The sequence below is a fragment of the Phaseolus vulgaris genome, chromosome 8 (assembly GCF_051622355.1).
Source record: "Phaseolus vulgaris cultivar YP4 chromosome 8, ASM5162235v1, whole genome shotgun sequence".
In the NCBI taxonomy this organism is placed as follows: Eukaryota; Viridiplantae; Streptophyta; class Magnoliopsida; order Fabales; family Fabaceae; genus Phaseolus; species Phaseolus vulgaris.
The window spans coordinates 47,229,565-47,290,512 of NC_143505.1; the positions used below are offsets into that span (position 1 = coordinate 47,229,565).

Here is a 60,948-nt window from a genome sequence, read left to right on the forward strand (position 1 = left end):
AGTTTAAAGGATAGCTAAGGTAGGTTCAAAGAGAACACCTCACTATCCGGCTTATTGTTCTGAAACTCAGGGAGGTAGAGAAGGATCCGAAAGGGGCCTCTACCCCCAGATGAGGGAACAATAGCCAAGTTATGAAGGCAAAGAAAGCTTACATCGCTAGAACCCTATGGCGATCAGAAGAATTCCAGGCGATGATAGGGGTAAAGGCTAACCTTGCCGGGTAGATCAAGTAAACTGTATTGTGATACCAGTTTAAGTTAAAACCTGTTGCCTAGTAAGTAGCTAATTGCCTTAAGTTTGCGAGTTACGTTAAATGTAATCGCTTGAAGGTTAATAAGTTGCTCAAGTTTTACTTTGAGTTAACAGTTGATGAATTGTTATAAGATTGATAGTTTGCTCGAGTTCAAAGCAGTGAGTAAACGGTTAAGCCCGAGGAATCGCTAAGTTAATTTGTTTAAAGCGAGTACTACTGGTTAGTTGATCAACCATACAGCGAGTAAGAAAGCAGATGAAGGTTAAAGAATGCGAAGTAAACAGAAAGACGAGGTGCAAAAGCGGAAGAAGTTGTATAAAAGCAGTGTCAGTTCAAATACATAAGTAGAAAAATTACAAGTAAAGTTCGTACAAACAGAAATAAGCAACAAGCTTTCAAAGAGCAAAGTGATGGAGGGAGACAATTAATCTTCGGAAGGCACGATCTTCCCATCCACCACCTCGTTGCAGATGGACACCATGGTCAGATCAAGCTCGGGGTATTGGCAAGCGACTTGCTCCAGGGCGGCGTCGAACCTGGCGGCAAGGACTTGGGCGGAGCTTTGCTCGAGCTCTTCGGTTTGTTGCTTCAGCTCGTCGGCTCGTTTCTTCAGCTCTTCAGTTTCCCTGCGAGCTTGAGCAAGGTCTTCAGCAACCTTTTTGCCTTCGTCCCGCGCCTGGGCCAGCTCTGCAGCAGTTTTCTTGTTTTCCTCTTGAGCTTTGGCGAGCTCAGCCATGGCGTCGTCCCTCTCCTTCTCGACCTTCCCGAGGAGGACCTCCCGATCAGCTGACCTCTTTTCAAGGTTCTCCACCTTGGCCGCATCTGCTTTCATTGATGCCTCCAAGTTGGCCACCTTGAGCCTGTAGGGTACCAACTTACTCTCCAGCTCAATTTTCTCTTGAGCTAGGAGGTGCAGTTTTGGGCGCAAATCGGAGGCCTCCTTGCGTGCGCCCCTTAGCTCAACGCTCATGGCGTCCTCCAGCCTTGAATGATCGATTTCTGCCATCATCAGGTTGCAAGACAATTTTTCCGCATCAATCCTTATCAGGCGGTTCTCCTCCTGGAGCGCTGAGTTCTCGTCCTGAAGCCTCTATCTCGAGTTCTTCACAGCCTTCGTTATGATTGAGGGGAGATCCTCTGCCATCATCTTTAGTTTGGCTGTGAAGGGCCCCCAGACCTCTTCGATGGAGGGGGGAAGGCTTGCAGTTGTTGCTGGTGGAGGTGCTGGAGGAGCTTGGTGCTGAGTTTCACCACCACCCTCTTGAGTCTGTAAAGCAAGGGGGGCTTCTTGGCGTGGTGGTGAAGTCGGGGACTCTGTTATGAGGATTGGAGAGTTATGAGCACCCTCATCTCCACCTGGTGCGGTCCCAGCAATAGAGGTGGTTGAAGGGGGGCCCTCTCCAGCAGATACGAATGGCGTGGAGGCGCTTGGAGGATTCTCAATGAAATTAGGTTCGCTGCCTTCAACCACAGGGAGCGCAACCGCATCTGCTGGAGGAGAAGGCGGTGTTGGTGTTGGGAGAGCGGGTGGTGAAGGGGGTGCCACCCTTGTTCTTTTGGTGACGAGGCCATCTTCAGTCGCCTCGTCATCCTCTTCCTCCTGTACCACTTGAGGAGTTTTCCTCTTTGGCTTCCTCAAAACAAGTTTTTTTCTCAATTTGAAAAACTCAAATCTTTTTTTCTTTTTCTTGTTTGTTCTAAAACATAAACAAACTATTTATAGCTTTCAAAGATTGGTCAAAGCATTTAAAACAGGAGCGTATTCAGTTTGAAAATCATTTAAAGCAAACTCAACTAACAAAACAAATTCAGTTAGGATTTTCAAACAAACAATCGATTGAAAGCACGAAACAATCGATTGTTTTGGTTTGACAGCAAGTCAACCAACCAAAACAGTTTTCAACCTAAGAGTAAAACAATCGGTTGTTTCGACAAAACAACAAGTTGTTTTTCACTTAGTGTGAAAAACACTTTAATCTTAAAAGAATTGAAAACACTTTAGCTTTAGATTCAACAAAGAGTGGATTACACAGATAAACTACCCAGATCCTATCCTAAACACAGCAACAACTTCAGCCTTTCATCAAACACAAGATTTGGATTCTTCAAAGCCTTTGATCACACTTGATTCAACAACATCCTCATAATTGTGGGGCTCAGTTGAAGAAGAAAATGAAGCAATAATACGTTTAAAATTAGAAGATAGAGCATGATAGGACATAAAATTATTAATAGGGTATTTAGAACTTACAATATGTGCAGATGGCATGTCGGTATGGAAATTTGTAAGGTAGGCTAGGGTTCTCCTAACCCGAGTGGACCCCCGTGGCGAGTTATGTGCTGCATTTTCAGTGGGAATCATGGTCTTAGTGGCAGTGTTGTTATTGTCAGAGAGAAAATCATAGGTGGAAATTTAAGATTCAAGAACAAGGAAAGATAAATTATTGGGACCCTCATTATCATCATCTTTCATTTTATAAGGAAAATAATGTTAATAGAAAACAGTATGTCTTGAGATCTCAATTTTATGATTTTGAAGATTAAGAAAAAGATAACCTTTAGTGAAGCCAAGAAAAATACCAGATACAACCTTATCATCTAGTTTCTTTATGTGAGAAGTAATAGTATTAGAGTAGCAAAGACAACCAAAAACACGTAAAGATGAGATATCATACAAAGTATCATTTAATTTTTCATAAGGGGTCATGTTCTGCAGCAAAGGAGTGGGAATACAATTGATGAGAAGAACAACATGTAAAACAACAAAATGCTAGAAAATAAGAGGTAAATTAACTTGGAAAAGCAAAGCATGTGTTACATTAAGAATATGTTGGTGTTTGCGTTCTACAATAACATTCTATTCGGGTGTTTCTATACAAGTTTTTTTTATGAATAATGCCTTTTATAGAAAACAGATTTGTCATAGCAAATTCAACCCCATTATCAAAACATATAATTTTGACAGTTGTTTGAAAATAGTTTTCAACATAAGATAAAAAAACTAGTTATGTGCATTCTGACTTTAGATTTTGTGCGCATAGAAATCACCCAAGTATAGCGAGAAAAATCATCCACAATGGTTAAAAAATACCGAAAACCATGCATAGAAATAACAGAGCAAGGACCCCATATGTCCATATGTAAAATCTCAATTATTTTAGAAGTAATGAAATCACTTAAAGCAAACGAAAGTTTTCTTTGCTTTGCTCTATGACAAGTATCACACAGATATGGTTTATGAGCAGAAATAAAAGAGTATAGATATCTCAATATATGAAATCTTTCATCAGAAAGATATCCCAGTCTATTGTGCCACACATTAGTATCTTTCAAAACAAAATGAAAAGAAGGAACATATCTGTTTGTGGCATGTCTTTGAAAAACACAAGCATTAAAAATATACAAGCCATATTTGGCTTCAACTGTACCAATCTTCTCTTTCGTTAGATTGTCTTATATCACACAATCCTTGGATGAGAAAATCAAGTGAAAGTTCAACGTAGAAGCAATTTTGGAAGCGAAAATCAGATTAAAAGTGAATTCAGGCACATATAAAACATTATTTAGGTAAAACTTATTACTAAAAGCAACAGTTCCAGAACAACTAGTGTAAAAACGATGTCCATTTGGCAAACTGATAAGAACAAGCTTGATACTTTTATAAGATGTGAAATCAGACAAACAGGTGCAAACATGATCATTTGCTCCTGAATCTAAGACCCAAGAGCCTTTAATACTAATATAAAGATTTGAAATAATAACATTACCAGTTGGAGAATCCTTGTGATTGATTTACTTGCAGTTGAGGTTGATTCACAATATTATTTGTGGCATTTTTCTTGATCAATGCAGATAAGACTTGATATTGCTGAGTTATGAAGACAGAACACATGTCTCAAGTGCTGAGCATGGGAGCTTTGATGTTTTAAATCCACATGAAACTTGAAGTTGTGTTGTTTTTGGTTTGGGTTTAGATTAGAATGTTTAGAATCTATGTTAAGATTGTTAGAATATATGGCTTTAAACTAGAGGAAGGGTGAATTGTTTAAAGAGAGTTTTCGTAATCTTTTAAGCCTTGAATGAAAATACTTCGCGAATACCTTGATTAAGAAATTAGTTTTTCAAAACACAAAGCTTAAAGCACTGCACTAGCAAAACAATCGGTTGTTTCGTAGAAACAATCGGTTGTTTATACCAGTAAACAAATATCAAAACTGAATTTAAAGAGTTAGGGATAGAGAAAATGTACACAGATGTTTATACTGGTTCACTCCAATCCCAGAGCTACATCCAGTCTTCTCAAAAACTTCTGAGGAAATCCACTAAGCAATCACACCTTGATCACTTAAACCACAACCAAGAAAGTGACCTTGATCCCCTCAAGACACACACTTCTCTTGGCCAACACACCAACACTAAGATTTCTGATCTTGATCCCCTCAAGAACACACAACAAATCTCAGCAAACACACAAACGAAACTTGTTCAACAGAGTACAAGGATTACACTTGTTACAGAAGATAATATGAAATCAATACAAGCAGAATCCTATTCCACACACTTTGATCAATCACAAACTCTAAGCAATCTCAATTCTTTGAAAAACTAAAAAACTTGTATTCAAAAGATTGTTACTCAAATCTGTTTTTCTGAATTTACTCAAAGATGTTGTTTGTTATCAAATCTTAACAAACTCTTAAATTGCATTTAAAGATTGGTCAAAGCATTTAAAGACTGAAGCGTAAGCAGTTAAATCATTTAAAGCATTTAAAGCTCAGTCAAAGATAAAACAGTTTTTCTGTTATGGTACCAAAACAAACAATCGGTTGTTTCTTCAAATCAATCGGTTGTTTTGGTTTTAAAAGCTTAACCATTTGAAAAAAAGCAGTTTTCAATCTTTTCTAAAAACATCTAAGTGTAAACAATCGGTTGTTTCTAACTTAGTTTGAAAAACATTTTTCTTTCAAAAAGATTGGGAATGTCTATGCTTTGGATTCAATCAAGAGGTGGATTACAAACACAATCTACCCCAGATCCTAACTAAAACAGCACAGCAACAGCAAGCACAGCCAAGGCTTCAACATCCTTCAAAGGGTTTGGATTCTTCAAAGCTTGAACACCACTTGGTTCAACAATCTCCCCCTATTTGCTGAAGACAAATCCCTGGTGCTTGTGTTTGATCTGATTGAATCTGAAGCAGTACCTGTAAAAATAGCATTTATACTATCCTATGCTTCTTACAGCAGCAGGTCAGATTTTTATACATTCAAAGCATAAAACATGATAAACAATCGGTTTTTTACACGAATTAATCGGTTGTTTCTATCAGCAGTAGCAGAAAACAGCTTTAAATCAGAGATTTTCACAGTTTATACAGTTTCAGATAACGATATACAAGAACCAATTAATTCTCCCCTTATTTGTCTTCACAAATAGACTTTTAGCATGTTTTAAAACAGATTTAGGAGAGATTATTAAGATCAAGGATACCTAACTCATTTCTTAGGAAGAAAATCCTCTTTTTTGGTAATGGTTTCGTGAAGATGTCAGCTAACTGCAGTTTGGTCTCCACAAACTTCACTTCACAGTTCCCATTGTTTACATGATCCCTGATGAAATGATGTCTTATCTCAATATGTTTGGTCCTTGAGTGCTGAATCTGATTTTTGGTAAGATTGATGGCACTTGTGTTATCACACATCAAAGGGACCTTGCTGATTTGTAATCCAAAGTTTGCAAGTTGTTGTTTGAGCCACAGAATCTGTGCGCAACAGCTCCCAGCAGCAATATATTAAGCCTCAGAAGTAGAGAGAGCAACACATGCTTGCTTCTTGCTATGCCATGAGATTAGACTTGAGCCAAGAAGGTGACAAGTGCCACTTGTGCTCTTTCTATCTAGCTTGCAACTTGCAAAGTCAAAATCTAAATAACCAATTAAATGAATTGGAGAGTGAGAAGGATACCATAAACCAAAAGATGATGTTCCTTTGAGATATTTCAGAATTCTTTTTGCAGCTTTGAAGTGTGACTCTTTAGGATTTGCTTGATATCTTGCACATAGACACACCGCAAACATGATGTCTGGTCTACTAGTTGTTAGATAAAGCAAATAGCCAATCAATCCTCTGTATTTTGTTTGATCTACACTCTTTCCAGCAGCATCAGCATCCATATAACAGCTTGATGGCATTGGAGTGCTTGCTTCTTTGCAACTATCCATTTCAAATTTCTTGAGAATCTCCTTGCAATACTTTGATTGACATAGAAAGATCCCATCCTTTGTTTGCTTAACCTGCAATCCAAGAAAGAATGACATTTCTCGCATCATAGACATTTCAAACTCACCTTTCATTGCAGCCACAAATTCTTCACATAAACTATCTTGTGTAGCACCAAAGATGATGTCATCTACATAGATTTGCACGAGAATTATTTCTGCATTTGACTTTTTGATGAAGAAAGTCTTGTCTACCATTCCCCTTTCATAACCATGAGATAGCAGAAAATTGCTAAGCCTTTCATACCACTGTCTTGGAGCTTGCTTCAGTCCATACAAAGCTTTCTTCAACTTGAAGACATGGTTGGGATACTTATGATCTTCAAAGCCTGGTGGTTGATCTACATACACTTCCTCATTGATGTAGCCATTTAAGAAGGCACTCTTGACATCCATTTGGAAGAGTTTGAAACCACTCATACACGCAAAAGCCAGCAGCAGCCTCACAACCTCTAATCTAGCAACAGGAGCAAAGGTTTCACCATAATCTATGCCCTCCTCTTGATTGTAGCCCTTGGAAACTAGCCTTACTTTGTTCCTTGTGATCACACCATCTTCATCTAGCTTGTTCCTGAAAGTCCATTTCGAACCAATAATATTCATTTCATCAGTTCTAGGGACAAGAAACCATACCTCATTCCTTGCAAACTGATTCAACTCTTCATGCATAGCTTCAACCCACTTCTCATCCTTGAGAGCTTCCTCAATTGACTTTGGTTCAATTTGAGAGACAAAAGTTGTGTGCCTGCAGAAGTTTGAGATGGAGCTACGTGTGGAGACACCTTCCTTTATCTGCCCTATGATGTTGTCCACTGACAGATCTCTAGGAATCTTCCACTCCTTGGGCAGCTCACTCTGTTGCAGAATTTCAATCGGTTGTTTCTGCGAATCAACCGGTTGTTTTTCTGCACAGATTTCCAGCTTCTCCAAACTGATGCTCTGTTCATCTTCTTCAGCACTAGTCTTTTGGATTTGATTGATTATGCGATCTACCTCATCAAAGACAACGTGAACTGTTTCTTCTACAGTCATCAACCTCTTGTTGTAGACTCTATATGCATGACTTGTGAGTGAATACCCTATGAAGATGCCAAGATCCGCTTTTTCATCAAACTTTCCCAAGTTTTCTTTTCCATTGTTGAGGATGAAACAACTGCAGCCAAAAACCCTAAGATGGTTGATGTTAGGCTTCCTTCCATTGAAGAGTTCATATGGAGTTTTCTTCAAAATGGACCTAATAAGCACCATATTCATCACATAACATGAGGTGCTCACTGCATCTGCCCAAAAGTACTTAGGAAGAGATGATTCACTAAGCATTGTCCTTGTTAGCTCTTCAAGAGACTTGTTCTTCCTTTCTACCACTCCATTCTGTTGTGGTGTTCTTGGAGCAGAGAAGTTGTGCAGAATTCCCATCTTCTCACAGAATTTGCTGAACTTCTCATTTTGAAATTCTCCTTCATGATCACTTCTAATAGAACCTATGTTGTTGTTCTTTGTATTCTGCAACCTTCTTGCTAACTTCTTGAATGCAGAAAAGGCATCACTCTTTGATTCCAAGAAAAGAGTCCAAGTGTACCTAGAATAGTCATCAATAATAATAAAAGCATAATAATTTCCACTAAGACTCATAGTTCTTGAGGGTCCAAAGAGATCCATGTGAAGAAGTTCAAGAGGTTTCAAAGATGAAACAAAATTTCTAATTTTGAAAGAACTTTTCACTTGTTTCCCTTTTTGGCATGCTTCACAAATGTGATCTCTCTCAAACTTGAGTTTTGGTAGCCTAATCACAAGATCCCTTGAAATTAACTTGTTCAAGTGGTTCATGTGAATATGAGCAATTCTTCTATGCCAAAGCCAAGATTCATCTTGCTTGGATAGAAGACATCCAATTGAACATGGTGAAGAGATATCTAGAAGATACACATTATTAACTCTCTAACCTACCAACATTACCTCTTTGGTGTTAGGTAGACAGATTTCACATGTGTTTGACTTGAACATCACTTGATATCCCTTGTCACATAGTTGGCTAATGCTCAACAGATTATGCTTTAGGCCTTCTACATAAAGCACATCATGGATGACCAAGATGTCTTTGTCTCCTATGGATCCTCTCCCAATAATCCTTCCTTTGTTGTTGTCCCCATAGGTGACATGACCCTCTTGCTTAAGGGAGATGCTCATGAACTTTGATTTGTCCCCTGTCATGTGCTTGGAGCATCCACTGTCCAAGTACCACAGTTGCTTGCTCTCCTCCAAGATTCCCTACAAAAAAGATTTTCAAGTCCAAAGATTTGGTCCCCTTATGAATGTGGGTCCATTTGGTTTACACTCATCAATTAAAGCTTTATTACCCTTAGGAATCCACTTCATAAGACCTTTAGGAACAACATATCTTCTGATTTTGCAAAACCTCACAGAATGGCCTCTTTTCATGCAATAGAAGCATGTAACAATCGGTTGTTTCGATGGTCCAATCGGTTGTTTTCTGGCATTTTCGAAAATGATTTTGAAAATCTATCTTGCTTGTTTTGTGGATTAAAACTCAATCCACCTTTTCCAAAAACACAATTTTGAGATGCTAATACATTCTCAAAGTTGGATTGGCCTTTAGAAAGTTTATCCACAGTTTTAACAAGATAGTGGACCTTCTTTTCAAGATTTTCGCAATTTTCACAAACTAGAGCATCACACTTGCAAGAGGAGTTTTTGTAGATGATTTCAAGATTTTCAAAATCTGTTTTTGAATTTTCTAATTCCTCTTCTAGTGTCTTTACTCTGTTTTCAAGCCCGCTGTTCTTTTCCTTTAACCGATTGTTCAAGAGAGCCAATCGGTTGGCTTCTTCATGCGTTTCTTGAAAGGCTTGAAGTAATTGACCATAATTTTCAGAGTTTGAGGAGTTTGATGAACTTACACTACTTAAGTCATCCTCCTTTCTGGCCATGAAGCAAAGGTTGAGGCTTTTCTTATTTTGCCTTCTTTTTCTTCTTGCTTGACTCTTTGTCATTGCCTTCTTTGGTTCATTGTGTCCATGAACAGCCTTGAGTGTGTCCCACATATCTTTAGCAGTTTTGCATTTTGATATCCTGAAAAACTCATTAGTATCTAGTGCAGAAGCTATTATGTTTTGAGCATTACAATCAAGCTTGGCCATCTTACATTCATCATTGGTCCATTGAGACCAAGGTTTTGCAATGAAGGAACCATTCTTTTTAAACTTTGGAATGTAAGGACCATTCTCAATTGAATCCCAAATTCCTTGATCAATAGATTCCACAAAGATTTTCATTCTGGTTTCCGAGTATTTGTAATTTAATCCACAGAATAATGGTGGTTTGTAGATTGAAGCACCTTCCTCAAAAGATTGTTTTCCAGCCATAGAAAAAAGATTTTTGGATCAACTTGAATAAATTTCAAGAACCAAGCTCTTGATGCCAATTGTTAGAATATATGGCTTTAAACTAGAGGGGGGTGAATTGTTTAAAGAGAGTTTTCGTAATCTTTTAAGCCTTGAATGAAAATACTTCGCGAATACCTTGATTAAGAAATTAGTTTTTCAAAACACAAAGCTTAAAACACTGCACCAGCAAAACAATCGGTTGTTTCACAGAAACAATCGGTTGTTTATACCAGTAAACAAATATCAAAACTGAATTTAAAGAGTTAGGGATAGAGAAAATGTACACAGATGTTTATACTGGTTCACTCCAATCCCAGAGCTACATCCAGTCTTCTCAAAAACTTCTGAGGAAATCCACTAAGCAATCACACCTTGATCACTTACACCACAACCAAGAAAGTGACCTTGATCCCCTCAAGACACACACTTCTCTTGGCCAACACACCAACACTAAGATTTCTGATCTTGATCCCCTCAAGAACACACAACAAATCTCAGCAAACACACAAACGAAACTTGTTCAACAGAGTACAAGGATTACACTTGTTACAGAAGATAATATGAAATCAATACAAGCAGAATCCTATTCCACACACTTTGATCAATCACAAACTCTAAGCAATCTCAATTCTTTGAAAAACTCAAAAACTTGTATTCAAAAGATTGTTACTCAAATCTGTTTTTCTGAATTTATTCAAAGATGTTGTTTGTTATCAAATCTTAACAAACTCTTAAATTGCATTTAAAGATTGGTCAAAGCATTTAAAGACTGGAGCGTAAGCAGTTAAATCATTTAAAGCTCAGTCAAAGATAAAACAGTTTTTCTGTTATGGTACCAAAACAAACAATCGGTTGTTTCTTCGAATCAATTGGTTGTTTTGGTTTTAACAGCTTGATCATTAAGCCCTAGAAGAAACTGCATGGCTTGGTCCTCGCATTTCCTTTGAATAATAGCAGAGGCTACAAAGCAAGAAGACTTATGTTGACAGACACAGATAGGGTTAGGTCGAAAATTATCAAGCTCATCCCAAATAATTATGAGTTTCGTAAAATAATCAGTCACTGACAAATTGTTCTGACATAAAGAAGATTCCTCTAATTGCAAATCAGAAATCCTAGAGAGATCACCTTGGAAATATCTTGTTTTCAAATCATTCCAAACATCTACAAAAACATCCATCCAGATTACACTTTGTCTAATTGGAAGAGATACTAAATGCATTAACTAGGACACCACCATGTTGTTGCATCTGACCCACGCCGAATAGTTGGGATCGCTCGTTGGTGGGAAGGGATGGGTGCCCAAGACGAATTCCACTTTATTCTCCGCACTTAGCGTCGTTATGATATACCTACTCCAAGAGTGCTAGTTTGTCGAGTCAAGAACTAGTGAAGCCGTGAGGTTTTCACCAGGATGAAGATAGAGGTAGCTGTTTGTAGAGGGTTCCGTCGTAGTCGATCTTGCTGTTCTTTCTTCTGCCATTTTTCTAAAAGGAAAGTAAGTATAGTAAAAGTTATAAAGATAAAGAAAACAAGGAAGGCAGAGCGTGCAACAGAGCTCTTCAAAGGAAGAGCTATGATACCATAACAAGATAGGATGTGGTCCCATTATTCAATTTATCTTATAGGGATGTTGTTTGTTTATATATTATTTAAACTGGTAGAAATATTAGATTTTGATAATTTAGTATTTAAGTGTTGTTTTTTTATGTTGTTAAATGTGACTTTTGAATGTTGTGGATTGTATTTTGAATGATATTGTACGATGAAAATGGTATGAAGTTGAATTCATACATTTTGGATAATGTATGAACTAATGTTTGTTTGTGTATTAAGTATTAACAAAGATCTCTAAGTTGTACTGATGATCTAAGTCACATAGACTAAGATATCAAGTGGTGAGATGCTAATAGGGGGTTAACGCACACCGTGACATATGAGATGCACGACTTGGGTTGTATTGAACTTACCCTGATCCTTTCTCTTGGATTTGCTAGTAATCTTTGGTTAAGATGTTAGTCTCTGGTAGAACTTACTTAATATGGGTCTTCCGGAAGGCGTTAGTTGTTATTATGTGTGTTGAATATGTTGGATATGTACATCCACGTGAGATCTATGTGATTGTTTTATGTTTTCTCTTTTGATTTAGGTGTGTATAAAATTTTATTTTCACTAGCTTACCATTGTTTTTCTTGTTGTTATGAACTGCGATGACTATACTACATAAAGAGATGATCGTACAGGTATCGAAGGTTCTGGAGGATTTTAGGATCTTGTTTTGAACTTTATATTATTAATATTTGTATTTCTATAAGTCATAATCTTGTAATAGAAATATTTTGAAAACTCCAAGTATAGAAATTGGTAAAACTTGTACGGTGATAGTTAGATATATTTTCTGGTGTGTTAGATAAACTCAACAACAAATTAAAAAAATAAAAAAATCAAGTAATTTGTTAAAATTTGAAACATATAACATAAAATTGTAAAATAAATTAAATTTGATATAAATACAAAACACAAAAAAAAAATTAAGTTTAAAAAACCTTGCACTAAGGAAAAATAAATAACAACAATATTTTTTTAAATATTAAACATAACAAATTACTATAGAAAAAAAATAGAAATACAAAATAAAATATAACCAAAATCATATAACTTATATAAACAAAATAAAAAATATAATAAAATAATAATTATAACTATAAACATAATAATTATACACAAAAATATATTAATACACCCTCAACAACAAATTAAATAAAATCAGAAGTTGAAGTAGTTTATTAAAATTTCAAACATATAATATAAATAAGATTTTATATAAGTACAAAACACAATATTTTTCAAGTTTGAAAATCGTTGCCGTAAGAAAAAGAAAACATAATAACAATATTTTTTTTAAAATATTAAACATAACGAGTTACTACATAAAAAGAATTTAGACAATACAAAATAAAATACAACCAAAATCATATAATCATAAAATAGAAACACAATAAAAATATAATAAAGTAAATCATAACTGTAAACGTAATGATTATACACATCATGAATGTGTGCATCAAATATATGATCATCTGCTTATTTGTTCTTCACCAACCATTGATGAACCTATCATAATAGTAATACCACTACATCTACAGGTAAATCATAACAGGCCAACACTTCTCACTCCCTTCTATCATCAACGCTTTAATAATCATTTTAGTTCTTTCAAATCAAAATTTCACTGATGACAAAGTTCTGCGTACACGACTCTCACAATTTTAAAAACAAAATTATTTACGCTTTCAATTAATTCAAAAATTGTAAAATTTGACACCACTTCCAACTTAATATTAAATTGATATTAACTTCTTACGACTTATTCTTCAAATAAATGAAATCATCGAACGATTTCAGTATGATACGAGATCATTTTACCTATATTTATAATAAAAAAGAAATATGCCAAAATCGGTAATAAAAAAAATCAAATTGTTCTGCTTACATAAATCTTCCAGGAAGAAACACGAAATTATATTTGTATGATCTAAAAATATATTTGAACCTAAATTATATTTGAGTGATAAAAACAAACATATTCAACATTTTCTATTTATTTTAGCTCAATCTTCATAGTGTACGATATGTAGTATTAGAAAGCATAAAATAATTTTTGAATCGAATATTAGAAAGCATAGCAGAAGACAAAATTGAAATCAAGGTGTGTAATAAAAGCTTCTCTAGAATAATGAGTGTGAAATATAAAATGTATTTTACTTTACTTTAATTATTTAAATAGATAATGATTTATTAGTCACACTGACTCAAACACCACACTTGCCAGACAGAGGAAAGAAGCAACTGACAGATCCTTCCAATTTGTACATCCTCTTTCTTCTTCTTTCTTCTTTCTCCTTTTTTATGCTAATCCCTTCTACACTTCTCTCTCTCAGTTTTACCTCTCTTCCTTACTATTATTCATTTCATTTTACTTTATGCTTGCTTGGTCTCTAAATTTATCATTGTCTTCTGCTCCTCGATTTTACAGTGTGAATGAAGAAAAAGGTTCTGGGTTCTTAAATTTCCTTTCAAGCTTCTGTTTTTTGCTTGGTAAATTGGAATTCTTCTTCAAGCATGCTCCTTCACTCTCTTGGTTGGGTTTATTTTTGTCATTTTCTTAAGTTAATTTTCCAAATATATGAGAAAAAGAAAAGGATGAATTGTGGGGACGGGAAAAAAAAATTATTAGTGTATGTTTTCTGTAGCTAGTTTCAAAATTTGTGTCTTTGGTTATTTGACCATTTCAATTCACATCTGGGTTCCTTGCGATCTGAACAGTTTTTGTTTTGCGAATGTTGTATCACGTTTTTTGTATTTTTAATTTGGTGGGTTAAACTACCTGGAAACTGCATTAATGCATACCTAATATTGTAGATTTCAATTAATAATCTTAAATAGAAGGAAAAGGACACGCGTGAAACCAAGTGAAAATCGTGGTTCTTGTGAAAAGGGGTTGTTTACAAGGGTTCACGGATTGAGTAGTGTGTGGATAAACCATTACCAACTCATTATTCTTTTTTAAAAACAGATTATATCATTAATATTTCAAAATACAAAGGATTCAATTGAAGAATAATTATATTCCGTTTGAATTGAGTCTCCCGTTTACAAAATCTGTTAGGAGTTTAAGTTAAGTTGGGTGGAGTTTGACTCAATTGCACACAAAAACTTAACCCAATCTGTTTGGATCATCTGCCTTTTTATCCAATGAACACCCCTACCTAAGACTCCTATAATGTGGTTATTTATGTTTCAGTTGTCATTTTGAGGTGAGCAAATCTCATATTGCAGGATGTTTTTATTATATTTCATGAAAGATTATATTCTGTTCTTCAATTATGTTTTCTTGTATGTAATTCTTAGTCTTAGCAAGGCCGAAACTGCAACTTAGAATCATTGCTGGAAGGGAGTGTTAGATGTTTTTGTAATTTTACTGTTATCAAGCAATGTGTTTTGCATAGTCCTATATATATGTATGACGTTTCTGGCTATTTTGTTCTTATCGTGCTTTCTGTCACTGTTAAAGATATTTTTCTGTTCCTGTTCTGAGTTGTTTCTGCAGTCATTTGCTTGGCCACTTTGTGCTTACTTGTTTTCCTACACATGTGGGATGCTTGCTATGCCTTTAGGTTTAGAGAAGCTAGGCTTGAGTCATATTTTAAAAAATGTTGGGTATTTGATGCAGATATTGAGCTTATGGGTTCTTTGTTTAGCATGACTAATACCAAGACCAATCAAAGTAAATCTGAGGAAATATGTCCTAATGAGAGGTTTAAGAGGCAAAGAATGTCACCTGCCACAGTTGAAGAATGTCCAAGACTTATTCCTAATCTCCCTGATGAGTTATCCCTTCAGATTATGGCTAGACTTCCTAGAATTTGTTACTATCATATAAGGCTGGTGTCTAGGAGGTGGAAAGCAACTATCATGAATAATGAATTATATAAAGTAAGGAAAGAGATTGGAACAACTGAAGAGTGGCTATATCTGTTGGTTAGGGATGGGCAAAATAAACTCTTATGGCATGCTCTAGACCCTCGTTCTGGAATATGGCAGAGACTTCCTGTTATGCCCAGTGTTGTGGATGAAGAAAATTCCCAAAAGGGTTCTTCTAGGTTTTGGATGTGGAACATGGTAGAAGGTATCAGAATTGCTGAAATTATTAGAGGTCTTCTCAGACAGAAGGATGCATTAGATGACATGCCTTTTTGTGGTTGTTCCTTCGGAGCTGTTGATGGATGTCTTTATGTTCTAGGTGGATTCTCTAAAGCTTCAACTGTGAAATGTGTTTGGCGATTTGATCCGATACAAAATGTGTGGAAGAAGGTTACTTCTATGTCCACAGGTAGGGCATATTGCAAGACAAGCATCTTAAACAACAAGCTTTATGTTGTTGGAGGGGTTAGTCAAGGTCAAGCAGGATTGATTCCTCTTCGGTCTGCTGAAGTTTATGATCCATTTACGGATACATGGTCCGATGTACCTAGTATGCCATTCTCGCGCGCTGGAGTGCTGCCCACAGTTTTTCTGGCTGACATGTTAAGGCCTATTGCCACTGGGCTAACCTCATACAAGGGAAGGTTATATGTTCCTCAAAGTTTGTATTCATGGCCCTTTTTTGTTGATGTTGGGGGAGAAATATATGATCCAGAAACAAATTCATGGATAGAAATGCCAAATGGAATGGGTGAAGGATGGCCAATTAAGCAGGCAGGAACAAAATTGAGTGTTGTAGTGAATGATGAACTATATGCTTTTGATCCTTCAAATTCTATGGATAATGGAAAGATCAAGGTATATGATGAAGGAGAGGATGCATGGAAAGTTGTTATTGGAAAAGTCCCTGTGTATGACTTTAGCAATTCAGAGTCTCCATATCTATTAGCAGGTTTGCATGGAAAGCTTCATTTCATTGCAAAAAATTCGAAGCAAGATATTGCTGTTCTGCAGGCTGTTCCATGCAATAATTTGGATTCTTCACCATCAGCCTCAACATCTCTATCACCCAAATCCATGCAGGATGAATTTTTGATAGATTCGGCTGCCGAAACCGAAACAGATCCAGTTGTTTGGATAGAAGTGGCCAGTAGGAGTTTTGGGCTGTCTGAACTCATCAATTGCCAAGTTGTTGATATCTAATCTGATACCAAAGAACAAATCTGACAGCCAAGATGTCAGTTTCCAAGATGTCAGTTTACTGTAAGTTATGCATCATAACAATGAGTTATGTAATAGTTTGCATTCAGTGAGTGTTATTATGTGAAGTAAATTGGTTGCATACAAATTACTCAAATATAATAAGAGTAGAATAGTATTAAACTACTCACTTTGTACTAGAATTAACATTTAAGTATTTAAGTAATGTTACTAGTATAAATTGAACCTACTCTTGCCCAAGCTATTAATAGCTTAGATTTTTCATAACAGCTTCTAAATGATTCAAACTGTGCACATAATTGACACACGTTATGCTGATATCTCCAACTAATGTAGAGCAAGTTGAATTAGGCATTTATTTCCGAATTCTAATCTATGAATCTCGGATACGGCCAAAAAGGCACCGTCAGTGTTTCCGATACACCGCGGACACAGACACGCTGCGGAAGCGTGCCCGACACGGTGTCAGACGCTTTTTATTGGGCCAGAAACAACCCTCTTTTTAGATACGCCGGAGGAGACAAGTTTCCCTTTTTGAACACGCCAGAAAAGCTAGAAAAAAAAACGCGATTCAGTGTTTTAAAAATCTCTTCTCTTCCACACTAAATTTTAGATAAAATATGATAAAATCTCAAACAAAATATTAAAATCTCCAAAAATTAAAAGTTAAACATTATGTTTTTTTTTAATTTTTTTTTATATTTATATTTTAATTTATATATAGTTGTGTCCCGTATCCTATAATTTTCAGTTTAGCCATATCTCCGTGTCCATCACGTATATCTCCGTGTCCATGTCGTATCCGTGCCCATATCCGTATCCGTATCTGGGCTTCTTAGATTCTAATAAGTGGATGATTTTTTAACTTTTATTTATCTTCTTGCTCAAGTGATTTTCAATATTGATTATTCCCTAATAATCAATTATGTGCATGCATGCATCTCATGATTAAATTTCTGCTTCTAACCGACAGTGCTGATCTGCATGCATCTTGCTATTTTCATAATGAATTTAAAATCCAAGTTTTCAAAAATATCTAGTTGGTTTCATTATAGGTTTACACGGTCAAATTATATAAGCAACAGAAATCAAGTGGAAAGGGCTTAATCAGAACTCTAATTAAGGTTTAACTGTTGTAAGAGAGAATAGATACTCATTTAATGTTAATCGATATTTCAAAGGTAGAAGTCAGATTTTAAGAAGGCTTCTTCACCTCAATCACTCTCACATCAATTGCAATGGTGAAGAATCTAACATGCATGGGAGGTGTTTTGAAGACAAATCTAATCATTGTAAATTAAGACCGGTTTGAAAGCATATTTGGATTACTTTCAAAATGAGTTCAAAAAATTAAAAGTATTTAGAAAATTCTTTTTTACCTTACCAATTGTGACCTACAACCTATGCAGCACAAATACGAATACTAACACGACACGGATACAAACACGGAGATACGTATAATCTCTAAAATGTAGGACACGGAGACACAGATCTATATATTATATAATTTTGAATTATATAAATGAAAATAAATATTTATGTGCAAAAGTATGTTTCAGATTCTTTTGGGAGCAGGAAGATATTTTTCATGACTTATTCAAAAGATTTTGTTCCTTATTTTTATAATCATAATAAAAATTTATACAACAAATTTGAGTTTTTAGAAAATTATTGTATTTATACCTTTTAAAATTGTGTTAGAACCGTATTCGGATTTTAAAAAATCCAACAAATATTTTTTGAATTAAACACTTCACCGATAAGTGTCCTACGAGTGTTGTACGAGTGTCGACACCGATACGTGTGTCCGACACGGATATGCCCATTTATGAGAAGTTGTACTGATTCACTTTCGAAAATTTTAAAAATTACCTTTTTGAATTTGAATATATGGAATTCACAAAATACTTTTTAGAAAAAATAAATTTGGAAAATATGGAATTCAAAAAATACCTTTTAGAAAAAATAAATTTTAAATAAATTATTGTGTTTTGAAAATGAAATTTTAAAATAGAATTCAAAAATCAAAATTTCATTCCAAAAAACAAATTCAAAATGAAAAAATATGTTTTGGAAAAATAAATCCAAGAAATAAAATCTGAAAATTGAAATATAATTTCTTGAATTAAAAAATGTATTTCATAAATCTAAATCTGAAAATACATTTCAGAAATATTTTCATTTGACATATGAATTCGGTGGTTCAATTTTGATAGGAATTGCCGAAGTATTTTCTTCTTATTTAAAATAGTTTCTCAATACACCATTGTACTGGACTAGAGCGCTTAGGACGCAGTGCTCGGTGGTCGGATCTCAATGTATGACAAATGCAGGTTAGCTCGGTTGTTGGACCAGTATAATGGGCCATGTGGTTGGACCTTGGTTGGACAAGTAAATCCGGTTGGACAAGTAAACGGGTATGATTAAGGTAACCTTTCGTACGTAAAGGCAAGGTGGTTAAAAAAGGATATTTATGAACCTAAGGGTGCGCTTAGGGGGTCTAGGTCAAGTAAATGTTCTCTTTTAAACTTAAGCTCATATGTTTTAGGGCACGTAGTAGTTAGGTTGCATGTATAGTGAAAGATAACGTAACGCCATGAGTAGGGTGCCCACTTATGCAGAATGGACCCCTGATGTTGGCGCATAAGTTGGTGCCCTGGTGGTTATTCTGTTATTATTTTATGCACTCCTTGGAGATAAGATTCATTTTTGTTGTATCACCTTGAGAGAAGGCGCCCTTGAAGAGACTGTATTTCTCCTGTTGAGTATGTTTTCAGCTGAGATTAAATTCTCGTGAAAGAAAGTTATTACAAGAAGTAAGCTATAAAAGGGGCTTGAAACCCCAAATAAAGGTACGTTGTTTCTAAGATTGAAACTGAATACTTCTTAAATTTTAGTAAGTTATTTACTGACTTGATCGTCGAAGTGCAATCAACAGGTAGGGACCCCTCTGTTTCAACGAAGCTACGTTCCAGAACAACAAGAGATAGGAAGAATTTGTGAAGAGACCGACGAAGCTAGAGCTTGTCATCAGAGTTAATCGACGAGGAAGTCAATCGGCAAAAACAACCACAATTAATTTCTTGTCAAAAATCTAATTAAATTTTAAAAATGATTTTTTTTAATACAAATGATGAATTTTATTTAATCATCCACTTCTTTTTCTTTTTTTTCTTTTTTTACTTCTTGTATTTTGTTTAAGTACTATTTATCAAAGTTTAGAAAACTAAAAAGTAGTTGTAAACATGTTTAAGGGAAATATAATTAAAAAAAAACTTTTTTTTAAATATCACTTTCAAATCAGAGCTTTTCACGTCCCAATTTATGAAAATGAAGCCAATAGTACAAAAAAAAAATGTATGCCACCGAAATCAGTTTCCATTTGCATTCTTTTTGTAAATATTAGTTACAACATAGGAATAAAATAGCATCTTAATTGACAACTTAAATAGTAAGAAGTGACAGGAGCAAGGTTATCAAACTCTAGGGTTAACTCGTAAACCCTCACAAGTTTGAGAGTCTGCTGCATGGTAGCGAGTTGACTCAGGAGTAAACTTGTTTTTGAGTAAACTCAGAGCAGACTCGGTCAAACTCGTGGGTTCAAGGCCGAGTCAACGAGTTGTGAAAAAAAAGGCTTAAAACTGTGTGTTTCATTAAGATTGGGTTAGATTTTAGGGATTTTTACCTGGTTTCATACTATCATACCATCTTCCTCACTGCACCGCTTGTCACATCACATCGTCGCCGCCGCACCACTCGTCGCACCGCGCCCTAGCTGTCGTGTCGCTCATCACACTACGCCTTCACTGCCGCGCAGCTCGTCGCATCGCGCCTTCACCGCCGCTCACGAAGCACCGCAAAGGTATGCGCGGCTGCTGTGGGTTTTTCATGACTCATGGGACTTATTAGGGTTGGGAAATAGGACAAATTAGGTTTAGCATTAGGAGTTTTAAAATTAGGTTGGGGCTTTTTAAATTGGATTGGGGGTTTAGCTGATTGGGTTTAAGGTGATTTTTAGGTTTAGGGTTTGGGAATTTTTGGACGGATTTTAGTTATTTTGTTGGTGTATGAACTTGTTTATTTCAATATTATGGAATTGGTATCATAAATTATTATTTTTTGTTAAATTTTTTATGTGAAGTAGACTTTTACGAGTCAACGAGTCGGATTTATGAGTCGAGTTTCCTGAGCTTCCACGAGTCTGAGTAGACTCTCGAGTCTAATAACCTTGAATAGGAGAGCTGATACAAACCAAGTAGCTACAAAGATGACCAAGGAAGCAAAAGACAAAGCACATGGTGAACAATAATCTCAGCAACCAATTCATAACCCACCAAGGATCCTTGCTATTTTAGCCTATCTTTGTGGGTAGCATGGTGTGGGTAGCATTTTTAGCTTGTTCCTGGCCCTTTTGGAAGGCATTTTGACCTAGTTTCTAGAAGGACAAGCCCTTAAGGCTGGCCATTTTTTCCCTTTTCCCATCCTACGCCTTTAGCTTGTTCTCCAAGTCTCCTTCACCTATAAATAGGAGACCTACCTAGTGTATTTGACATGTTGAATTGAATGAAGTAAAGAAACTCTGCACAATTTGTGTGAGCTTGAGTGAGTGATATCTCCTCTCCCTTGGTCTTATCTTGATGAGAATGAAGCTCTCAAGTGGTGGCCTTCCACTTATCTTGATGGTTACCACCCATCAAGTGGCGTGAACATCACTTCCTTTTCCATAAGTTTCCTTCTTCCATTCTCCTTCATTTTTCCTTCCATTCATGTTAATTGTCTATGTATGCTTCATTGGTTTTGCTCTCGGTTTTATCATGCTTAATTGAGTTTTGCATCCATTCACACCATATCTTGTCTTTTATCTTTGCCTTTGTGAAATGAACCTTCACATATACTTAACCACTTGGTTAAGTTAATGTCGAGTGGGAATTTTCCTAAGGTCTTCACTCTTAAATTCCTAAAATCTCAATACTAAAAGTAAAGTGTCACCTAAGTGAAAACTCCTAAAAATAAACTCATATCAAAAGTTGATACAACAACACCATCATTAGGCTTCCTTAAGTTCAAACATATCCTACCAAAAAACTAATTACAGAAATTGGGGCCCTTAACCGCATATTTACTATGTTCAAACTTGACACAACACTGTTGTTCCCACACTACCAAATTTTTCTAACCTTTCTCTTTGAAACTGATGTTTAGTAGTTGTCATGGCCAATTTTCGTAATGGATACCTTGTCCGACCAATTTTCATTAATTTCTACCGTTCTCCATTCAACCTTCTCACCCATTCCCCAATTAATTCAAATGAGTGCAAGATTGATTTGCGAGTGAAAAAGGAATAAAAGATTGAATTGTGTATTAAAATATTTTAAAAATTTTGCAAGCTTCGTCTCATAGGTTTTAATTGAAGAGGTTAAGCATTGTACAAACACACTATCAAGTTTTTTAAGAGATTATGTGATATGAGTTGATTTTAGTATTGTACATTTTATGGATTACTCTTTTGTTTATGAGTTTTGAGATTAGCAATTATGGTGGGAAACCCAAAGAAGATTCTCACTGGACATGAACTTAACCAAGTGGTTAAGTAAGTGTGAAGGTACACTTGTAGAGGAAAAAAACACACAAGTATGGTAATTATGATGATGAAGGTGCGAAAATAAAAGAATCATAAGATGATGAAGAAAGCCAAACATAAATGAATAAAAAGTATGAAGAATGGCATAAGGAAAAGAAAAGAAAAACACAAAGGTGAAGAGATTAAAAGATGCTTATGGAATAATGAATCATGCCACTTGGAGGGGGAGGAGACTACAAGATGAGTGGTGAAGAACCGCCGCTTGAAGTGCACAAACACCCAAGATAAGACCCAATTTCTAGGAGACAAAGCTCACTAAACACTCTTGCAAAGTTTCCTTTCTATTTCAAATTCAAGTTTTAAATACATGAGGCATGGCACTTTATTTATAGGAGAAAATGGCTTGGAGAACAAGATAAAGGGGTAGGGTTGCCATTTTTTAGAAACCTTCTAGAACGTAGGTCAAAGAAACCCTAAACCTAGGTGCACATGTCATGAAAGGTGGGTTTGGCACAAGCCCGAATTACTAAGTTCACCCTACTCAAATTATTAAGCACACCCTACTCAAATTATTAAGCACACCCTACTCAAATTATTAAGCACACCCTACTCTAGCTTATCCTTCTATTGACACCCCTAAAGTGAGCCCAATTTATTTTACATAAACTTGTCTTGTGAAAAGACTAGAAGGAAGAACAACTGATATTCTGGTCCATGTTTGGTTCTTCTTCTGTTGAGGCTTTTCTGAGGCCTGGTGGGGTCTGGTTTTGTATGTTGAGATGACTGACCTAGTTGTGAAGTGTCTGTTGTATCCTTGGTTATCTGTTTGTCGAGTTGAGTTGTATCATTATGTCTTATAAAGAGTTATCAAATGCAACTTCAAACTGAGAGATGCACTAAAAAATTTCTAAAAACTTATTTTCATAAATCTCTCATTCTAAGATTAGTTAGATATTATTAACACGTAATATAAAAGGATAAAAGATATATATATTTGCACAATATATTTTTTTGTATCGGTTCGTCTGATAAACCCAAACTGTATGTAGTTATTGATCAACACAATCAAGGTTCCTCTAAGGAAAAGTAATACTGCAAGTTACAAAGCATGTATTATTTTAACCCAATCACTTATAGTTAACTACAAGTATTATTTGAAACGCATTCACACTTGGCTAAGATTGAGTATTCTTTGGAACACAGTCACTTATGGCTAAAATCGAGTATTTTTTGGAACGCATTCACCCCTAGTAAAGATCGAGTATTATTTGGACTCAACCACTCTTGACTTTAACTGAGTATTATTTGGACCACAACCACTCTTAGCTAAAACCACAAGTATTATTTGGACACATCCACTTCTGGTTAAACATGAGTATTCTTTTTGGACCACAACCATTTCTAGATAAGACTTGAATATTCTTTACCCTAACTACTCTTGTCTAAAACTTGAGTATTCTTTGGATCCAGTTAGTCTTGGTTAAACCACTTTGATTACAGAGGGTGTGATCTCTAAGATCATAGGTTTCGCTCGGCAGAAGAGATAAACGTCCTTAGATGAATACAAGGTTAAGCACATTCTTCTAAATAACTATGAACACAAACAATGTTCTTCCTCAGGCCTACAAGACTAAGGATTGCTTAAGATTACAAGAGATTATTCTCGTTCTTGTTGAAAGGGTTTTGTTGACATTCCTTGTTGAGAAGAAAAGAGTCATTACAAAATCTCTCTAAAGTTGTCATTGGACAAACAAAATTCTTCTTCTTCAACTATCGTTTGTCCACGATCAGAGCTTAAAGACACAATAATGCTCTTGACTTAACACTAAATGTGAGTGGCTTATTTGTTCAACTTCTTTAATATACAACATGGCTTATCAAATCTAGGATAGGTAGCTTTTTTCCACCATTGACCAAAGTGTAGGACCAGATAGAGTTAACTGACTCCGCAACACTAACATTCTTCCTTTTCCTCAGAAAAGTTGTTTGTGTGGAGCAACTTTCATCACGTTTTTCAAAGGATATTAATGTTGACAAAACATTGTGCCTCTTGAAAGAATAAAGAAGTGAACATACTTTGCAAGTACACAATAAGAATTTATAAGTTTGACGTGCACCATGAAATGCTCAAGGCTTACGTCTGCCAAGCAAAGTATATCTATTGTATGTCCCCACAAAAAAACTTATCAGGTGAAGTATATACGGTTGTGTCTATTCAAGTAAAAGCTTATCATATGAAGAGCAATATGATTGCATCTATTAGGTTAAACAAAATACTTTCGTCTAATAAGATATGATGCCTATTACACTTTGTTGTTGAAGCAAAAAAAATAAAAAAATAAAGGGTATGTTGAACTTTGATCTGACACTCCACAACCAACCAACATTTTTATGAACCTAAACCACCAAGGAGCCTCAACTAAGCATTTTCACAATCTATCAAGGGATTCTATTTTTTGACAAATAGATCTTCCTTACTCACTACCTAGATTTATACTTTCAAATCCTCTAAGAATTTCCTTCTTCCCCTGTAGTTGGCAACTTCAACGTCAAATTTACCTTCATTGGATCATTAGTGAGATCCAATAGTGATCCATTTTCCAATATAATAAGTACCTTCCCACAAAACTCAAGGAATTACTTCAACCTCTACCCATTCCAATATAAGTATGGGAAGATCTCTCTATGAATTTCATCACACCTATGCACCTTGGTTGGACACACAATTATTTTGGTCATTTGTGATTATATCAGAAAATATGCATCTTTTATTTCCTTACCTTCCCGCTTCATGATAAGTGCCTAATTTCAGTAATATTTCATATTAAAATATAGGCACTTATGAGTATTAATTTCTAAAGTATATATAAAATAATCCATAATTTATGAATTTATACCTTTTTACATATTTTATGATCTTAATTTGAATAAGAGCATTTTATTCCCAAATTTGGTGTTAATTTAAGGTTTTTAGGGAAGAATGGAGATGATTTGGCTAAAAAGGAATAATATAAGCTAAAAGAAGAAAGTTGGAAGGTTCGGAATGCACAAAAAGCGCAAAAAAGTCCAACTCAGCAGCGGAGCACCTCACTCAAGCGAGCCCATTCTCGCTTGAGCGAGAATGCTCCAGGCACAACATCAAAAGCGAGAAAGCGTTAGAAACATTGGGCCATTTTATGTTTTAATCAACAAGCCCATCAATGTGACGCAGGAAGTCACCTAACCCTAGCAAATTAGGTTAAATAGGGGGCTTGAGGCTAGACGCTAGTGTGCACGATTGAGATGAAACTACCATTTAGTGAATTGTAATCCAATTGAGAGAATAAAAGGTGTTAGAAGATGTGTGGCTAATTCTACTCTTTAGGATTAAGATTAATCTGTTCAAACTCTTATTTATTGAGGTGATATCTGAACATAATATTTTGTTGTTGATTGATTATTGATATTATTGTTTTGCTTCTAATTCTTGATTTAGAATCTTAAATCTGACTGGAAAGTATTTTTAGGGTTCTACATAATCATACTTTACATATTTGAGTGCTAGGAATAGACTTGAAATGATAATTGTTATCAACGTCTGATCTTAATACTGAGTTGTTTTTATAAATATGCGAGTAAACAATATTTAGGAAGCATCTTAAGAATTTTATATGCAAGGAATTGATATAAATGATTTTTATATGGGCATCAATATCAATCAAATGACATAATATTATCAGGCTAATCTAAATACAAAAGAGTGAGAAAGATGAAACTCAATCCCTATTTTTCCAATTGAAACAACAACTCTTTGCCTTGTTTTCTTGTTAATCATTGCTATTCCAAAAAATTGCAATAAACTTTTAATAGTTTGTTTTATATTTAATGAATGTTTTACTTGAATATTTAATTGTTCCTTGTGGGTTCGATATTCGTCCTTCGAGACACATTATTACTTCTGACAACAAGGTGCACTTGCCGTAGAAAGTCATCACTTCACTACACTGATCTTCACCCATTACTTCTTAATTAAGATTTGTCCCTTCCATGGCATGTCCAAAAAAATTGTTTGTTACTGTGACCATATTTGTGAGCTCATTTTGGTGTGACCAGTTCAAAGCACAAAAAACACACTTCAATTTAACTTTGTTTTCCACTACCAATTGTATGGGCAAACCGAAGTACTCAACATGGATTAAAAGCTTACCTCTGATTTTTTTCTAGTGACCACCCAAATAAGTGGTAATAGTTCCTCCACCTAATCGAGTTGTGGTGTAACACATCTCCCTTTCACACTTTCTATGATTGACAACCTCTCACGTCCTTAATATCCTTTGCTTCCATTCGATACTACCATAACTAAGTTACTCTAACAACATCATCTGGTCATCCAAGATCTTAAAGAGAACCTCCCTCGCACTTGCTAACAAATTCTTGCAAATGCCAACAACCATTGTTTCAACGTCGAAGACTAGGTTTGACTTTTTCTTTAACCCTATTGTCAACACATTGTGTCCTATCACGCCACCCAAGAGCTTCCACCACACTACTCTAAACCATACAAAGTTCTCCGCTTTGGCGAGTGGCCTACGAGTCACTTATGTTTCTAAACCATACAAAAACACTACTCTACCCAGTTCCTTATGTCTTAAAAGACCCATTTTAGTCACTTTAGATCCCGCTTCCCTAATGTATACCAACTTATTACATCCCCACCTAACTCGTCAATGCCATTATCTTCCACTACCAATCCTTTTATGACATATAATCCTTCCACATTTGAAATAACTAAGACTGTGATAATACTTTAAATCATGTATATCAGACAGTCTGTTGAAAAGCTTAGTTAGATGGTTAGATCATCTAATGGGAGGGAGCAAAAGACTGTCTAGTAGTGATGTGATAAACAAAATTTATTAGACGTAGTTGTCTTAATGGGTTTAAGTTTTCCCCTTAGTTTAAGTTTATTATATAAAGACTGTTATGAGTATAGAAGATACTTTAAACTTGCTAGACTCTATTTATAAAACCTTTCATTATTAATAAATATGTTTCCTTTAAATCCTGCTTTTGTGTTTCTTGCTTTGTTATTGTTGAGAACCCAACAATTGGAACTGTTTGTGGGGACAAGAAAAAGAAAGTCAAGAAGTTGGAGATATGACCACCAAGTTTGACATTGAGAAGTTTTCCAAGGAGAACGAATTTGGATTATAATATGGAAGCAATCTTGATACAATAATCTTGATGAAAGCAAGAAGTGTTTCCATGCAGTTTGGCTTTTAACCAAATGAAGTGAATGGAAAAGGTAGCATAAGGTTTTATAGGATGTATGGAAGGAATGACAAAGAATTTCACAAAGAAACTAGAAGAAGTTGAGGTTCTTCTTCACGAAATTCCTAGGCTAGGTTAGCTTGAACACTAGAAAGGAACAGGTTGAGACAAGAGAGTAGATGAGTCTAAATTTAGACAGAGTTTCATTACTCAATGCAAGTATGAATTTACAAAAGGGATAATCTCTATCTGCAGGTATGGAGGAGAGGAATTAGTATGCTCAATAAGTTATTCTTACCCTAGCTTGCAGGAAAAGTTAGGGTTATTTGCCCAAGGCTCTACAATACCCTAGCTTGCATGGCAAGTAAGGGTTTGTAGTAACTCTCATGTGCCTCTTATGATGCCTTAGATATAAGGTTTATTCCTACTCTATGTTTGATCCAAAAATACAAGGTTGGGAGATGAAAACCATATTCTAATATTTACAAGACTAAGAGATAGAATATCTTTTGTAAAGTTTCATAATCTTATTTTCTCTTAGCCTCAATTATGGTGGCTAGATATGTTGGGATGTGTTGAATCAAGAGTGATCAAAGGCTTTGAAGAATCCAAATCCAAGTGTTTGATGCAAGGCTGAAGTTATTGTTGTGTTTAGGATAAGATCTGGGTAGTTTATCTGTGTAATCCACTATTTGTTGAATCTAAAGCTAAAGTGTTTTTAAATATTTTAATATTAAAGTATTTTTCAAACTAAGTGAAAAACAACCTGTTGTTTTGTTGAAACAACCAACTGTTTTACTCTTACGTGTTTTTGAAAAGGTTGAAAACTGTTTTGGTTAGTTGACTTGATGTCAAACCGAAACAATCGATTGTTTCGTGCTTTCAATCAATTATTTGTTTGAAAATCCTAACAGAATTTTGTTTTGTTAGTTGAGTGTGCTTTAAATGAATTTCAACTGAATACGCTCCTGTATTAAATGCTTTGACCAATCTTTGAAAGTTATAAATAGTTTGTTTATGTTTTATAACAAACAAGAAAAACATATTTGAGTTTTTCAGTTGTGAGAGATTGCTTTCAAGTTTTGAACATTCACTTTTCAGCTTTGGTTTTCTCAAGTGAGAGTGGAATAGGATTACATATGTATTGATTTCAGTTTGTTCTGTAAACAAGTGTAATTCTTTGTAATTTCTAGTGTTGTAGCCAAGCAGTGTTGTGTGCTCTTGAGGTTGTCAAGATCAACATTCTTGGTGTGTGTTGTGCCAAAGGAAGTGTGTTTCTTGAAGGGTTCAAGGTCACTTTTTTGGTGATTTTGTGTGTAATCTGTATTTGATTGCTTAGTGGATTGTTCAGTGAATTTTGGGGACTAGATGTAGCTCTTGGTTTAAGAGTAAACCAGTATAAACTGTTTGTGTATCTTTTTCTTCCCTTAAACTCATTTAAATTCAGTTGTTATTGATTTGCTGGTATAAACAACCGATTGTTTCGGAGAAACAACCGATTGTTTTTTTGGTGCTTTACTGTTTTGTGTTTTATATCTTGGCTAACTGAATTTCTAATTGAGTTTCATACAAAGGATTTTGTTCTAGCTTAAAAAGTTTTCGAAAACCCCTTTTAAACAATTCACCCCCCCCCCCTCTCGTTTAAGGTCATATATTCTAACAGGATGGTTCTCCATCAAAGACAATCTTGATACGCCAAGGATGTGTTGTGTCTTTGAAGGGTGATGTGAACATATCAACGTTTATATCTCAGAAAGAGAAGGTTGACATGATCAACAAAGCTAGTATTGCCATATATATGTGTCTTGGTGATAATGCATTGAAGGAAGTTGTTAAGGAAAAAAATTATTTCATCGATAGGTCATTCTGTATAACTATGTCTTTGGTATACAAACTTTGATTGAGGCAACAACTGCATTCGTTCAAGATAATTGAGTCAAGAACGATGGTGGAGCAATAAGTGGATTTCAATAAGATTTTGGTTGATCATGAGAATATTAAGGTCAAGTTGGAGGACAAAGACAAGGCTTTGCTTCTTCTTAATGCCTTATCGAAGATGTTTGAGCATTTTAAAGACGCTTTGTTGTCTAGGAACAAACCATTTTGTTGGATGAGGTGCGAACCTTAATTTGGACTAAAGAGATACAAAAGCTTCTAGAGTTTAAAGTAGACAATGGTGGGTTGATTTTGAATGTTTTGAAGTCATCATGTAACAAAAAGAAGGAGTGGAATGTGAAGAATAAGCAGTATTTAATAGATGATATGGTGTAAGTTCAATGTTACAATTACTATAAGAAAGGTCAATTCAAATGAAATTATCTAGAAAATAATAGAAATGGAAAATGTAAGAAATATCATTTCAAGAAGGAATTTGTTAATGTTGTTGTAGCATTTGATAGCTACAACCCTGTAGTGGTGTTGGTGGCATCTACGTCTAATACACAGAAGAGTTAGGTCATGGACTCATAATGAACTTATCACATGTGTCATGTGAAGGAGTTCTTTGAGATCTTGGAACTTAAGGAAGATTGATTAATCCTTCTTGAGAACAATAAAGCATGTAAGGTACTAGGTTTAAGGTTTATAATATTGAAGATGTTTGATGACCAAGAGATGTCATTGCAAAAAGTGAGGTATGTTTTGTTGGGTCTATTAGTGTCTAAGTTCAAGAGGGGAGGGGTGAATTGAGCTTATAAAATTTTCGTAAGAACACAATTTTTCAGTATTCCAGAGGCAAAAAGAACAGATTGTTTTTACATGAAACAGATTGATTCTTCAGAGCAGTCTTGGCACAATTTGAATTTGTTCAATGTAAAATTGTGATCAACAGAGAATTATAACAGAACCAGATCAGCTTAATATTGTGAGGATGAAGGATACAGCTATGCTTAGAAATCAAACAAAATTACTCAACACAAGATTTTAAGAAGAATGATCCTTTCTCAGATTTTAATGAATGGACAGTTTGTTCACACATCACTTAAACCATTATATACAACAACCTTGTTTATGATCAGAGAACTTTAACAAATCAGGAAGAACAGTTTTCACTTAAACCCAGAATTAACAGATTCAATTTCAAAAGAACAGATTTAGTTCTTGACAGAATTAAGCAAAACCAGAAATGAGTGCAGGGATGAGAAGACAAGGCACACAAGTTTTTATACTGGTTCACTCATACAGAGCTACATCCAATCTCACCTTACCCCAAGGTGGAATTCACTAAAAACAGTACCAATTACTTACAAACACAGCAGTTCTTGAACACTACAAGAACAACACACACAATGCTGAAAAACCCTATTTCAGCACACCTTGCACTCCAAGAAACCCTATCAAGGAGTGACTAACACTTACACCTTTACAAAACAAAATAAAGGAAAGATTACACCTGAAAAGAAGATGCAAGAACTCAAAACCAGTAGTTCAATTTGCTGCAGAACTGTACCAGTACCTTCACCAAGATCAAAGGTTTCCTAGAACAAGCACACTTGAAAATCTCTTTGGAAAACCTTTCAAAACTCTTTCAATCCTTCTTCTCACATGGAAAATGTTTGATCTCTGTCAAAAACGTAATTGCTCAGCTCACTCTCATGTGAGATAGACTTTTCTTTATATAGAAAACAGTTTCTAACTTCTTTTCAAAACAACAGGTGAAAAGCAGTTCTGAAAACAACAGATTCATTTTTGAACTTAACAGATTTATTTTGTGAAAACCGCCAACTCAGCTAACTGAAATAACTGTCTGAGTTGTACCTTTGGTGCCCTAACTAACTTGTGAATAAACTTTCAACTGATCAAAGGGAAAACCGATTCTTTCATAGTGAAACAAATTAAATGAGAGCAAATAGGCCAGCTCAGCTTTAACTGAAATAACGACCTAAGCTTTGCCTGTGGTGCCCTAACAGAAATTTAGAAAAGCCTTTTAACAGAGAAGAAATAAACAGATCTTTCTCCATAAAACAGATTTATTTGTGTACTGATTTAAAAACTTTTAAAATCATTTTAAAAAGCTTTTCAAAAAACCATTTAACCATATCATGTGCTTGATCTAGACTTGGTTAGGCATCTAGGATAGGTTGTACAGCAAAAGGCAATCATACACACTTACAAGCCTAATTACAAATTAATATAAAAACCTATTACAATCTTCAAAGCACTCAAGCCATTTTCTTCATCTAACACATATCAAGCCTTGGTAGGGAAGAAGCTTCCTCCAGCTTCAACAATCTCCTCCTGTTTGATGGAGACAAATTCCCTTTGCTTTGCACAGCTTTGAAGAAAAAACATGACCAAACCTGTACAGAACTATATACCAGAAAAAAAATACACAGGTGTCAAGGCAGAACAAACAGATTTAGAATTGATGTACCTGCAGATTTAACATCTGAATCATATCAGCAACCTCTATGAATATCAACTGCAGAACCTGTATTAGACTATTCTTCTCCCCCTTTGGATTCATCAAACAGAATGGGAGCACAAGATACCAAAGAAAACATAGCCATACATAACAGTTCAAATAAAACTAACATAGAGGTCCATTACAAATCAACTAAAAACCAGTACAAAATAAAAAAACAACACAGATTAATCCCAAATTGTTCAACAACATATAAAAGATAAAGACTTAGAAATAGGATCACTTGTTGTTGTAATAGAGCTCAGCTAGCTGCACTTGAACTCCTTCAAGTTGGTCATCCAAGTGTTGAAACCTGGCATAAGTCATCTCATAGTGTGCCTTCTGCTCATCTGTGAGTATGTCCAGCCTGCTTAGCACCTGTCTTTCAAACATAGACAGAGGTTCACCTCTGTACTCCGGTGCCTCATATGCAACTATTGCATTCTGACTCGTAGTAGCAACATCTTCATGTACTGGTGATTCATCCATGTGTTGCACACCATCAGCATTTGCTTCTTCTTCATTTCCTTGAGGAGCAGCTTCTTGCTCAGCCCTCTGTCCAGCATTTCTTCTAAAAACCCAGCCATCTTCATCCTTATAGAATCCCATTTTCATGAGTGTGGAGTTATCTATTTCACTTGCAGCTTTAATAGAGTCATTCCTTTCATTGGTAGTGTCCACTTTAAAATGATCAATTAGTTTTGACACAAATATTGCATAGGGAAGACGATAATCAGGTAGTCTTGCAGATTTTAGCATATGTTCAACCATAGTACTCACCCAATTTACCATAAGCTGGTTCATGATGCAGTACAACAGTATCAAATCTTCCTCATGAAGTACAACATGATTACTTCCTCTAGGGGTAAGCTGCCAAGCAATTATATGAGCTAAGAGTCTAGGAATTAGACTTAGGCTACCTGCGTGATACCTAGCTACTGGTTCAGTTGGATTCCTCACACAGCTTCTACAAAATTGCAATTTGTTGAACCCTTGAATTCCAGCAGTGTTTCCTTTGCTCACTTTCAGTCCTGAATATTTGATTCCACCCACACTGCTCCAGATTTCCCTAGTGATCTTCAGCTTCACTCCTTTCACATGGGAAACCAGATTTTTACCATCTTGTTCAAGGTTGCAGTGAAACACCTTCACAAGGTCTGGATAAACATTTCCATTCATCTCCAGAAATCCTTTCAGCTTTTGATGCTTGAGCAAGTCTTTGGCTTCTATCAGATTCTCCTCTCTCAGCCATGAGAACTCAAGCAGCTTGGGTACATTGATTTGCTTCCTGCCAGTCTCATGTATGAACCTTGTCATTGCCTCTGAATCTCCAGCAAACCAGTTTTCCAGGATGCCTTGGCTGCTTTGAGATTGCTCCTTGGATTTCTTCTTTCTATGTGAAGAGGATGCCATGCTTAATCTGTTTTTCCCTGCACCAGTATATTAACATACAATTCTAGGAAAAAAAACATTACAGATTATTACTCAAAACAGAAGCAAAACCTGTGGTGAAGTAATGTGCACCTGGACAGCTTATAGTACAAGTGAGAGGGTGTGAGAGACGAGCTAAATTGTGCTAGGTTTATATAGGATTATTAAACCAAAATTGAAAAACACAAATTTTAATTCAGGGCAATGTGATCAGATTTTTGGAAATAATGAATTTTGAAGAAAAAACAAATCCCACAGATATGCTACAGATTTTATTCCAATGGTGCAGCAGGTTCAGGTATGGATTCACGTAAGAATATCTTGGAACCTGATTTTGGTACATCAAATCTGTTGCATCTACACAAAATCCAATTAGTTAGGATACCCACACATTAATTTGCATGGATCTGCTGGTCAATAACCGTAAAAGCAGTCAACAATAAAGTGAGAGAGAAAAAAAATGAATCTTTCTCTTTCTTAGTCACATCTGTGATTTCTGAAACAGGAAACGAAACATGTTAAAACATAAAACAACAGATTGAAATTTTCACTGCAGAGGACAATTTAAGCTAATAATACCCAATTCATTTAGAAGAAAGTGAAACCTGTCTTTAGCAAGTGGTTTAGTGAATAGATCAACCAGTTGAAATTCAGTACCAATGAATTGTATATCACATGTTCCATTAGCTATATGTTCTCTTAGAAAGTGATGTCTAATTTCAATGTGTTTAGTCCTTGAGTGCATGACAGGATTCTTAGACAGATTTATGACACTAGTATTATCACAATTTATAGGTATGTTATTTAACAGAATTCCAAAATCACTTAGCTGCTGCCTTAGCCATAAGGTTTGAGCACAACAACTTCCAGCAGCTATGTATTCTGCCTCTGCTGTGGAGAGAGCAACACAAGCTTGCTTCTTGCAATGCCAAGAGATGAGACTTGATCCAAGCATGTGACAAGTCCCACTTGTGCTCTTCCTATCAACTTTGCAGCCTGCAAAATCAGAATCTGAAAAACCAATCAAATTCAAAGATACCTTGTTAGGATACCACAATCCAACATCCTTAGATCCTTGCAAATATTTCAGAATTCTCTTTGTTGCATTGTAGTGTGATTCCTTTGGATCAGATTGATATCTAGCACATAAACATACAGCAAACATAATGTCAGGCCTGCTGGCAGTTAGGTATAATAAGGAACCAATTAATCCCCTATACTTCGTTTGATCTACTGATTTTCCTACAGCATCTTGATCCAGCTGACAACTTGTTGAAATAGGAGTGCTGATTGCTTTGCATTGATTCATATCAAACTTCTTGAGCAGTTCCTTGCAGTATTTTTCTTAGCTTATGAAAATTCCATCCTTGAGTTGCTTAACTTGTAGTCCAAGGAAGAAATTCATTTCTCCTAACATTGACATCTCAAACTCACTTTTCATGGTTTTCACAAAGTCTTCACACATCTTTTCATTTGTGGATCCAAAGATAATATCATCTACACAGACTTGCACAAGTATGATATCTTCACTTTTCTTCTTTAGAAAGAGAGTTTTATCTGAATTGCCACGGCTATAACCTTGAGAAAGCAGAAATTCACTTAGCCTTTCATACCATTGCCTAGGTGCTTGCTTCAATCCATATAAGGCCTTCTTAAGCATGTACACATGTTCTGGATTTTTGTGATCTTCAAACCCTGGAGGCTGAGATACAAACACCTCTTCATTGATGTAGCCATTTAGAAATGCACTCTTGACATCCATTTGAAACAGCTTGAAACCTTGTATGTTGGAAAATGCTGAAGAAGTCTGACAGCTTCAAGACGTGCTACTGGTGCATAGGTTTCACCAAAATCAATACCTTCTTCTTGGTTATACCCTTTAGCAACCAGTCTAGCTTTATTTCTAGTGATAGCTCCATGTTCATCCATCTTGTTCCTGTACACCCACTTGGTTCCTATGATGTTCATCTCATGCTTTCTTGGAACCAAAGTCCATACTTCATTGTATTCAAACTGGTTCAGCTCTTCCTGCATTGTTGTTATCCAATTGCTGTCTTGCAGTGCTTCTTCCAGGCTTTTAGGCTCAATCTATGACACAAAAGCTACTGTTCTGCAGAAATTGTTGAGTGAATTTCTTGTTGAGACTCCTTTCTCAATTTTACCAATTACATTGTCAAGAGTGAGATCCCTTGGAGTCTTCCATTCTTTAGGTAGTCCTGCATTCACAGTAGATTCTTTGATAGAATCTGAATTAGTTGTATCAAGCTCACTAGATTGATTCTGTTGCACAATGGTTCTTAAATCATCCATACCAGGTTCGTCCATAACAGATTTGGGCACAGAAAAATCTGTTTCATCAAACACAACATGTATAGATTCTTCAACTGCAAGCAATCTTTTGTTATACACTCTATAAGCATGACCATTTATAGCATAACCAATATGTATTCCTTCATCTGATTTAGGATCAAACTTCCCCAGATTATCTTTGCCATTATTTAAAACAAAGCATTTGCAGCCAAACACCCTAAGATGACTAATGCTAGGCTTCCTACCCTTATACAATTCATAGGGAGTTTTCTTAAGAATTGGTCTAATTAATGTTCTGTTAAGCACATAAGAAGCAGTGTATACAGCATCAGCCCAAAAATATTTAGGTAAACCAGATTCATTTAGCATAGTCCTAGCTAACTCTTCTAGTGATCTATTCTTTCTTTCAACAACACCATTTTGTTGAGGTGTCCTAGGAGCAGAATAACTATGTGTGATCCCATGTTTTTCACAATATTTATCAAACTTTGCATTTTGAAATTCTCCCCCATGATCACTACGAATCTGTTTTATCCTATTTTCATTTTCATTATGCAGAACCTTAGCAAGTTTCTTAAAGGCTTTATATGCATCATTTTTAGAAGCAAGAAACAAAGTCCATGTATATCTTGAAAAGTCATCAACAATCACCAAAGCATAGTAATTTCCAGCTAAGCTAGCAGTCCTAAATGGTCCAAACAAGTCCATATGCAAAACATCCAAAGCTTTATTTGAAGAAACCATATCTTTTGATTTAAAAGAAGTTCTAATCTGTTTTCCCTTTACACAGGCATCACACAATCTGTTATTTTGAAACTTTATGTTTGGTAAACCAGAAACAAGTTCCTTAGATTTTAGCTTATTCAAGTGATTTGTGTGAATGTGAGCTAGTCTCCTATGCCACAGCCATGACTCATCATTTTTAGATAGCAAACACTCATTTTCAGAACAACTCTTTATAATGTCTAGGAGATAAATGTTGTTTACCCTTTTTCCAGTGAACAGCACCTTACCAGAATTTTCATTTGAAATTGTACAAGTATTGGCTTCGAAATTGACCTTGTATCCCTTGTCACACAGCTGGCTAATGCTTAGAAGACTATGTTTTAGCCCTTCAACATATAGAACATTCTCAATAGTAGTTGAGTCTTTAGTACCAACATCTCCTCTTCCAAGAATTTTTCCTCTATTGTTATCTCCATATGTGACATGCCCTTCAGCTTTGAGTTTCAAATTTATGAACTGAGTCACATCACCAGTCATGTGTTTTGAGCAGCCACTGTCAAGATACCACTGGTTTCTCCTGCTGTTTTTTCTACAACAAAACAGATTTAGCACTTATGGTACCCCTTTAGTCTAGGGTCCAGCATGATTAATACCTTTCCTTAGGAAGCCATTTGGCCAAACCTTTAGGAACAAGGTACCTCCTAGCTTTACAATTTTTAGATACATGACCAGACTTCATACAATGAAAACATGTTGCAATATGCATTGTTTTTGAATAACTAAAAGAGGAAAAACCTGTTTTGGAAGGAACAAAGAAACTGGACAGCTTTTGCACATTACCTTTCATTCCAGGATTATATCCTAAACCATTTTTATTGAAAACAGCATTCTGTGAACCTAATAAGGTTTCAAGATTTTCTCTTCCTTTAGTGAAATTTGAAAGTGTTTTTAACAAATACTCAACCTGTTTTTCCAGCTTTTTACAATTATCACAAGTTTTAATTGATGCATGCAAACATGTCAATTCAAGACTAATCAATTCAGTTTTAGCTTTGTGCAGTTCTTCTTCTAGAGCTTTGACCTTAGGTTCAAGTACCCTATTTACTCTATTCAATATGTTGCATTATAGCCAACCTGTTTGCTTCATCATGTGTTTCCTTAAAGGCTATTAGCAGCTGATCATAGTTTTCAGAATCAGTGGAGAAATTACTTACTGAGTCAGAGTTGGATCCCTCATCATTCACCATGAAGCAAAGATTTGCTTCTTCACTTTCAGTTGAGGAATTACTAGATGAGGATACATCATTTTCTTCCCATGAGATATATGCTCTTCTACCTTTGCCTTTGTCACTCCTCTTGCTTGCTGATTTTTCTTTACTTTGATTGTTTGGACAATCAGCTTTTATATGACCTGGTTTACCACATCCAAAGCACGTGTAATTGGAAGAATTTGAATCATTAGGTTGTTTGGAATACCTCTTTCTTTGCTGAGTTCTGTCACGGTTTTTCTTTCTAAGAAACCTGCTGAATTTTCTGGTGAGCAGACTCATAGTCTCATCATGTTCTGGATCACCTTCTTCCTCACTTGTATCATGTTCCATGGTAGTTTTTAGAGCAATTCCTTTGGCCTTCTTCTCCACTGTTTCTTGTTCTTTCAATCTTTTCAGCTCAATTTCATGCTCTATCAGCTTTCCAAAAAGTGCAGCAGTGGACATCTTGGATAAATCTCTGGATTCTGAGATTGCTGTTACCTTAGGCTGCCAGCTCCTATCAAGACATTTTAATACCTTAATGTTAAGCTCTTCCTTGTCAAAGACTTTACCAAGGCCAGTGAGGTGATTTACAATGTGTGTAAATCGTTTCTGCACATCTGCAATACTTTCTTCATATTGCATTCTGAACAGCTCGTACTCCTGAATAAGTGAGTGCTTCCTTGCCCGTTTCACATCATCAGTCCCTTCACGAGTCACCTCTAGTACATCCCACATCTCCTTTGCTGAGTTACATTGAGAGACTCTAAAGAACTCATCCATATTCAGTGCAGAGGTGATGATATTCTTGGCTAAGGAGTCATATTGGGCCTTCTTCTTCTCGGTTTCACTCCATTCAGACCAAGGCTTCTTTATTGTTTCATCTTTGACAACCTGCATAGGTATAAAAGGTCCACTGACCACTGCATCCCAGATTCCCATGTCAATAGACTCCATAAAGATCTTCATCCTGATTTTCCAGAAAGCATAGTTAACACCACCAAACATAGGAGGTCTATTAATAGACGCACCTTCAGCAAAAGGCATTTTAAACTCAGACATCATACACACACTTAAGCAAAATACAAGCCCCTAGCTCTTGGTCTATTAGTGTCTAAGTTCAAGAGGGGAGAGGTGAATTGAGCTTATAAAATTTTCGCAAGAACACACAATTTTTCAGTATTCCAGAGGCAAAAAGAACAGATTGTTTTTACATGAAACAGATTGATTCTTCAGAGCAGTCTTGGCACAATTTGAATTTGTTCAATGTAAAATTGTGATCAACAGAGAATTATAACAGAACCAGATCAGCTTAATATTGTGAGGATGAAGGATACAGCTATGCTTAGAAATCAAACAAAATTACTCAACACAAGATTTTAAGAAGAATGATCCTTTCTCAGATTTTAATGAATGGACAGTTTGTTCACACATCACTTAAACCATTATATACAACAACCTTGTTTATGATCAGAGAACTTTAACAAATCAGGAAGAACAGTTTTCACTTAAACCCAGAATTAACAGATTCAATTTCAAAAGAACAGATTTAGTTCTTGACAGAATTAAGCAAAACCAGAAATGAGTGCAGGGATGAGAAGACAAGGCACACAAGTTTTTATACTGGTTCACTCATACAGAGCTACATCCAATCTCACCTTACCCCAAGGTGGAATTCACTAAAAACAGTACCAATTACTTACAAACACAGCAGTTCTTGAACACTACAAGAACAACACACACAATGCTGAAAAACCCTATTTCAGCACACCTTGCACTCCAAGAAACCCTATCAAGGAGTGACTAACACTTACACCTTTACAAAACAAAATAAAGGAAAGATTACACCTGAAAAGAAGATGCAAGAACTCAAAACCAGTAGTTCAATTTGCTGCAGAACTGTACCAGTACCTTCACCAAGATCAAAGGTTTCCTAGAACAAGCACACTTGAAAATCTCTTTGGAAAACCTTTCAAAACTCTTTCAATCCTTCTTCTCACATGGAAAATGTTTGATCTCTGTCAAAAACGTAATTGCTCAGCTCACTCTCATGTGAGATAGACTTTTCTTTATATAGAAAACAGTTTCTAACTTCTTTTCAAAACAACAGGTGAAAAGCAGTTCTGAAAACAACAGATTCATTTTTGAACTTAACAGATTTATTTTGTGAAAACCGCCAACTCAGCTAACTGAAATAACTGTCTGAGTTGTACCTTTGGTGCCCTAACTAACTTGTGAATAAACTTTCAACTGATCAAAGGGAAAACCGATTCTTTCATAGTGAAACAAATTAAATGAGAGCAAATAGGCCAGCTCAGCTTTAACTGAAATAACGACCTAAGCTTTGCCTGTGGTGCCCTAACAGAAATTTAGAAAAGCCTTTTAACAGAGAAGAAATAAACAGATTCTTTCTCCATAAAACAGATTTATTTGTGTACTGATTTAAAAACTTTTAAAATCATTTTAAAAAGCTTTTCAAAAACCATTTAACCACATCATGTGCTTGATCTAGACTTGGTTAGGCATCTAGGATAGGTTGTACAGCAAAAGGCAATCATACACACTTACAAGCCTAATTACAAATGAATCTAAAAACTTATTACAATCTTCAAAGCACTCAAGCCATTTTCTTCATCAAACACATATCAAGCCTTGGTAGGGAAGAAGCTTCCTCCAGCTTCAACATGTTTTAGAGGAATCTTTTATCAATTAGTATGTTTGATCATATTGTTTAACAACCAAGATTGAACATGGGTGTTAAAGATTCTAAAGGGAGTGTCTACAATTGCTAAAGGGGTGAAAAAAGAACGATCTTCATAACTTAGACAATTCAGCAATGATTGTTCGTGTGTTTATTGCTAGTCAAACAATGCAAGATAAGGCGAAGTTGTGACATCTAAGATTAGGACACATTAGTGAGAGGGGTTTCGTGGAGTTGGGGAAGCAGAACCTACTAAAGGGAGATAGGTTGGAAGAGTTGGATTTTTGTGATCACTGCATACTAGGAAAGTCTCATATATTGAAGTTTGAGATTAGAAAACATGTGTCTAGTACTAGTATGCTCATGCATACTTGTGGGGTTCAATGCAAGCTCATACTAATGGGGATAATTACTCAAGAAGGGTGAGTATTTATATCTTGAAAAAAAAGATTGTGACTTTTAAGAGATTTATTATGTGTTTGCATCCGAGTGAACACTCGGATTGAAATGGACAAATTTATTTTATTTGCTTCCATTCAATTGCACAGATTTAAGGGCGCTGATTTGTGAAAGAGAGATAAAAGTCATCTTCTCTGTCAAGCGAAAAAAGGCAACGAAACATTCAAAAAAATACATCACACCATTGAAAAAGTCTAAATTACCCTTAATTTTTAAAATTTATAATACAAATAATATACAAAAATAATAATAAAATTATAAATAATAATAGTAAATAAAATAATAATAATAAATATAAATATAAATTAATACTTAATCATAATTAAAATAAATTTATTAAATAATAATATTAACAATAATAAAAATTAATTTTAATTTTGATTTGATTTTATGAAAATATTTTTTATATGTATTTATAAAAAAATTTAATTAATTAAAATTAACACAAAAAATATCTCATATTTTATTATTTAAATATTTTTTTTAAAAAGGGTAAATTTGTAAACTTACATTTTACACATTTAAAAAAAAAATCTCTTACAACCATCATATCACTCATAAACTTCAATAAACTTTTCTCGCAAATCCAGTATAATATACCATAATCCAAACAAACTCACTTTCTTTACATTTTCCTCTCAAATCAATACAAACCAACTCCCTCAAATCCTCTCCACAATCCAAACACAACCTTAAGGAGTGATGCACCATGTTGAGTAATCAGTAGGGGACTAAACAGAAAGTGCTCAAGATAGACAATGGAGTGGAGTTTGTTTTAGGGGAGTTCAATGAGTTTTGCAAGATGAAAGGTATAAATAGGCATAAGACGATTACAAGTACATGGTAACGAGATTGTTTAAGTCTCACTTATTTTTACTCGGCAAGTGGACCGAGTCAACTATAGTATAGCTGAGGTTTGTCGTATCAACATGGAATTATTATTTATCACATTATATATATATATATATATATATATTTCAAAATGAAGTGATGAGTAAATAGAGGTTGATTTCATATATTTTGTAAATAACTAATTATAATAATATTACTATGATATTTAGATCGAGAGGTGAAGCTAGACAAATAACTGAACTAAAGGAATAACAATATAGCATAGATGTTGTGATTGAAATACCTTTGTGAATCCCCCTTATTTTTTTTAATGTTATGTTTATTCAAACTCCCTATTCCTTATGGCAAAACCAATATGATTCCTCGCACGAGGTTATCTAGAATAATAAGCCATTTGTTATAGTTCATTTTTTCATTAAGATGGAATAATTCACTATAGTCTCAGCTTTGCGCTCTGCCCATTCAGTTCTATGGATGGTTGATTAGGGTTCAGATACATGAAATCACCTTTCAGCCTCATTCGTTACGATCAATCAATGGTCATTCCTCACCATTGAGCATTAAGCACACTACCAAACCTAAGGAATTTTAATTTAAAAAAGAAATAAAAACATTCATAAATAATAATATTAACTTAGGGAATATCACATTGTTATTCAATCCTAATAGGGTGAATTTAGCAACTCATAATATGAAGTGAAAGTTCAAGTATGAGAGGCTAAGAAACAACAAACATGGATCCTTTGAATGTTGTAGGTGAACTTAATCTTCAAGATCTTTACCTCCATAGATTTTTCTAGACTTCATTATTACCTGGTATAACAACCACATTTATTACCTGGTAGTCGAATTGCACATTCTCGATTTAAGATACTTATCAATCTAAATGGCGGTTCATTTGTTTGATAAGTAAACAATATGATCTTGCAAATCTACCAAGAGAAGCAATATCAATTATTTGGGATGAAAAACCTATCAATAACACCTTACAAATATAGATTGTGATGTTCCATTTTGGGTAAAAGTGATGATATTAGGAGGAGATTGTATTGTTAGTTCTTAAAAAAGGTACAAATGCACAAATGATTTATGCTTGTATTGCCAAGTCTCCTTTATGGAGTAACACAAATATATATACATTTACAACAAAATAACAATCATCACAAGCTCACAATTTTTCATAATATCTCATACACATCGACAATTAGATTGAACCAACAAATCGTGATGATATAGTGAAAATACCGCAAGAGCTAGTAATATCATGGGAAGAAGAGAATTAATACAATAACTTGTACATGAAAAATATCCCCAATTGGAATTTCTTACATGGGATGCATGTTACATGGTTTAGAAAGTTATATTGACTCCAAAAAATGAATATGTTGAAAAACTTAATGACATGATTATCGGTCATTTTCCAAGAGAATAACATAATTTATTGTTATTTGATGAGGTTGAAGGAGACACATATAATTTATACCAATAGAGTACTTACACTTAATTGCTCCAGGTGACTTGCCACCCATATTTTAAAGCTTATAAAAGGTGCACCATTAATGTTGTTGTAAAACATGGACCCAAAATTCGGGTTATTAAATGAGACAAGATTACTATGTCGTGAGTTCTACTTGAACATGTTGGAAAACTATCTTTCTTACCAAGAATTAAACATAAAACAATAAAAAAGTGCAGATCTTCCCTTTTGTGTTTATTAGAAAACAATTTTCTGTAAAACTAGGTTCAACGATCATAACAAAACTCGAATACCAAAGGAGAATTAAATTCAAAATTCCCACAAAAGACATGGAACACTTTAGATCCCACTTCGAACAACACACCCATACGTCACCACGGACACCCTTCGATATATCACCCCGATACATGTTCGACTCCTCTCCCAGTTGTATTTATCACTTCAAACTCTTTACGCTAAAGCATTTCGAGCTTGTGGGACAAGTGTACCATGCGAGACCGAGACCTCCTTCACCACGAACAACTAAGTTGCCCAAACCTCACTCTAACATCCTAATAACAAGATTAAAGGAGGATTGAAGACAAAACCATGCATAGTGTCAGAGCATTAACCACAAAAATCGTGTTAATACACGTCCACATGTGTAAGAGTCCAACTCATCCCTATAAATAAGTTGACCAACATCATATCAAAATATGCATTTATTACATTCAACAATTCAAGTTGAGTACTAACTTGAATGTCAAACGACTTTTTGCATACCCTTCAACATTTCAAACGAGAATCAAGATCATTAAACAAATGATATCAACACATCACAAGAGCAGAAAACTTCCCAACCCTAAGAGAAACATATAGCAATAAAAACTATTTTTAATATTAAATTTATTAAGGAAATAATTATTATCAAATTATACGCAGTTATATGTAATTATTATACGCAATTATATGAAATTATAGGCAAGTATATGCAATAAATTTGATAATGATAGAATCTCTCATGATTAGTGGATCACCACATCATTAATTTGTAATTTGGAGAAAAAGTCTCTATACAGTGATGGAACTTCACACAAAAATAAAACATTACCATTTTTCTTGTCATCTTCTTATATACCATTTTCTTTTCTTACCATCATTTTCTTATATACCATTTTCTTTTCTTACAATTTTTTCATATAACATTTTCTTATTTCAAAATCTTTGAATGATAAGTAACATGAATGAAATTAAACTTTATAACGGGTCACTTTCACATATATTTTATTCTCGTTGATAGAGCACAAGTAGCCCCTCATAAGCTTAGGATGGGTAGGAGATTAGGAGCATCATAGCTATTACTTTGAATGAAAAGAACTTTTCGTCTGTTTCCTCTGGCGTCATGATTGTTTATGCTTTTATTTTTCTCTCTCAAAACAAATTCAAAAATTTGGTAATTTTACCCTTTTTCTCTTCTCGATTGAAAAATGAAGGGGAATCTCACCAACTACACCACCTTCGTTTCTTGGAGAGACACTGTTATGAATTACGTGTTTTAAGGTGGTCCTCGTTCTGCGTGCTCTCAATCTCCTTAACAATCGCTTTTCTCACCCTCCAATGTCCACACCAAATTACATACTCTTATTTTCTTTTTAAAATAAACATGTTTAAACAAGTAAACAGTAATAAGAATAAATGAAATGGTGGTCAATAATAGTAAGATATTACTTTTAAGAACATTTAAAAGTTTCAAAAATATATGAATGAAAATATATTATAATTTTTTTAAAATTTGGACTAAAAAATATTATTATGCCTAAATTAAAATTGTTACATATTTAAAGTTAAAATAACATTACGACAGGCATTTATTTTCGTAATTTAAGAATGATATTTTAGAAATTTTATCAAAATAGGATAATTTAATTGTATATTATTGAAATACTTTTTTTTTACGATTTCATTAATGCCTTCCTTTAACATTGTACTGGATTCGTTTAAAAAAACAATTTCAACATTTTAAAGAAAGTTATTTGCATCTACCACAACTTTGTTTAATGTTATCAATATTAATTATTTTTTAATGTGGGTTTATGACTCACATTTCCGTTTTTTTATCATAATTGGAAGGTTACTTAGCACAATCAATTGCAATCAATGGGAGGTTAATTGTCACAATCAATTGCAATCAATGGGAGGTTAATTGCTACAATCAATTGTCATCAATGGGAGGTTAATTACCATTAATTGTATTTATTATTGTTGTCTCCTAAAACCACTATATATAGTGACTTCCTTCAAGCAAGCAATGTAACACAACAAACAGCAACACACACTTGCTTCCTCTCTCTTTTCCTATACTCTCTATTTCTGCTCTTGGGTGTAAGTGTTTAACCCATATAGAGATAATTTGTTTTTGGGGCTATTTATCTATTAGCTTGAGAGGAATTCATTGTACTCCCAATACCATTATAGTGGAAGTTTTGGCTCTCTCGTCGGTGGTTTTTTACCTCTATTTAAAGGGTTTTCCACCTAAAAATTTCTGGTATCATTCTCACTTTACTTTGTTACTTTAATTTCTCATAATCTTTGGTTGAAATTATCACGCTTCCGCACACGATATTCCTACAAATTGGCATCAGAGCTTTTTGATAATTCAACCAGGATCTATTGTTCAATAATGTCAAAATTGGATATTGAGAAATTTGATGGTAAAATCAGCTTTGCTATCTGGCGAGTCCAGATGCTAGCTGTTCTCACCCAGAATGGTTTAAAGAAAGTTCTGGCAGGTAAAATGATGAGACCAACCACTATGACGGAGGAGCAGTGGGATGAGATGGATGAAAAGGCATTGTCTGCAATCCAGTTATGCTTGTCCCGTGAGGTGTTGCGTGAGGTCATCAACGAGACAAGTACAACAGGCATATGAAGTAAATTGGAGTCTCTATACATGACCAAAAGTCTTGCAAACAAACTCCGATTAAAGGAGCGACTCTTTACACTCTGAATGTCCGAAGGTACTCCCATCCAATCTCACCTTGATGAATTTAATTCCATCATAATTGATTTGGAAAATTTGGATGTTAAAATTGATGATGAGGATAAAGCAGTTCTACTTATTGTTTCTCTACCACTCTCGCATCGACAATTCAAAGAAATTATGTTATACGGTAATTATCTTACCTTAAGCTTTGATGATGTCAAGACTAATTTACTAGCCAAAGAAAAATTTGATACTCAAATTCATTCTGAAAATTCTGGTGAAGGATTACTAGTTAGAGGGAGAAACCAAGAGAAAGGTAGGAACACTAAACATAAATCTAGGTCAAAATCTAGAGGCAAGAACTCCAAATATTGTCGTTATTGCAAGAAAAAGGGACACAAGATCTTGATTCTGGTTGTACTTTTCACATGTCTTACAATAGAGATTGGTTTACCACATATGAACCAGTTTATAATGGTCTTGTTTTGATGGGAAACGATGCTCAATGCAAAGTTGTTGGTGAAGGAACAATCAAAATCAAGACACATGATGGATATGTCCCTGAGTTGAAACGGAATCTCATTTCCTTAGGCACCCTTGAATCTCATGGGTGTAGATACTCAGCTGAAGGTGGAGTTTTAAAAGTGTCTAAAGGAGCTCTTGTGTTACTAAAGGCAATTCGATGTGATAGTTTGTATGTGCTGCAGGGTTCAACAGTTACAGGTTCTGCAGTTGTTGCCTCACCCAACAAAGATAACACCAAGCTATGGCATATGAGATTAGGCCACATGAGTGAGAAGGGAATTCTAATCCTCAAGAAGAAGGGTCACCTTGGTAACCACTGTACTGGAAAGGTTGATTTCTGTGAACATTGCATTTTTGGTAAGCAAAAAAAGGTTAGTTTTTCTAAAGCCATACACAAAACCAAAGGTACTTTGGATTATATTCATTCTGATCTTTGGGGTCCGTCAAAAGTTCCCTCCAGAGGTAAATGTCGTTATATGATGACAATTATTGATGACTTCTCACGAAAATTGTGGGTGTATTTTCTCAAACATAAGAATGAAGCATTTTCTACTTTTAAAGGGTGGAAATTATTGATTGAGAATCAGACTGGCAAGAAGATAAAGAGGTTAAGGACAGACAATGGCCTTGAGTTCTGTTCGAATGAATTCAATGATTTCTACAAGAAGGAAGGCATTTCCAAACTCTTCACCATCCCAAGTACTCCACAACAGAACGGGGTTGCAGAAAGAATGAATAGAACTATCCTGGAGAGAGTTCGTTGCATGTTCTCCCATTCTGGTTTGAGCAAATCTTTTGGGTTGAAGCGGCTTCAACGACATGTTATCTGATAAACCGCTCTCCTAACAGATCAATTGATTGCAACATTTCAGAAGAAGTTTGGTCAGGTAACCCTGTTGATTATTCTAATCTTAAAATATTTGGTTGCCCTGCTTATTCTCATGTAAACGAGGGAAAATTAGAACCTCGTGCTAAGAAGTGCATTTTCTTGGGTTATGGCTCAGGGGTTAAAGGCTATCGTTTATATGACCCAGAGTCTCACAAAATAATTCACAGTCGGAATGTGACCTTTAATGAAAATGCTATGCTCTCTTCTGTAAAAGATATTGTCATTTCCTCAATTGATACAGGTGACCAGGAAGATGCTCGAGAGAAGGTGGAGTTTGAGATTAAAACACCCGCTCATGAGGAAAAAGTTCCCAATTCCTCTAGTACTCAAGATGATCAAGCCATTGTTATTGATGGTACAAATGAACATGTGACTCCACATGAGCAATGTCCACCTAAACGACGAGGATTACCACAGCCATGGTCTATGGCTCAAGAACTTCCACAACAGAGACCAAGAAAACCGACTCAAAGATTAATTGCAGAATCTGCCAACATTGCTTATGCTTTAACTATTGCACAAGAGATGGGTGAAGAAGGTGAACCCAAGAATTACTCTGAAGCTATCTCTGGTGACGAATCAACAAAGTGGATTGTTGCTATGCAAGAAGAAGTTGAGAGTCTTCTCAAAAACGAAACATGGGAATTGGTGAAGTTACCAGAAGGAAAACAAGTCATTAGTTGCAAGTGGATCTTTAAGAGAAAAGAAGGGATCCCTGGTGTTGAGAGTACAAGGAATAAAGCAAGATTTGTTGTAAGAGGTTTTGATCAAGAGAAAGGTATTGACTTTAATGAAGTATTTTCTCCTGTTGTTCGTCATACTTCAATACGTATATTACTTGCTTTAGTTGCCTTGTATGATTTGGAGCTGGAACAGTTAGATGTGAAAACTGCTTTTCTTCATGGTAATCTTGAGGAAGAGATTTACATTCAACAACCTGAAGGGTTCGTTATTCCTGGAAAGGAGGACCATGTATGTCGTTTGAAGAAATCTCTCTACGGCTTGAAGCAATCACCAAGACAATGGTATAAGAGGTTTGATTCTTTTATGGTTTGACATGGATACTCCAGAAGTAGCTATGATAATTGTGTTTATTTTCAAAAGACATCTGGTGGGTCATTTATATACTTGTTGTTATATGTTGATGACATGATGATTGCTGCAAGAGATAAATCTTTAGTTAACAAGTTAAAGGCCCAACTTAGTAGTGAATTTGATATGAAGGACTTAGGTCCTGCCAAGAAAATTTTGGGAATGGAGATCAACAGAGATCGACAAGCTGGAAAACTTTTTCTATCACAAAAGAAGTATGTTTTTAAGATGCTTGACAAATTTGGAATGCGAGATTTCAAAGATGTTAATACTCCAATTGCCGCCCACTTCAAGTTGTCATCAGATCAGTGTCAAAAATCAGACGAGGACAAAAGACGCATGTCACATGTCCCGTATTCAAATGCAATTGGAAGTCTCATGTATGTTATGGTATGTACTAGACCTGATTTAGCTTATGCTGTTAGCATTGTTAGCAGGTTCATGCATAATCCAGGCAAGGCACACTGGGAAGTCGTTAAATGGATACTTCGTTATCTGAAAGGTTCTCCAGATCTTGGTTTGGTATTTGATCAACATAGAGCCGATCCCGGAGGAGTAGTTGGCTATGTTGATGCTGACTATGTGGTGATTTAGATCGAAGAAGGTCACTTTCAGCTTACATCTTTACCCTATGTGGGTCTGCTATCAGCTGGTATTCTTCACTTCAAGCCATTGCGGTTTTGTCCACCACTGAAGCAGAATATATTGCTGCTACATAAGGTATGAAAGAGGCTATATGGCTTCGAGGCTTGGTAAGTGAACTTAGTCTTCAACAAGATGTTCTTGTTATATTTTGTGATAGTCAGAGTGTTGTTCACTTAACCAGGAACAGTAAGTATCACTCAAGGACCAAACACATTGAAATTAAACACCATTTTATCCGAGACATTGTTGATACAGGAGATATAATTGTTGAAAAAATTCATACGGCCAAAAATCCTGCAGACATGTTGACCAAGCCACTTCCATCGGCTAAGTTCGATCATTGCCTAAACTTAGCTGGTATTATCCATACTTAATCAAGGCTTCATGGCGAGAGAATGTTCCCGTCAAAGGCAAGTCAAGGTGGAGATTTGTGGGTTTATGACTCACCTTTCCGTTTCTTGTCATAATTGGGAGGTTACTTAGCACAATCAATTGCAATCAATGGGAGGTTAATTGCCACAATCAATTGTCATCAATGGGAGGTTAATTACCATTAATTGTATTTATTATTGTTGTCTCTTAAAACCACTATATATAGTGACTTCCTTCAAGCAAGCAATGTAACACAACAAACAGCAACACACACTTGCTTCCTCTATCTTTTCCTATACTCTCTATTTCTGCTCTTGGGTGTAAGTGTTTAACCCATATAGAGAGAATTTGTTTTTGGGGCTATTTATCTATTAGCCTGAGAGGAATTCATTGTACTCCCAATACCGTTATAGTGGAAGTTTTGGCTCTCTCACTGGTGGTTTTTTACCTCTATTTAAAGGGGTTTTCCACCTAAAAGTTTCTGGTATCATTCTCATTTTCTTTGTTACTTTAATTTCTCATAATCTTTGGTTGAAATTATCACGCTTCCGCACACGATATCCCTACATTCAATTTCTAATGAAACAATACTAAAAGTAACACAAATTTACTATTATTTTATTAAAGATGAAGCAGTGTATTATTTGATTAAATATGAAGTCGTGCATAAACAACTTCAGTATTATTCGATTAAAACTAAAATCATATAATCCATGTACAACTTAGCACAAATTCAACTTTAATATTTTGAATTTTCCTTTTATTATACATGCATACGGTTTGATTTAAGAAAAGTAATTAATATTTTTTATTAATTATTTGTGTGAAAAATTTATTTATGAACAGTAATTTTATTTGTTAAAAATAACAATTATATATAATAACATATATTAAAAACATGAAAATTAATAAAATATTATATTGTTTTGTTTGGAAGGATTCTATTTGAAATCATTCATTAAATTTGGTACATATTTTGCACCATAGTAAAATTACCTTTTACATGTCAAAACAAGAATGACATTATTTGATGGCGAAATCTTATCATGTTTATTGTTTTCAAAACAATTTTATTGCTAGTAAGCATTTTAAAATTTGTATCCCAAAGTTTGGATACCTATATGCTAGTTCTTCCGACATTTTAAAATTAATTTTCATACCTTGTAAAAAATTATGTTTCTAAAATAAAAAAATAAAAAAAAGTGTGGATTGCTTAACATTTTTATTATCAATTTTTTTTAAAGTAAAAGTTTTAATGTTAGACATCACTATGCAACTTGACATCTCAGTTATGCTTATACCTCAAGTAACAACAATCATTTGTCATCACATGAAAAAATAATATTATTAAAAAAAGAAAAAAAAATATGGGGAGACTATACCAAAATTCATATGTTAACAAAAACGATACATAAGTAGATTATATTTATTCATAAAGAATTTTAAGAACAGACTAGATGGTAGTCTATTATACCAATAACAGATTTTCTATGAATAAATCCTAAATTAGCCAACTTATCAGCACACACATTTCTTTCACAAAAAATATGAGTAACTCTAAACCTGATTTCCCCATAGTAATTAAGACAAGTATTTCACGATTATGAAGCATCAAAGGAACATTAGTTTTAGCAGTAAACGCAACACAAACCAAAGCAGAATCACATTCTATCCAGACATTAGTAAGCCCCATCTTTTGATTTATAGATCCTCATCTCTTTGGTCTAAAATTAAGCAGTTTTATTCTACTATACTGATTATACTTATTAGACTGTTGGTACAAGTTCTTTTATTAATTTCTGAAATGATAAATGGTGTGGTACTACTTCTTTAGCGAATATTGTAGGATTATCTGATGGTGTTAGCATTCTAGATATAGTCTCTCAGTTTTTGATAGGTGGTGATTGAAATATTCCATTGTCTTTACAACAGATGCCTCATCTTTTTAGTCATATCATGGTTATGGCGGAACAGGATATTCCTAATTGGATTCTAGATGAATCTGGTAGTTTCACTCTTAAATCGGCTAGAACTTTTTTCTTGGATCCAGGAGTTTCCTGTGGTTAGGGTAAATTTATTTGGTCTTCATATCTTCCGCCTTCCAAAACTCTTGTCTTTTGGAAAATTTTTCATTGGCGACTTCCTACATATTAACATATTCAAAATAGAGGTCTGCATATTTGTTCTATGTGTACGCTTTAGGAATCTATTCAACATTTACTTTTTGAATGTTCTAATGCTTTGCCTATTTGAAGTTGGGTTCGACAAATTTTTCCTACTTCTCATTTCTATAATAAGGATGATCTTCTCTCTTTTTTCTAAGAGTGATGGTAGTCATTTGGTTAAATTGATTAAGCTTGCTGTGATAACTTTTTTCTATTTGGATGATATGGTGTATTAGGAATTATGCTCATTTCCAGGATAAGATTGAGGTTTTTAGGACTATTTCGGTTATTAAAGATTTAACTCGTATAGTGAGAAATTCGTCTAAAGTTTCAATAAAGAATGATATGTTGGATTTCAACGTGATCAAGTTTTTTAGTATTAATACTCAGTAAAATTCTTTGTCCTTTTTCTGTTAGATGAGATTCCCTAGATTGGGTTAAAATTAACACTGATGAGATTGATAAGAGATATCCTGATCTTGCTATGAAGGTATAAAAAAACTTATATATAAGTTATTTAAATATAATGTCACATAGTAAGAATCATTTAAAATGTTTTAATTAAAAGTAAAACATTTAAAAGAAGAGTTTTAAATTGATGACATGAAAAATACTATTAGTCATCAATAAATTGCATACAGAACCTTTAATACTGCAAAATTTACGCTACCTTATTACTAATTTATTCTAGACATCAAATTTATATATATATATATATATAGATAGATAGATAGTATAAACTAAACTACCCATATGTACTCTGGGATGATTTAGGCTGAAACTCTAGCCATTTGTCTTGCAACCAGCCACTCTGCTTTTCAGTACCTTGGATTTTGTCCATTATGGACCACTGTTATAAATTTAAATAGTAAATAATCATCACAGAGACAAAGGTATCCATCACAAGTAGTATAATAATAAACAAACTCTATGCAGCGTAGTACATACAATAGATTAGACACATGCCTCTCCCCCTATATCCCTTGGCCACGTTCACGGGGAAACATTATTGGAACAAACCCACAAAGGTGTACACTGCGCACCCCACCTCACCCCACCATCCTCCCTTCCCTGAAAGAAAAAAGGTTCAAACTTTACACCACCCCACCTCCAAATTTCAGGATCAGACCCCGTTTTCCTCAAATTTAACTCCTTTCTCCTACACCCATTGGGTTTTTGGTTCGGGTGACCGTTACTCCAGGAACTAAAGTTGAGGTTTTTTTCTTAGTTGGATTCTTTGGGTTTAACTTTTTCTCATGTTTATGGCGATTGGCCTTCTTCTTTGGCTGTTACTTGCTAAGGGTCTTGCCTTGGAGGGTTCTGTGGGGGTCACATTTTCTTCTAGGCTCGTTCACCGTTTCTCTGAAGAGGCTAAGGTTCATCTGGCTTCAAGGGGCAATGGTTCTGTGCTTCAATCGTGGCCTAAGAGGAACAGCTCTGAGTATTTCAGGTTGCTTCTTAGAAATGACGTGACACGGCAGAGGATGAGGCTTGGCTCGCAGTATGAAACCCTGTACCCTTCCGAAGGTGGCCAGACCTTCTCCTTTGGCGATGCGCTTTATTGGTGAGTAAGTCTGGGAAAGTTCTCAGGAAAATAAAGTTTGCGTCTTTTGTTCCGTACTTTATGATTCTTGCGTGATCCTATGAAGGTGTTGAGTGCTATGCTAACTATAAGTTGACAAGCTTGGCTTCATTGTTATGGTTGAAGTATTGCTTGTTACATGAAGTTGTCCTCATTTTTTAGTCTTTACTGGAGAAAACGATAAAGCTGTAAGTTTTAGTCATTGCTAACACTTGAGAGCAATTTCCGGAGGTGTAAATTGTTACAGAAGACTGTTTAGGAACTAAAACATAAAATAGAGGTAACTATCAGGATCTAATTAATGATTTAGCTTACTTTTAGAAGAGCACTTTTTTTAGTGCAAATTATACTGACATGCCTGTGTTTCTTTTTAAATGGCTCTTTTGTTTAGAGCACACAGACAAAGGTCTGGCTTTTCTGTAATGTTTACAATGACCCCTTACAGGGCTAAACGGTGTGATGTATTACTTGGGTATTGGGTATGGTGATCTAATGTATTTCACACTACTATGTAAGTTAACGTAGGGGTTAAAAGGACAGAAACATCAGGAACTGCAGATGTGTCTGTGTGATTTGCTCTTTCTTTTTATTTAAAAAGTGAAACTTTGGTTGAAATTCAGTGACCTTTTACTTGGACTATGAGTTGTTATTGAGGTGCACGCTCTGGGGTTAAATTTGAAATGGTTTAATGTTATGGATTTTCTGCTGGAAATCAAAGTGGCTACTTGTGTTATTTTTCGTTAAATATAGGAGTTAAAAGGGAGTTGCAGTGGATGCTGTAGAAGTTTGGCAATGGTGTGTGTGTATAAACCTGTTAATTGTTGGATTTCAGGTTGCATTACGCATGGATCGACATAGGGACTCCAAACGTTTCATTTCTAGTTGCATTGGATGCTGGAAGTGACATGCTTTGGGTTCCCTGTGATTGCATTGAATGTGCTTCCTTGTCTGCTGGTAATTACAATGTGTTGGTAGGTCTCTGATATGACTTCCATTGGCCTTTATTTCTTTTAATACTTTTTCATCTTAATCATTTTGTCTTGTAGATGCTTGCTACAATGAACTTCCTGTTACCCCATTTAGCTTTTAAAGTCTCTTGTTCATGTTGAAATATTCATTTCGTGAATCATTCATCTTGTAAGCGTATAGGATTCTTTTGTAAGGAGCCCTTTTGTGGCCTTATGGACGCATGTGAAGTAGAGAGGGTTGAGGACTATGGTAAGGGATAACAGAAGAAGCCCATACTAACACTATCACAGTACAAGTATCTGTGCTTTGTTCTGTGTCACTGCGTCCATGCATCTTAACTATCTGTTAATAACATCAATGAAAGAGCAGACAATTCTTTTCTGAGTAAATAATAATATACTTTGATTCATATTTGGACTTCTACAACAGTTCTCCCAAATAAAGTAAGAAATTTAGCTGTTAATTTCAATGATTGATTGGCAGATGCTCCCTTTTATATGGGGGCATCTCTGATGCAGGATAGGAATCTGAATCAATATAGACCATCATTATCGAACACCAGCAGACATCTACCTTGTGGTCATAAGTTGTGTGGTCAACAATCCTTTTGCAAAGGCTCTAAGGATCCTTGCCCTTATAGTGTTCAGTATGCCTCTTATAATACCACAAGTTCTGGATTCTTATTTGAAGACAAACTACATTTGGCATCTGATGAAAGACATGCCCTACAAAATTCTGTGCAAGCCTCTATCATTTTAGGGTATGTTTAAAACTGTTTAAAAGTTTTGTACTGTTTTGTTCTTTGATGTTTGATGTATTGGGCAAGATTATAAGCTGCAAGTTTGATTTGCACAAGTGCTATTGACAATTGATTTGTATAACTGCAGTTGTGGAAGTAAACAAACTGGTGTGTATTTACAAGGAGCTAGTCCTGATGGTGTTCTAGGGCTAGGACCTGGAAACATTTCAGTTCCAAGTTTACTGGCAAAGGCGGGACTTACTCGAAATTCTTTTTCGATTTGTCTTGGTGAGAATGAATCTGGGAGAATTATCTTTGGTGATCAGGGTCATGCCACCCAACATTCTACACCATTCTTGCCCATAAATGGAGAGTTGTATGTATTGTATTAAATCCCTTGAACTGGTGCTTAATTTAAATGCCATTTGTGTTGCTTGTTAATTGTTGGAGTTGTTGCAGTACTGCCTATATGGTTGGAGCAGAGAGCTTTTGTGTTGGGAGCTTATGTCTCAAGGAAACTAGGTTTCAACTACTTATTGACAGTGGATCTTCTTTCACATATCTTCCCAATGAAGTTTATCAAAAAGTTGTAATGGAGGTAATTCCTTTTACCATAAATCTAGTGGTGTATGGTCATGTATAAATCGGGCTAAAAGTAAGCTTCAATTAATACAGTTTGACAAACAAGTAAATGCAGCAAGGATTATTCTCCCACATACATGGGATTACTGCTATAATGCCAGGTTAGTTACTAAATAATTAGGCATTTAGGTGTACAATCATCATAGTTTCATTGTAACCCATGGCTTTTTCCCCGTGACAGTTCACAGGAGTTGATTAACATTCCCCCATTGAAACTCGCCTTCTCTAGGAATCAAACCTTATTATTTCAAAATCCTATTTATACCGGTCCTGCCAGTCAGGTACGCTAAACCTCCAATGCCCTCTTCTCTTTTCTGGGAGTGTGTTTATTTGGTTGAAATTGAGTTAATCTTTAGATATTTAATAAAAATGTGATGTACAAAAAATAACCTTCCATGCGTATCTAGGACAGTGACAGTTTTGTCTTTTGATGAGTAGTACTTTGGTGTCTTGAGATTGCCATTGACAGGAAATGAATCTGTATGATGAGGCTGAGTTTGGATGCGGCTTAAAAATAATCTCAGAAATGTGGTTCTTTGTGTTGAATAAAGTTCTATGCTTTACTGAATTCTCAAGAAAAATCAACCCCAAACAAAACCACATTTCAAAGATCCTAAACTGCTTAAAAATTTAATATGGAAGAAAATCTCTTCTATTGAATTTCAGAGCAAATAACTACGGTGTAGAATCCATTAAGAGATTCGAAGATGCATAGAGAAAGTGATTTTGAATGATCCGATATTATATAAACATTGCTCATTTATGAATCAAAATGTTAATCTTTGATGTAACCAGTATGTTCTGTTATCAAAAATTGACTTCCAAATTCCAACATGTTGTATAGAAATTGAAGTGGATTCTGGAATCATTTTATGTTAACCTCTTTATGATTTCTTCTGACTGTTAGAGGAGAAAACTGTTGTTGTGGGGCGGAACAAGTGAACATGATATCATACGAATAATTCTCAGGCATTCATTGTAAAATTTCTTCTCTGATCAACCAGGATGTTTTTGTAGCTTATAATTCTAATTTATTAATTTTCCTTGCAGAATGACTTCCCTCCCCTCCCATAATAATTCCTATGTTGGTTATAATAATTTTGATAAAATACAAAATTCTGGTGCAGGAACAGGATTACACCCTCTTTTGTTTACCCATAACTCCTACTGATGAGGACTATGCTATCATTGGACGTGAGTATATCGCTGCCTACCCTATGTGAAACCTAATTACATCGCATTTTCTTTTCTTTCAACAGAGGCTCTATTTTTTTTGGTTCAATTTTTTAAATATTTCCATTTCCATTTTTTGTCTGGTAGCTCAATCAAGTTTGTGAGAGCAGATGCATGTAACTGCTGCTGACACATACTGATAGGCCAGTTAGTAGTTATGATGATATGATAGTTATTTTGATCATATGTTTGCATGAACATACTCCCTGTGCTGGCTGACATTGATTATTGCGTTTCATTTGATTTGACACTTTTGTTTCAGAGAACTACCTGATAGGTTATCGCATGGTCTTTGATAGGGAGAATCTGCGGTTTGGCTGGTCTAGATGGAATTGTGAGTATTTCCTAACCTATAATTTTCCCAAATCTTTCTGAAAAATATCTTCTGCATCTTCAATTTGGATTCTCTTTCACTGGTAATCTTTTTGCCAACATAAACACGTACATGGAAAGCCAATAAGAAAAGTTAAAGTGCATAATATGAATAAGCAAATAAGTCTTTATGGAAAAAATTATTTAAACAAGATCTTGGAGAAGTCTTTTCATTTTACTTTTAAAATATCATTCCCTAACACCATTTTTTAACCTATATTCTTTCGAAAATCAATTCTTTCAAAATCGTTGCCAAGGCACCATTTTCTTCTAGCATATGAACTTGTACTTAATGCTAACCACTTAAAATTTGCAGGCCAAGATAGAGCAAGTTTGACATCACCTTCCAATGGTGGATCACCAAACCCCTTACCGGCAAATCAGCAGCAGAGTGTCCCTAATGCTCATGCTGTACCACCTGCCATTGCCGCTGGCCACGCTTCCCCAAAACCCTCTGCAGCCACAGCTGGACTCACCTGTAGACATTCCTTAGTTTCATTGTTACTTATATATGTCACCTTTGCCTTTGGTTATGTTGTTAAGTCTATCTAATTTGCTTGTAAATTTCCCTCCTCACCAGACTCAACTTTTATGGGGTTTACCTTTTCAATTTTGTAGGGTGTTGTATCTATTGGCTTTAGTGAGAACTTTTATTTGTTTTGGTAAATTCTTTCAGTTGTAGCCCTTTTTTGTTCTTTCCTATGTATATATTTTTTTTCTGCTAACTCCCAACTTCTGTTGAGCTTTTCTCTAGGAATAGTAATTGAATTGAAGTGAACCAAACTGGTATATAAAACTTAATTGCATAAAACAAATAGTTATTTCCAATAATTGAATTATTATTGTAGTTTAGTTTGTAAATCTTGCATTGTTCTTAAATACACCTGTTTATACTGAGTTAAACTAAACTATAGTAATTGTAATAATAACAGAATCTTTAAACTTAATCTGTTAGTGACCTTAGAAGCTGGAGAAAAAGAAAATTTGATAGAACTTGGAAAGATGTTTGGTAGAAGAAATTTACGTTTGAGAATCATATTTTTTTTTAGAATAATTACTATTAATGTATGTAACAAGAAAGAGTTACACTCAATGACTAAAATCCTAAATTAACTTTAAAATGTTATGCAAAACTTTAGGCATGTAGATAAGTTATTTTTTTTTTATAATTGTATATGGATTAATAAATTAATAAATATAGTGTGATATTTCTATAAAAAAAATATACCATTGAAGAAACAATTTTACTGAAATCATAGGTTTTTTTTTCTTCAGGAAACAATATTTTCTTTAGAAATTTTACTTTTAAATAATAAACGTAACACGATTCTTTCAATTTCGGATTGTGGAAATGAAAAAAAAAAAAAAATCTTATCCCAAATGTCTCTCGGAAGGTGAATCTTGGAAGGTAAATTTGAATTCGTTTATATTTAGTAATAGATTTATTTAAACGCTACTCTTTCTTATATTTTTAATGTTCTTGCCAACAAACTTTGGTCGATATCTGATATGAGCTCCGCTTTGACTTGTTTTCTTGTGATGCTTCGAGATGTTTATATTTGGGATAAAAGGGACTCTACCTATAGTTCACACTTCCATGATAAAGTCAGTGAGAACATTCAAATTATAAAATCTGTTTAAAGTACTCAGAAAAAGCGTACCATACTCGGGAGTCTCAAACCCCTTTTATAGACATTCATTTAACGATTTTCATCAACCAAAATATTGTTTCAACAACAGGAATATAATCTCAACAACAAGAATATAATTTCAACCGTAAAACATTATGTCAACATGCACCTTTATTTTCGGGTGCTATGCCACATTATTCCTAACAACTTTTAAAGATGTATGCGCTTTAATTAATTTCGCTTATTCCTTATGTTATTTTTACTTTAAGTATCTTCTTCGTGTGGACTACCAAACATCTGGGCCGACCTTGTAACGTGTTGTTGGCCCATACTTGCCCTAGGCTGAGCTGAGTATCACTTTACCTAACTTAGCTTACTACGCTTAAGTGTTTGGGTCGAGGATCCAAGCACGTCTGGCCAATACACAACCCCCCAGGCTGGAGCCGAACTTGATGAGGCGAAGAGACTTTCCAGTGTTAGCGGCTGACATGACGTTTTCCCAGAGGATAGATAAGGGGTGACTACCGAAGCATACCATGAAAAGACATTTCACCTTACTAAATATGGGGCGTCCACGTGGCGTCTGCATCAACGGTGGTAAAATCCTACCGTTTCAACTTCTTCATTTTTCAAAATACCATCCTTTCGTTCTCACACTCTTCACTTTCTCACGGTACCCACCACTGCTCGAGCTCTCTCAAAACTTCTCATTTCCTCTTTCGCACCACCACACACCGTCGCTACTCACCGAAAAATCAGGTATGCTCTACCCACTTGTCTTCACTGGATGATTGTTATCTTCTTCATTGATTGCATTTCGGAATAGTATCTTGGCTTACGTCGATTCGATTCACCCTGACCTATTTCGAATTGCATTCGTTATTCTGTCTTCATTTTATGCTTTAGTTACATCGACAATGGATTATAGTTACGCATACCCTTGGGCTAAGAAAGAGCTCCTAAAAGAAACCTCCTATTATACCAACCGTTTGCGTATTAGAGAGTTAAGAGAATCAGTGGCACTTAGTAAGAAAGAGCAAGGTTTAGTAAAAGTTGTAGCTTGTAGGGAGGATGAGCCCATATGTAGCGATGAGTCGTCAAATGCTGATGGTCCATTTTGCTTTTCCTATGCCACTTTTTTTTTAAAAAAAAGTCCTTCTTTGTTTACCCCTGTCTATTTTTGAAAAATAATTGCTAACCGAGCTAAATGTAGCTCTTGCCCAACTACATCCAAATAGCTGAGCTTCATCCGAGCTTTTATAATCCTGTGTTCACAACTTGGAATTTCGCCGGCTGTGGAAATCTTCTTATATTTCTTTGAGGCCAAACACCCAGGTCGCTAATTGTGGGTTTCCCTAAATGGTGCCATTGGGAGAGGTTTACTTACCCTCTTCCAGTCGTCCTACAAAAGCTTTAAAGGCCGATTCCTTAAAATCCGAGCTTCAATAGGAGATTCGTCCTTATTGGACGACTTTCCATTGTATTGGACACCCAAACCTAGATTCCAGAGTGCTTGGTGCTTGGAAGATCGATCTCCAAAGAACCAAGGGATTTGCGAGTTTTTGACAAGCTTGAAAGTCATCTTTGATACCTCATTTTTGTTGACCAAAGAATACCTTCCCGGTGCCTTGAAAGCCTACACGGTACTCCTCCTTTCCTACCTTTGATGAAAAGACTTATATCATTGTCACTAATCATTTATTTGTTTTTTTTGCAGAAAGAATGCTTTCAAACATCAGCAAAGTCGAGCTAGCCGAACTTACTAGGAAGATGAGGGCGGCTGCTAGCTTGCCCAAGGAGTCTTTAGCACAAAAAAGGAAAGCTCTTGCTGTAATCACCCAGACCCCAACTGACTCGGATGAGCATACCACTTCCGGGCTTGTTTTCAAAAGGAAACGCCAGCAACCACTCCCTCTACTAAGCATTCACACTCAGACGACCGAGCACCACACCAAGAAGTCATCACTATTCAAGAGTGCGAGGCCTAGAGCTCGAGGGGAAAAATCTATGGGACCCTGATTTTGATGTCTCTGCCCATGGTGAAGCCTTCTT

General features: G+C 35.2%; 2 protein-coding genes across 6 annotated transcripts; both read left to right on the plus strand.

Moving 5' to 3' along the window:
• Positions 1 to 13,718: 13,718 nt before the first annotated feature.
• On the plus strand, positions 13,719 to 16,868 carry LOC137824278 (F-box/kelch-repeat protein At1g22040). Of its 5 annotated transcripts, XM_068629850.2 has the most exons (3): positions 13,725 to 13,803; positions 13,971 to 14,032; positions 15,168 to 16,868. In XM_068629850.2, exon 3 carries the CDS (start codon positions 15,179 to 15,181, stop codon positions 16,619 to 16,621), a length of 1,443 nt encoding a protein of 480 aa, XP_068485951.1. In that variant the 5' UTR covers positions 13,725 to 13,803; positions 13,971 to 14,032; positions 15,168 to 15,178; the 3' UTR covers positions 16,622 to 16,868. The 5 variants fall into 5 exon arrangements, with proteins under 5 accessions (XP_068485949.1, XP_068485951.1, XP_068485947.1 ...); XM_068629848.2 differs by lacking the exon at positions 13,971 to 14,032 and having other exon boundaries at positions 13,719 to 13,803; XM_068629846.2 differs by lacking the exon at positions 13,725 to 13,803 and having other exon boundaries at positions 13,828 to 14,032.
• A 35,802-nt stretch (positions 16,869 to 52,670) lies between these two features.
• LOC137824630 (aspartic proteinase-like protein 1) lies at positions 52,671 to 57,990 on the plus strand. The gene is given in 11 exon segments (XM_068630294.2): positions 52,671 to 53,292; positions 54,143 to 54,281; positions 54,798 to 55,039; positions 55,167 to 55,394; positions 55,478 to 55,616; positions 55,694 to 55,761; positions 55,842 to 55,941; positions 56,788 to 56,854; positions 57,156 to 57,227; positions 57,582 to 57,772; positions 57,775 to 57,990. Coding segments are annotated over 11 exon segments (1,587 nt in total). The 5' UTR covers positions 52,671 to 52,984; the 3' UTR covers positions 57,808 to 57,990.
• The last annotated feature ends 2,958 nt before the right edge of the window (positions 57,991 to 60,948 follow it).

Bases quoted from the DNA above. Each gene is read 5' to 3' on its own strand.
- LOC137824278 (XM_068629846.2), top strand. From the start codon at position 13,918: ATGCTTGCTTGGTCTCTAAATTTATCATTGTCTTCTGCTCCTCGATTT. The intron at 14,033-15,167 runs GTAAATTGGAAT...TATTTGATGCAG, and splicing joins AAGCTTCTGTTTTTTGCTTG to ATATTGAGCTTATGGGTTCT.